The following is a 72,089-nucleotide window of genomic DNA, read 5'->3' as shown; positions in this document are numbered from 1 at the left end:
TATTTTTTTTTTAACTGGGCCGGGAGGAAGGACTGGGCTACACTCAAACAACAAAGGCTCCTATTGACCCCAGTGAAAATTTTATTTCGAAATTCATTTTGAAAGAATCAAAATTTTGTATGAAAAATAAAATAAAATGTAACTAGCCCAATTTTTGGTTTAGAGACATTCACCTACATTTAAAAATAATTTGAGTAACATTTAGAGTCATTTCATTTAGATTTAAATTTTAGTTTTGAAAGAATTGAAATCTAAAAAACTAAATGTAATTAATTAAAAAATAATTAATTAGAATAGAAAATATGATTCAACTAAATTGAATAAAGTTGTAGGAGTCCATAGGTGGTCGTCCCATCCTATGTGGCACCTCATTTTCAACTTTAAAAAGTAAAGAAATGAATTTAAAGCTTTAAAATCACAAGGTTTTAAAAGTTACTAAAAACCAAAGTCATAAACCAATAGTCAAAACTTACCATATTTCATAGTGAAGCCTCCTAAGAGGGGGGGGGGGGGTCTCATCCTAGAGACTTCTATGATGGGAAGGTTGGAACAATCAAGAAGAAGGAAGGTGAAATGAGAAAAGGAAAGAAAGAAAGAAAAATAAATTTTGTTGCTTGCCATGCAAACAAGTTTGAAAACTTGCGATATGAAATGGTTGAAACCCCATGAGGGCACACCAACCCATTCCCTCTCATTAGATATAGTATATCCTATATACTATGAAAATTATATATGAGATATATATTAACCTAAGCTAAATAAATCACAAATAAAAATAATAATAAATAAGGAAAAAGGAAACTAGAAGAAGTAGAAGAAAGGAAAGGGAGACTTGGATTAGCTCAAGGGCTGAGATTAGCCCAACCCTTGACCTAACCCCTAAACCTTATAAATAGAAAGGAGGGGCTCATGTCCCCCCCCCCATTTTGCCTCTCTTGGAATTTGGCTCTCTTTCTCCCTCTTACTCTCTCTTGCCCCTTCTTCCTTCTCCTCCCTTTTCCTCCATTATGTTGTGGTTTTTCCCTTGTCCAACCAAAAAGTGAACCTACGTACATGATTGGAGCGTGAAGATTGTCTTGATGCAGTCACCATATAAAGCAGATGGTCGGTTCCCTTGTAAAGTTTATTTTTGCAATCGAAAAAGGTATTTTCGTAAAAGAGGTAGGGGCTCTATTTTCTACATGTAAATCAAAACTCATAGACACGAGTTATTTTGATTTCTAATCAGAACAAGCCCTGTACCAAACCCCCTATGCGTGGGATTGATGTTAGGTTTGTCAGAAAAATTAATAGAGAGGGTTTTCGGAAGAAAACCCCTCTCAAAAATTGTTTTCGTTAAAATTAGGTTTTTAAGTTCGATTTAACCTATTGTTAAAAGAAAGAGTTTTTGTAAAATCTGAATCCCTGAGTTAGAATCATATGTGAGTGTAGTATGAAATTAATTAATTTAAAAAGTTTAACCATGTATCATTAAAGATCGATGCTTGCAAGTTGAGGGCAAGTGGTACTTTTGGCTTCGTGGATAATGTTTTGAGCACAGAATGTTGCTCCTCCCCAACCACGAAGATAGAGAAAAACTTTGTATTAGACTGCAGCGTAAATGATAGAAACTCATAAGTGAAAAACTAATACATTGGGATGATGGTGTTGGAAGTGCTCTCTTGATACGCTTGTCCCTCACCCGCATGACTAGTGAATGGTGGCTGACCAGGCCAAAGCCACCATTGTATAAAAACACAGATCGCATCATGGCTTTGATCTAAGTTTAAGTATGTATTAGTACCCACAGAAATATGAAATGAAACCTAAAGTGTTTGAGAATTTAGATAGGCATGTCATGCATCATCTAAGAAAGAGAATCTAATTAAAGATAATAATTTACTCATGCATACAGTTCAACTTCTGCAATGGTAAGTTCATGCATTTTTATCTGCTCATGTATATTTAATTATTCATAGTTAAGTAAATGCCTTGATTGATGAAACTTTGTAAATGTATGTTTGAATGTCCTACAAAGAATTTCATGCATATAATTTTGATGTGCTTAATCTTATTTGGTTATGCGAATATCAGATTAATTCATGTTTACTTATTTTAAATTATGTGTATTGAATAGCTCTGCCCTATTAAGGACTCATTTGTATGACCCTATTAAATTAAATATTTTTAGGTAGCGAATGAGGGATCGGGCGAAGACGAGAGGTTGCGACGGAGGTCGTGCCAAGCCTTTCCCACTTTTGGATTGTTTTAGATGATGAGCATTTACAAGTGCTCAAGACTTTGATATTATTTTAATCTTCAAGGGCTATTATTATTTAAATTTGATATGTAATAAACAATTCATTAATTATGGATGTTTGATTTTAAATTCAATGTGTATTTAGAAAAAGATGTAATTAATAAGTAATATGACAAAGTTTTTATCCTGATTGAATTTTCGTTGTAATTTTATAAAACCTTTGGAAAAAAATTTACACGATTTTTAAAATAGAAATTTGGAGTGTTACAACTTGGTATCAAAGTAGGGATTAGATTATCTGAAGATGCCAATTTGTCTTTAGGTAAAGACAACTTGGTATGAGAATGGAAGGAAAAAATTGGCTCCAACTTGTCCAACTGACTGACATCGCTTGTGAGTATGTTCCTTTTTAATGTCTTTATGCATTGATATGAAAATAATTGCCTGAATTATTTTAAATTTTATGGATGTTGCAAATTCAGAACATAAATGCCTATTAGGGATATCAGAATGAACATTTTATTGGTGCAAACTTAGATATTTACATCAAATTAAATTTATTGTAGATGGCCGCACGACAACCCACAAAATAAACTGGTCAGAGGGACTTCCTCCTTGAAGCCTTCACGACTTTGGCTGCCACTTGTCAGAACCTCGCCAATAACTGTGGTAATGGCAATGAGAGCGGTCATTACCTTGATGGCAATGGGGCACTAACTGCGGCAAACCATGAAGTGTCTTACAAACACTTTGTGGAACTGAGTCTCCCAGCCTACATTGGGAAGGAGGACCCAAACACAGCTGATGAGTGGGTCCGCACCATCGGTGAGATCTTCGACATTCTTGAGGTTTTTATTGAGAGACAGGTCACCTTCGCCACCATTCGACTTCAGGGCACGCCAAGAGTTGGTGGAAGACAGTATGAGAGGTGCACTTTATACCAGAGGGACGACAAGCACTCACGTGGGCATAGTTTTCTGAGGTGTTCCTAGACACTTACTTTCCACAGTTCACTAAAGATCGTAAGATGCACAAGTTCTTTGATCTCCAGCAAGGTAGCTTGAAGATAGTTAAGTACACTACTCGATTTTGACACCTAGAGAAATACTTCGCTAACACCTACGCTACATATGAGGCACATGCGAAGAAGTACGTGCATGGGTTGTGAGATGAGTTGAGGTCCCGAGTACTGATGAGTCAACCCTAGAACCTCAACTAGGCCATCGAGATGGCCACTATGCTTCAGGTGGAAAAACATAAATTAAATTCTTTTATAACCCAAAGATAAGCCCAAACAAATAGTAATGACTATTCTCATATCGCAGGCTGATTGGGAGTCATCTAAAAAGGCTCAACCTAGGAGGTTTGATAGGTTGAAGGGTAATGAAAACAAGACCTAGAGACATGCAATTGAGTCGAGCAAGGCATCGCCTGCCAAGAAGGCCAAGGTGCAACAGGGTGGTACTAGTAGGCCACAATAGACCACCATTGTGTGCTCTTTCTCCAAGAAGACACGTAGAAGTTTTCCATAGGGCATCAGGAGAGTGCCTGATGCAGAGAGAAGGAACACTTAATTAAGAATTGTCCAAGGAGGTTAGCTTAGGACGTAGCAACTGTCGCACCTCGAGGTCAACAATAGCAGCCCCAGCAGCAGTCCCAGGCACTGGGACAGAGGAGGGAGACATGTAGAACACAACTTTTATAGAGGAGTTGCAAGAGGATGCGGATGTCATCGAATGTACAATCTCAATTGCCAGATTTGATGCTAAGGACTTATTTGATATGAGCGTTATATATTCCTTTGTGTATACGCAGTTTGTAAATATAGTTGACATAACTCCTATTACTTTAGGATTCATTCTGAAAATCATTACACCATCAAGTGGTAGATCCATCGAGTAGTAGATCCATCGCTCGCACCTACTTACCGAATGTGGAAGTGATTATCTCAAGGCAGAACCTTTCTGCCAACCTAATCGTACTAGATATGAAAGGGTATTATGTGATTCTTGGCATAGATTGGATGTAGGATTATGCTTGTATGATATGTCATGAGTAACGTATAAAGTTTAAGCCTGTACTTGAGTACAAGGCTAATAAGAAAGAAAGTAAAGGAAGAATGATCTCAACGTTAAAGGCTCAATGATGCATGGAGAAGGGTTGTGAAGCCTTCTTGGCCAATGTTTCGTTGGTAAAACCCAACACGATCCTGATAAAGGACTTGGACGTGGTTTGTGAGTTCGCAAATGTGTTTCCAAATGACTTGCTAGGCATACTGTCTGCAAGGAAGATCGACTTTGCTATATAGTTGCTGCATGGTACGACCCCAATTTCTAGAGCTCCTTATCGTATGGCCCCGGCAGAATTAGAATAACTAAAGAAGCAACTTCAAGAGCTAATGGATAAAGGATTCATCAGGCCGTGTGTTTCGTAGTGGGAGCGCTCCAGTGTTATTCATCAAGAAGAAGTATAAGTCAATGCGCTTGTGCATTGATTATCGTATGTTGAACCAGGTGACGATAAAAAATAAGTATCTTCTTCCATAAATCGATGTTTTTTTTATCAACTTTGGGATGCCAAAGTCTTCTCTAAGATAAATCTTTGATCTGGTTATCACCAATTGAGGATCAAGAAGTCAGATGTATAAAAGATAACCTTCAGGATGTGGTATGGTCACTACGAGTTATTGGTGATGCCCTTTAGGCTAACCAATGCTCCAACAACATTCATGGACCTGATGAATAAGATTTTTTGACCCTATCTGGATTTGTTTGTGATAGTCTTCATCGATGACATTTTGATATATTTAGAGAGCATTTGAGGATCACTCTTGAGACACTTAGACAACATCAGTTGTATGCAAAATTTTCTAAGTGTGAATTCTGGTTGGAGCAAGTGATGTTTTTAGGAGATGTGATCTTAAAAGATAGGGTGTTAGTGGACCCTATTAAGGTAAATTTGTTTCAATGATTATGACTTGAGAAATATTTTTTCTTAGGACTTTCATCTTGACTGTTTGAATCTTGTGGTTTTGAAATTGTATTAGGTGAAAACAGTCTTAGACTGAAAACAACTTAAGAGCATGACAAATATTCACAGTTTTCTTGGTCTTGCAGGATACTATAGAAGATTTATTTAGGACTTCCCTAAGATCACAACACCGATCACCAAGCTACTTCGCAAGGGGATAAAGTTCATATGGATGCAGCAGTGCAAAGGAAGCTTTCAGGAGCTAAAGAAAAGGCTTACTTCAGCCCTAGTGCTCACGTTACCTTCAGGCCAAGGAGGATTTGTAGTCTACAACGATGCGTCGAGTACATGACTTGTATTCGTATTGATGTAGCATGGTAAGGTCATAGCATATGCGCTTTACATCAACTAAAAGTGCATGAACGAAACTATCTCACACATGATTTGGAACTGGCAACAGTTATTTTTGCACTTAAAGTGTGGCGACACTATTTGTATGAAAAGCAGTTTGAGGTTTTCTCCAATCATAAGAGTCAAATATATTTTTTCGCAGAAAAAACTTAATATGAGACAAAGGCAGTGGTTAGAGTTCTTGAAGGACTACAACTTTTCCATATCCTACCACCCAGAGAAGGCCAATGTAGTGGTTGATACACTGAGCAGAAAAGCGACAAGCCTTGCAAGCTTGATCAACAATGAGTAAAGACTACTTGAGGATTTGATCAATTAGAGACCCTTTGACACAAACTCAGGTCACATTTAGATCGTCAGTCTAGCTGTGTGAACCGAACTCATGGATTATATTATTGCTCAGCAAAAGGATGATCTGGGCTTCAGAAAGATGGATGCAACATGCAAGTAAGACGAGACAACCCTACATCTAGAAGAAGATAACATCTTGTACAATCAGAGACTATGGGTGTTAGAGGATCAACAACTACAGAAGGAGCTACTCGATGAGGTGCATCAAACCAAGTACACTCTACGTCCAGGTAGCACTAAGATGTATAAGGATCTTCAAAGGAACTACTGGTAGAATGGTATAAAGAAAGATATCATAGAATATTTGTCGAGATGTCTAGTCTGCCAGTAGTTTAAGATAGAACATTAGAGACCTAGCGAAACTCTATAGACAATATAGATACTTCAATGAAAGTGGAAAGACATTACCACGTACTTCATGGTAGGTTTGCTTAGGACACGACACCAGTACAACATAATATGGGTTATAGTTGATTGCCTTACAAAGTCGACATACTTCTTACCGAACAGGGTGAATCAAACATTGGAGAGTCTAGCAGATTTTTATGTTAATGAGATCGTCATGTAGGTTACATGGAGTACCTGTTTCGATTATTTATGATAGCGATATGAGGTTTACGTCCAAGTTTTAGGGGAAACTTCAAAAAGCTTTGGGGACAAAGCTTAAGTTTAGCACGACTTTTCACTCGCAAATGGACGGATAGTCGGAGAGGACAATCCAAACCTTAGAGGATATGTTGTGCTCTTCTGCATTGGAATGAAAGGACGATTGGAGTAAACACTTGAAGCTAGCCAAGTTCGCCTACAACAACAATTACCACTCGAGTATCGGTAAGGCCCCGTATGTGGTTTTGTATGGGCGACCTTGTAGGTCTACGATATGTTGGAGTGAGGTTGGTGATCGAGCTATCAAGTCACCAATAGTTCTGCAGCACTACACCAATCATGTACAGTTGATACAAAAAAGAGTTCTGACCACTCAGAGTCGTCAGAAAAGTTATGCAGATCCAAAGCATCGTGAAGTCTCATTTAAAATCAGGAATCATGTGTTCGTTAAGGTATGGCCAACCACGAATGTGTTTCAGTTTGGCAAGAAGGGTAAACTAAGTTTGAGGTATGTAGGACATTTCCTCATCCTCGAGAAGATTAGGGGTGCAACTTACAGATTAGCATTCCCGTTACAGTTTTTGAATATCCATGATGATTTTCACGTGTTGATGTTGAGAAAATAAGTGTCGAACTCGACACATATTATTCAGTATGATGAGGTAGAAGTACAGAAGGATCTCACGATCGAGGAGCGTCAGATAAAGATTTTGGATCAACGAGAACAAGTATTGCAAAATAAGACAATTCTTTTAGTGAAGGTACGATGGCAACACTATGGACTTAAAGAATATACATGGAAGATGAAAGTGAAACATCCAAGCCTATTCAGTATGTAACCTTAACCAAATTTCGAGACAAATTTTTTTTAAGAGGGTTTGGATGTAATACCTGCAATTTTTTGAGAAAATTTGGGGTGTTATAAGTCATCTCCGACCACCATCGCCTGCCCTCTCTGAGCAACCAATGGCGGCCATCTTCAATAACCACCATCACCAGCCATCTCCAACCATCATTGTCATTGACCATCAGATTTGTCTGCACCCTCTCGTAGGCGGCCACTACCGAGCCCTCCTCTTCTCTTTGCAACGACACGATGGTAAAGGAATCTCTCTCTCTCTCTCTCTCTCTCTCTCTCTCTCTCTTTGAGTCGAGCCCTTACCTTGCCTTCATTTTTGTTCTGTCTTTAATTTTTTCTATCTTCGTTCTTTTTTTAGGGAAATTAGTTGTACCTCTTTTAAAGAACCAAAAAACTCTTCTGTAACATAGATTGTTCAAGAGAAATCATATGCAAGAACTTGTATTGGTCTGTAGGAAGCATCAAGGAATAAAACACACACACACACAATCCATATTCTTTCGGCAGACAATATATATAGAGAGTGTGTGTGTTTGTGTCAGTTCGTTGTTTTCCTTATGATTGATCAATACCTATCAACATAATGAACCGCATGACACAAAATACAACCATGAGAAACAATGAATCCTATTCTTTTAATCTTATCAAAGAAGAGGAAGTTATTACCAAGGTAGAAACAACAACAGAGGATCTACCATGGCCAACTTTTCGTATCACAACCCACATCATTTTTTTTCTTTTGAAATCCCTTGCCAGATAGAGAATAAAGAGTAAATCTTAATGAAGGCCATTGATTTGGATATTTAATAGATATTTCAACTAAAATGCTACCTTTTTTGAGTACCAAAGTTAGCAAATAAGCACAGAACATAGAACATCTAAGTTCCTTTATGTAAGGAACACCCATATGCATAAGAATCTTCCAAATGCCAATAAACCATTGAACTGATTTTATTTGTCATACATTTTAGATCTAACCAAGAAAAGATCATCATCATCATGAATTCCTACCCCAACTATATGGGGATAGGCTTTAGGAGTTCTGTTTCACTATTCTTTATGTGCACAGCTACAACTTCGGCCATTTACACACACATGCACACAAAACTAGCAAAACAGTGACCATGAGCAGTGACATCTTCAACAACAACAACCTCATTTTCGCTGATGGTTGTGACATCTTCAACGACAACCTCATTTTCTCCAACGGTCATAATGTCTTTCACACTAGTATGTGCTTCCATCTTTATTCTCTGTAACTGTTTAAGCAACATATCGAGGCCATCCAATGCAGGTTCATAACACAAGTCACACTCCAATACTTCATTGAGGCATTTGTTTGCCTTTAACGAAAACTCAAGATTTTTTATAGCTGCATATGTGCCTGACTTAGATGATCCTTCTTCTGAGCCCCATCGATGTATCACTCCACTCTTTGTAGTCTTTGATTTTCTCTTTAAAATATAGCTTTCTAGCAATCTATGAATTTCTTTAGCATTAAAAACAACAACATATGACAACAAACAATGCTAGAAGATTTTCATAGGTGACACCGACAACTTGATAACTTTTGTATACTTGTATCATATATAAGCATATATTCTAATTTGCACCCATTTACTAGAGACTAAAGTTTTCTTCACTTTGTATGTTCTAACATTCTCCTTATCTTCAAGTTTAGCATAACAACTTATAAATGCCAACAATTGCTTCTTGAATTCTACAAACTTTTGTTGAAGTGAATGTATTTCGCAAGTCAATCTCCATTGCACTATCAATTACACAAGTTTTTTTCCCATTATGCATTTGATAATCATATTTTTTCTCTTTGTGACGATGCCTATCTAGTGCAATTTCAAATCTTTTTAGAAACAAATACATTGAAGTATTTGTATCAACCCATTTCCTAAAAAAAATATTCATTCTCTCACTATGCAAGTTGTAGACATTCCTACCATAAATGAGTCACTAAAATATGGCCAAGCCCATTTTGCATGTATCTCCCAAAGATTAGTAGCCCACTTAATTTCATTTAGCTGAGGATATAACTCCAACATTTCATTCCATCACTTAGTTTCTATGAATTGTATTAGGAAATACTTCTCTTATTACTGCATTCATATCGGGATCTTGATTAGTAATGATGGAGATTGGAGGTTGGCCACCCATTGCATTTAACCATTCTTTAAAAAGCCAACAAAAAAATTTATTTTTTCTTATCTACAAGTAGTGCACAACCAAACAAGATTGATTGATTATGATGATTTAATGCCATTAAATGGTGCAAATGACATCATATACTTGTTTTTCTTGTATGTTGTAGCAAAAGACACTACATCACCAAAATATTAGTAGTCTTCACATGCAATAGCATCGACCAAAAAATAGTTGGAAACTTGTCTCTTATCATCAACTTAACGGTATAATAAAAGTCTGAATTATCTTCTTTCTTTTTTATAAAATACTCCATTGCAATCTGACAATCTTTTTCAAAATAACTTCATTTTTTAGATGAGCATATAAACATCTACTCTTCATTGAAGGAGACATGTTGAATTCCTCTTGCATCATTAGCAAAGACATCCATTACTTGAGATGGTTTCAAACTAGATCTAACCCAACTCTCCACTATTTTTTTCTGAGGAGTATCCAATCTCTTAGATGTTCTATGCATGTCTATCTTTGAAGGCGAATGCAAAAGATGACTATGTCCAAAATGAATATTATTAACTACCCTTTTTTCTGGACATAATTGGATGGTCATCTTAGCTTTGCAACCACATCTCTTAATGATATATGGGTTTTTCACATCACTTTTTTTGTTGCATTTAAATTGCCTCCAATAAACTACTTCTTTATTTTTTTAAGAAGCACCCATGTGCCTATCAAAACTACCCATCCTTGCATGTATGTTGTAAAACTTTGTGCATTCAACTCGCTATCAAATTTCATCCCATTGCTAGGTGTATGCTCTAATGGCATAGTTGGAATATGTTGGGTTTCCCTCCTTTTGTGGGACCCACATTTTGCTATATTGAGCTTTGTTAGTTAATGCTCATTGGTACACCATATTGCCTTTATTCGATGGAGTTTCAAGAGTGTTCGTTTTTTGTTTATCTCAAGGTAGCTTTTGCTGTAAAGCAAATTTTGGAGGTGACGTTTCAGCTGGGTATCACATGTTTGTTTGGCTACCCTCATTTATTACACCTCATCATTTTTCCATTTGAAGTTATGAGTGGTTTTTGGAGTAGAAGCTTGTGAGAACGTTCGGTTAGAAACAACAGGGACGTTCGGCTAGCAGTAGGAGAGACTTTCAGTCAACAGTAGGGTTCTCTTTATTTCGTATTGTGTGTTGTTTCATTGTGACTGGTTCTTCAAAACATTCGGGTGAGGTCTTTCCTCTTATTTGTTTTACTCTACACCTTAGTGTATTTGTAAGGCTTATGGCTTTTGGTATTTGTAATCTCTGATTGATAATAGTGGAAGGAACTGACCTTACGATCATCGTGGATGTACCTCAGTTTGAGGAAACTACATAAATCTTGTGTGCCTCTTTATTTCTTGTTGTTATATTTATATTGCTTTCTTTGATTTACACTTGGAGAAAGGTGTAGTTTTCTCAACATCTGGTATCAGAGTCAGGTTAATCCAGTTCTAATTTGTTATATTTTGTGTGTGTAAATTATGAAAAGTAACGTTGGGCGTATGATTAGCTTGAATGATACAAATTGGATGACTTGGAAAACAAAAATAGAAGATCTTTTGGTTTGTAAAGATTTGGATGGACCCATAGAGGATAATAGCGAAAAAACTAGAAGAAATAAAAGATGACGAGTGGAAAAAGCTAGACCAAAAAACTATCGGTTTCATTTGACAATAGATTGATGATAGTGTTTTTCATCATGTCTCAACTGAAAATTCAGCACATGGTCTTTAGACCAAACTGAAGAGTCTTTATGATAGAAAGACGATAGTAAATAAAGCTTTCCTATTTCTAAAGTTTGTGAATCTCAAATATAAAAGGGGCACTTCTATTGCAGAATATTTGAATGAGATTAAGAGCATTGTGAATCAATTGTCCACCATGAAAATTACCTTTGATGATGAGTTGCAAGCTTTGTTACTTCTTAGTTCACTTCCTGAAAGTTGGGAAACCTTGGTGGTCACTGTTAGTAACTCCGCACCTAATGGAATGGTAACTATGAGCCAAGTTACCAGAAGTCTGTTAAATGAAGAGACAAGGAGAAAATCATCAGGTCCTCACTCTGAGGCTCTTGTAATAGAAAATCGGAGAAGAGGTAGAAGTAAGAGTAGGGCTCCGCACAATCATGATAAATCTAGAGGTTGTTCAAACTCGAGTTCAAAGAAATACGTCGAGTGCTATTATTTTCACAAGAAAGGGCACATGAAATGAGAGTGCAGAAAACTCAAGTTCAAAGAGCAGAACAAGGAGAAAAAATGAGAGGAAAAGCAAAATGACACAGCTGCAGTCACAGATGGTGAACTCATGATTATTTGTGATGGTACTAGCATTAATTTGATTAAACAAGAGATAGATTGCGTAATTGATTCTAGAGTTTTATTTCATGTTACCTCGCAGGCTGATTTCTTTACTTCTTACTCGCAAGGTGATTTTAGGAATGTTCGAATGAAAAATGAAGATGTATAAAAAATTATCGATATAGGTGACATTTGCTTGAAAACAAATATTGGCTGCAAATTATTGCTTAAAGATGTGAGGCATGTACCGGATATTCGACTAAATTTAATCTATGCTGAAAAGTTGGATGATGAAGGCTACAACAATAATTTCAGTGATGGAAGGTGGAAGTTATCTAAAGGTTCTCTGGTGTTAGCAAAAGGAGAGAAGACTTGCTCTCTTTACACTATGCAGACAAAAATTTGCAAGGGAGTTATGAATGCTATAGAGAATGACTCATCCACCAATCTATGGCATAAAAGGCTTGGGCATATGAGTGAGAAAGGACTGCAAGTTTTGTTTAAGAAAGGACTGCAAGTTTTGTTCAAGAAAGGCTTCTAGCAGGGATAAAAGGTACATCTTTGAAAATATGTGTTTATTGCTTTCATGGTAAATAAAATAGAGTATCATTCCGTAGAAATATTGCATCTAGAAAATCTCATATTCTAGATTTGGTACGTTCTGATGTATGTGATCCTTTAAAGGTTAAGACACTTGGTGGTGCACTATATTTTGTTACTTTTATTGATGAACATTCTAGAAAAGTTTGGGCTTATACACTGAAAACAAAAGATCAAGTCCTAGGTGTATTTAAGCATTTTCAAGTCATGGTTGAAAGAGAAACTGGAAGACAATTGAAATGTATTCTCTCGGATAATGGTGGTGAATACATTGGGCCATTTGATCAATATTGCACCAATCATGACATCAGGCATGAAAATACAATAAAAAATATACCTCAACAGAATGAGGTTGCAGAGAATGAATCACACCATTCTTGAGAGAGTCAGATGTTTGTTGTCACATTCTAAATTACCAAGATCCTTTTGGGGTGAGGCAATGAGGACAATAATTGATCTTATCAATTTATCTCTTTTTATTCTGTTGAATGACGATGTTCTAAAGAAAGTTTTGACAGGGAAGGAGGTTTCCTATGATCACTTGAGAGTATTCGGCTGTAGAGCTTTTATTTATATTCCAAAGGATGAGAGGTCCAAGCTTAATCCTAAAGCAAAGTAGTGCATATTTCTTGGCTATGAGCATGAAGAATTTGGCTACAAATTGTATGATCCAATTGATAAAAAAGTTGTCAGAAGCCGAGATGTTACTTTCTTGGAAGATCAGACTATTGAAGACATTGACAAGCTTGAGACAACTGAGTCAAGCACTGAATATCTTATTGACTTAGATCCTCTTGATCCACCTGTTGTTCAGGATATCACTGAGGAGATGCAAGCATCTCATGATAATGTAGAGGAAGGAAATGTTGAGCCAGAGATTGAGGGAGAGCAGTTACCCCAAAAGTCACCTCTATATTCACCGTTAAAGAGATCTACTAGAGAGAAACAATCGTCTAGAAAGTACTCTTTACATGAGTATGTGATGATAACAAATCAAGAAGAGCCAGAGACTTATCAAGAAGTTTTGGAGCATGAAAACAAAACCGAGTGGTTTAAGGCGATAAAAGAGGAAATGAAGTCATTGCATGAGAATCACACCTATGATTTAGTGAAACCACCTAAAGAGAAGAAGATTTTGAAAAACAATGGGTCTTCAGACAAAAGAATGATGGGAACAACTCTCAACCTAGATTCAAGGCACAACTTGTTGTGAAAGGTTTTGGTGAGAAGAAGGGAGTTGATTTTGATGAGATTTTCTCACCAGTTGTGAAGATGTCCTCCATCCGAACTGTTCTTGGTATAGCTGCAAGTATGAATTTAGAAGTTGAGCAGCTTGATGTGAAGACTGCATTTTTACATGGTGACTTAGAAGAAGAAATCTATAGGGAGCAACTTGAGGAATTCATTGAAAAGGAAAAAGATTAGTTTGTTTGCAGACTGAAGAAGAACTTGTATGGATTGAAGCAAGCACCAAGACAGTGGTAAAAAAAATTTGATTCTTTCATGACTGAGCATGGGTATTCAAGAACCACCATAGATCATTTTGTGTTCGTAAAGAAATTTTCAGATGGTAATTTTACTATTCTCTTGCTTTACGTTAATGATATGTTAATTGTGACCCAAGACACAAGCAAGATTAACAAGTTGAAGTTAGAGCTGAGTAAGTCCTTTGCCATGAAGGACGTAGGTCCAACAAGACAAATTCTTGGGATGAGAATTGTTTGAGACAGATCAAATGGGCTGATCTGGTTATCACAAGAGAATTATATTAAAAAGGTTCTTGAGAGGTTCAATATAGACAAAGCAAAGCCTGATAATTATCCATTTGCAGGTCATTTCAAACTTAGCTCAAGCCAATGTCCTACAAGTGATGAAGAGAAAAATGAGATACAAAAAATTTCTTATGCTTAAGCAGTTGGTTCTTTGATGTATGTCCTGGTTTGTACTCGACTGAATAATACTCATGCAATAGGAGTTGTTCATTGATTTCTGTCAAATCCGGGGGAAGAACACTCAACAGTAGTGCAATAGATTTTGAGGTATCTTCAAGGCACTTTAAAGATGAGTTTATGTTTTGGAAAAGGTGAGCCTATTCTTGATGGGTTCACAGATTCTGATATGACTGGTGATGTCGATAGTAGAAAATCTACTTCTAGATATTTGATTACCTTTGCAGGGAGGCAGTTGCATGACAATCAAGATTACTGAAATGTATAACTCTCTCCACCACAGAAGTTGAGTTCATCGCCATCACAGAAGCAAGCAAGAAATTACTATGGCTGGAGAAATTCTTACAAGAGTTGGGCTTAAAACAAGAAATGTATGTTCTTCATTGTGATAGTAAGAGTGCAATCCACTTGAGCAAAAATTCCTAATTTCATTCAAGATCGAAACATATTGATGTTAGATATCATTGGATTCATGATGTCTTGAATGATAAATTGTTACAACTTGAGAAAGTTCACACTGATGATAATACTTCAGATATTATGACTAAGACATTGCCTAAAAACAAGCATGAGAAGTATAGACTATTGGCAGGAATGGTTGAAGCTTTCACATAAGTCGGGAGGGAAAGAATTGTTGGGTTTTCCTCCTTTTGTGGGACCCACATTTTGCTATATTGAGCTTTGTTAATTAATGCTCATTGGTACAACATATTGCCTTTATTCAGTGGAGTTTCAAGAGCATTCTTTTTTTGTTTATCTCAAGGTAGCTTTTGTTGTAAAGCAAATTTTGGAGGTGACGTTTTAACTGGGTATCGCATGTTTGTTTGGCTACCCTCATTTATTACACCTCATCATTTTTCCATTTGAAGTTATGAGTGATTTTTGTAGTAGTAGTGTGTGAGAACGTTTGGTTAGAAACAATAGGGACGTTCGGCCAACAACAGGGTTCTTTCCATTTCGTACTGTGTGTTGTTTCAGTGTGATTAGTTCTTCAGAACATTCGGGTGAGGTCTTTCCTCTTGTTTGTTTTACTCTACACCTTAGTGTGTAAGGTTTATGCCTTTTGGTATTTGTAATCTATGGTTTATAATAGTGGAAGGTATTGACCTTACAGTCACCATGGACGTACTTCAGTTTGAGGGAACCACGTAAATCTTGTGTGCCTCTTTATTTCCTACTGTTACATTTATATTGCTTCCTTTGATTTACACTTGGAGAAAGGTGTATTTTTTTCAATAGAATATACTTTTGAAACACCAAAATTTTCTCCCTCAAGTTAAGACAATGTTCTTCAACAACATGTTCTTCATCTGATAGTGTATTGTTGTCTTCAATAACATTCAAACCATATTCCAAATTTGCATTTTCGTGATGGTCACTATCCACAACCATCTCAATCTGCATTTCACCAACAATATCATTTTGTATATTTTAAGACATTTGCAACCTTCTTGCCACATTCATATTTGTAGAACCTTGACTTGCATACATTATTTTCACCTTTTTTATATCAAATTGCCTCAACTGACATCAAACACGGTAAAAAATTAAGGCTTTTTTCCAACATGCACGGGGAACAAAATCGAGCCTTTTTCAAACAAGCAGCAATCCTGTATGGAAGTGAAATGCATTAAAGTCATAAGGACCAATATACAATCTTGAGTTCAGATAGCATCTTCATTTTGTATAATTTGACTAAACTGAGTATAAAGTTCAGATAAAATGAGTGTAGCTGAGATGCGGATGCTTAGATGGATGTGTGGAAATACAATAAAAGATAAGATTCGGAACGAGGAGATACGTAAGAAGGTAGGTGTTGCACCCATTGAAAATAAGATGCGAGAGAATCGTTTACGGTGGTTTGGACATATTCGGCGAAGGCCTAATGATGCTCCAGTTAGAAGGTTGGAGAAATGGGAAAATATATTAGTTAAAAGAGGTCGGGGTAGGCCTAGGAAGACTTGGACGGAGATGATAGGAAAGGATATGAATGCTTTGAACCTCACCGAGGACATGGCATTGGATAGAAATGATTGGAGGAAAAGGATTCATGTGGAAGACCCAAAATGAATTTCTTTTTTGGTTCATACCGCTGACCTCAATTGTTTTGGGATGAAGGCGTAGTTGTTGTTGTTGTTGTGAGTATAAAGATCCATGATAGTATTGTCGTAATATAAATTACTTGAAACAACAACAAAAAACTAAACATGAAAAGCATGAGCACATCCTCACATTTTGATTATAATAATTCATACAATTGACCCTATGCCACTGTGCTACAAATATGGGAAGCAGGTTTTTCACTACAAAACTAGACTTAGTTTGACCTATGAAACCATGGAGAAGCTCTTCAAGATAGACAACAAGAAGGGTCTAAACAAGGCCACCTTTCCAAACAACTATTGACAAAAATCCGCCGGACACTTCAATTCTTATTTAAATGTTTGCTTTATTTGAATGCATTTCGAGGGAGTGACTTCATATGGGAGGGGACCCTTCCCTTGAGGTAAAGGTGAGACCTGAGATTTCTATAGAAATCTGAAGTTTAACAAATTCCTTTTTTGTCTTTGTTTATGAAAAAACTCATGCACTTTTCTTAAAATAAACAATAATGCTAATCTAATCCAAAAATATAATAATCAAGGAATTTTGGTCATTTTGTTTGGCTAATTGTCGCCAAACAAAGGTCAACTTAATGATTTTAGGATCATGTCCATATAAAACAGAGAAGGGGATGGTCCACCTCTTCAAAATTCATATGTACATATATTTTTTGCCAAATTTGATCAAATGGATGTGATCTTCAAGATTGAAAACTTACAAATAGACTATTGGATAAAACCTTTTTTTCATGTTTAGTTAAGATTTTATAATATAAAAAACTTCAAAATTTCAAAACCATTGACTTTTAGGTCTATGTAAAATCCTGCTAAAAAAGTTTGATCAAAAGAGTCCAGTAGGTTTTCAACCATGGAGATCACATCCACTTAGTCCGATTTGCAAAAAAACAAACAAACACATCTACATACTAATTTTAAAGTGGACTACAATCTTCTCGTAAATGGAAAAAGAAGCGATACATGCAATAATAGGAACATTAGATGTTTTCTATAAACACCTAAAACGTTGAAAGGCTTTTTATAAATTACTCAAAAAGGTATATGCTCCAGAGCCGAAGATAAAAATCCCTCCTTGCTCGCTCGGCACGCTCTCTCCTTTCTCTTCTCTCTCTGTGAGCACCCACTGCGGCATGGGTGGTGGCTCAGGGCGAGCTCGTTCCCGCGAACTCTTCTTCCACAAAACCCTAGCATTCGACTCTCACTGCAACGAGTCCCTACGCCTATGAGAGAGACATCCAAACTCGTTGCAAAGAAGGCGCGATGGAGTCACTCTGCCCCTTCCGAACCCACCTCTTCTTCCCCACCACAACTCCTTCCTTCCGCCACACCACCAAGTTCCCGGCGCTCCGGACCAGGTTCCTTCGCCGTGACGCCGACGCGAAGGCGAACGACGCCCTCTCCAGCGACCCAGACTGCCGAGACCTCGACCGCGTAATGATTCCGGGAGCCCCCAATTCCCCATTCCTGCTCGTTTTTCTTGCTCTCTTTCTCTCCTTGATGTTTTCTCTATCTTTCGTTTTTTGGGTACTTACTTTTGCCGCCGTTGGTTCAGCAAAAGGCGCTGGAGGCTGCCATGAATGATATCAACAGCTCGTTCGGAAAAGGGAGCGTTACGAGATTGGGAAGTGCTGGCGGAGCTCTCGTGTATGTTCCTTTTTTTTCCTTTTTCTTTTAATGTGTGTCCCTTCGATGAGAATATGGTTATGCGTTGTGAATGTACGACTCATCTTCACCACTACAAGCACATAAGTTTTGTTTTGTTTTTATAGTTTTGCCATGTAGAAAAGAGTGATGTTAGTGTGTTTGACATTGGATGCATCCGTATGGTGTAGTGAAACCTTTCCGAGTGGTTGCCTGACGTTGGACTATGCTCTTGGTGGTGGTCTTCCTAAAGGCAGAATCGTTGAGGTATCGTTCATTCTGTCACTGCTTACTCCATGTACATACACGTGTTATTACTCTGTTTCTGCTTGCTCCATATGCATGAATATTTGGGTGTGTGGTCTTTTGAAAATATTGCGGTTTTATTGTTGTATGTTCAGAAATCGATGGAATCTTGACAAGAAAACACGATTGTTTCAAAGTTTGACCTTTTCCCTATCCATCGCAACATCATCGTGATATTAACACATTTTTGAAAAAAAATGCTTATTTTATTTTTTAATTTTCTATCATTTTTATATTTGGTTACGTTTTATGCATGAGATTTTTTCTAGATAGCAAAAGTTTTTTTGTTCCAAGATTTTCCCTTGCAGAGTGAAAAAATGTGGAATTAGATAGACACGCACACACACACACACACGTACGTGAATGCGTTTGTGATCATTTATCTGTCTTGTGAATTGAGAACAACTTATCTAGAATATTGGAGCATACTAGGTTGATTATGTCTATCTCATTTTACCAGATATTTGGCCCAGAGAGTAGCGGCAAAACTACCTTTGCATTACACGCGATTGCAGAAGTACAGGTATTTGGTTTATTAGTTGTGAGTTCTATTTATTTTCAAACCAGGAATGGCAAAATTTAAAGAATTCTCTTCTTTTGAAGAGTTATGGGTTAAGGAATTTTAGTTCCTTTGTTTTTGTGGTGAATATGCAGAAACTTGGAGGCAATGCGATGCTTGTTGATGCCGAACATGTATTTGATCCAGCTTATTCGAAGGCTTTAGGGGTGGACATTGAAAACTTAATTGTGTGTCAGCCAGATAATGGGGAGATGGCATTAGAAAGTAACATCTCTGTTCTTATCTCCTGACATTGCCCCTCATAATCCTTGTTGAAAAATGCATGGATGTATTTCTGATGCTGTTTTAGCTACCAAGGTTCTACTTCTGAACATGATAAGGACCACAAAACTTAGAGTAAGGATCTACCCTTAATGGAAGAGAAGATTGGGGTTATCTCATGGAAAAAAAATTAAAGCTTCTCCTCAAGTATCCTTTCAATCTTTTATGCACAGAGCAAGATGTTTTAGGCTATCCATTAATATATTTCCACTACCTTTTTTCTAATCAAGAAATTTTCTCCATACATCAGTCTGAGTACTTTAAGGTGATAATGAAGCTAACATTAGCAACTATGCTTAGAACAGCTGGCCCTTTTCCAACCCTAGTTTGTGGGTGTTGTCAGTTGCGACAAAGGAGCAAGAAGAAAGCGATTGGCTTAGCGATGGAGAACATGGACAATTCTCACCCGAACAGCCAAATTATGATCTTAGCAATTTAAATATTTAATCTGAAAAGGAAGATGTATCAGCAACCACATAGTGGAAGTTTGATTAAGTGAAAACAAATTGAAGTGGCAGAGTTAAAAAAATAAAATAAAATGGTCTCTTATAGCTGCTGTAAGACTGTGCAGGTTGGAGGACCTAATAGATCCAAAACAGTTGGTAGCCCTCATAGATCACTCAAAAATTATGAAAAGACAATGTAACTATTGATCTTCTACTGTCATATGGGATGGATCATTATGCTATTTTATTATTTGATTGAAGCATATATTGATATTTAATTTTATAGATAAATGCTTCCAATGGATGACTGAGTTTTGGACAAAGTAAGAAATCCTATATTTCCGGCTTTTTGGGCAGTGATGTCTAGGCATATGTTTTTATATGTGATGTTTGAGAGAGGAGGCCAGAGATCCAATGGTAAAAAAGCTTGAAAGGAAGTTGGCAAATAAGAATTCTGGGTACCTAACATTACCAGGAAGGTTTACATTAATTAAATTGATCTGCTTGCTCTTTGGGACTTCTATTTATTGGCTATTTGGTGTTTTGTGTGTCCAAGGAAGTATTTGATGTTTTCTATATCTATTTTATTATTGTACTAAGTTTTTTCTAAAAGATATCTTTTCTTTATTTTTGTAATTTGTGTGTTCTACAAAAAGATAAGATTCGGAACGAGGAGATACGTAAGAAGGTAGGTGTTGCACCCATTGAAAATAAGATGCGAGAGAATCGTTTACGGTGGTTTGGACATATTCGGCGAAGGCCTAATGATGCTCCAGTTAGAAGGTTGGAGAAATGGGAAAATATATTAGTTAAAAGAGGTCGGGGTAGGCCTAGGAAGACTTGGATGGAGATGATAGAAAAGGATATGAATGCTTTGAACCTCACCGAGGACATGTCATTGGATAGAAATGATTGGAGGAAAAGGATTCACGTGGAAGACCCAAAATGAATTTCTTTTTTTGGTTCATATCGCTGACCCCAATTGTTTTGGGATGAAGGCGTAGTTGTTGTTGTTGTTGTTGTTGTGTGTTCTACAAAAAGAATGGTTTCACCCTTGTCTTTCCTATGTGCTCACTTCGGCACTTGGAGAAGATTGGCAGTTTAAAGCTATTCTACCCACCTATCCTAGGTAATTATAGTGGTTGGAGAGTAGTGAGGTTAAAGCCATAATTTCATGGCATCCCTGTTTGGAGCTAAACCAACAAATATGCGCAAGATTTAGATCCTAGACCACGTTAGTTTCAATACCCTAGACCACGATTTTGGTTTTGGGTTCTCCTTTTATGAAGTCTTTTCCTGATCTGAATTTGGACCAAGATTCAGATCAGATCCCTTTTCTTAATGATGTGAATCTGTCCCTATTTTGTTTTAGATCTAAATCTGAGTCCAGATCTGATTTCAAATCCTAATCTCCCAATCCGATATTAGTTTTCAAACCCTAATCTCCCAATCTGAGAATCTATTGTATTTTATTTCAGATCTGAATCTGAATCCAAATCTGAACCTGTTTCTCCCTTCAAAAGTGAATCTGAATTCAGGTTTCCAGATCTGAACCTATTTTCTCTTCAGATCTGGAACTCGTGAACTCATACTTATTCTTTTCTAGAAAAAAGGAATATATATATATATATATATATATATATATATTATTCCTGCTTAGGAATTAATATATCAATTTTCTATTGCTGATCAAATACTTATTTTTCGTGACTGTTTGTGTTGAAAAAAAAATGCAGGCAGACTTTGTTATTGCAGCGTTTCCTCTTTTGATCCCTTTCATCCTTCTTTTGCCTATCATGGATTCTTCTACTTCCTCTTCAGTTCTTTCATCAAGCTTCCTTAATCAGTTAGTTTTCGAAAAATTAAGTACCTCAAATCATCTTACTTGGAAAAGACAAATCTTTCCTTTTATTCGAAGCCAAGATCCTTCTGGTCATTTGGATGAATCGATTCAGACTCTACCAGAATTCATACTAAGGAAAGAAAAGGATGAAAAAGGGAATGTTATTAAATCCTCACAGGTTCGGAACCCATGATACATTTCTTAGATGAAACACGATAAGGCGTTGGTGGCGTATATCACCTCTACACTGTTACAGGAGGTTTTGGTAAGCATTTCGAATGATTGCACAACTATGGAATTGTGGACCCAACTTTGTGTAAACATTTTCACAAGTTTCTGAGGCCAGAGTTATGTTTCTTAAAAGGGAGTTTCTGAATCTTAAAAAGGGATCCATGTCTATCATGGAGTACCTTAATAAGACGAAGGAAATCTCAGATCAACTTGCTGTGATTGGTCACATCATTTCGGATAAAGATAAGGTACAACATGTTCTTAATGGATTAGGACTCTAATACAAAGTTATCTATACTACCTTATCTTTTTTTGATGAGCTGCCTACTTTTGAAGCTTTACGTCCTAAGTTGCTGCAATTTGAGATGAATTTAGGAGGAGGATCTCTTGAGAATCCTAAGGGGCAGGCATACAATCATGTACTTATTTCAAGCACACAGTTTGGGAAAAGAAGAGAAGGAATGAGAGGATGAGGAGGTAATTCGGGAGGACGTGGGCTGCTCCCACTTCCTAATACATCTCCTATTTCTTATCAGGGCAAGAAAATACCTATGTGCTAAATTTGCAAGAAACTTGGACATGTTAAAGAAAGCTGCTGGTATAAAGATGATCCCAGGTATGTTGGAGAGCAGAGCTCACACAGTAAAAGTGCACCAAATAAGACTGGGGGATCAGGGACGAAACCAGTGGATAGATAAATTTTATTGGCCACCTTAACATGGTTGAATTTAAAGCAGAATGGTAAAAGAGTGTGGTACGTTGATTTCGGGGTAGCAAATCATATTACTGGGGATGAAGGTAATATTAAAAATTTGTCTTCTTACTTTGGTAGAGATAGAGTTATAACCAGAGATGACACTCATCACCCCATCACACACACTGAAAATGCTTTCATTCCCATGTCCAATTCAAATCTTTGCCTATCGAATGTTTTTTTTGTTCCTAATATAAAAAAGAACCTCATTTCTGTTTCTAAACTTATTGATGATACCAATTCTTGTGTCGTTTTTACTCCTTATGTTTATGTGAAGGATTTTCATATGAAGAGGACATTTGCTGAAGGAGAAAGACGAGAGAATATGTATCTCTTTAACGAGAATTCGTTGGCTTGTGTTCTAGTTCAAGATGCTAAAAAGTCACGTTGTTTGGCCAATGAATTAGAGTCCAATAAGTCAAGTGTCTAGCATAGTCGTTTAGCCCATTGTAATAAGGCTTTTCTTGAGAGGCTTGTTTCCAATGATTTGATTTCAGCGTCTAGTTTGAGTCGTGAGTTAAATAAATTTTATCCTAGTTGTCAAGTGTCTAAGAGTCATGTACTCCCATTCATTTCGAATAATGAAAGAGCTTTTAAATTATTTGAAATTGTGCACTCTGATGTATGGGGACCGACTCCAACTGTTTCTTCTTCCGGGAGCCAATATTGTGTCACTTTCATTGATAATCATTCTCGATATATATGGATATTTTTCATGAAACATAAGCATGAATTTTTCTCAATTTTTAAGAACTTTCATGCTATGGTTCACACTCAATTTTCTTTATCCATTATTAATTTTCAGTGTGATGGTAGGGGTGAGTACTCTTCAAATGACTTTATTTGATATCGTAAGGAGAATGGAGTTAATAGAAGGGTATCTTGTCCTTGGACACCTCAACAAAACGAACTTACTGAGAGGAAACACATGCATATTATTGAAAGTGCACTAGCCATAATGAATGCAGGATCTGTTCCTTTATTCCTTTGGACAAAGGCCTTTTATACAATCGGGCATACTATAAATATGTTGTCTATAAAACTTTTGCAATATAAATCCCCACATTATGAATTGTTTGGCCAACACCCTGATTATAATTATTTAAAAGCATATGGCTACACGTGTTATGTTCACATTAATGCCTATCTGTGAAACAAGTTTGACAAAATGGCTCATTTCTACAAATTTGTTGGATATGCAGATGACTATAAGGGATATAGATGTTATAACGTTGAAAATAAATGCATTTGTATATCCAGAAATGTTTTTGATGAATTTGATTTTGTTTCAAAGGACAACAATGCACAAAGTGTTCAACTGCAGTCAAAACAACTATATCAGCCGTGGTTAGATGATATGTTTTCTATCGAGACAATAAATGATGCAAACAATGACATATTAGAAGGTGCACATGTGAGGTCAGACTAGCCAAATATTGAGGGACAACAAGTTGATCATTTTGATGACATAATAGGAAGGTTCAAATGAATTACATACAGTCATAGGATTCAAAATATTGAATATGAAAATACATCCGAGAGCAGTTTAGAACAAGAAAATGTTGAGTCTAAAAATGATTCCAATGAAAAAGGACAAATAATCAGAAGAACTGGAACAGTGCGTCACCCCATTGATAGATGAGTAAGTTATGAAAATTTCAGCATAGACCATCAAATATTTTTAGCTGCAGTATCTCACCTGTTAAAATGTAATATAGATATATATAATAATATATTATTATTATTATATATATTTATTATTTTCTTTTAATTTATTGTATAATAAATATTATCTAGTTCGTATCGAACTAGATAATATCTAGTTTGGTTAAGTTTTACTTGGAACTTAACCAAATACTAGCTGTTGGAACTAGTCTAACAACTAGATTTCTAGCCGTTGGATTAGTCCAAGTATAAATAGGGGTGCAGCCCCCCCTGTAAACTTCACTTCTTGTAATGCTTTTCAAGCATCCTTTTTACATAAATAAAATTATTTATTTATGTGTGTGTTATTCCTATTTTACCCTTTTTAAGGGCTTTGCTTAAAGTGTCTTTTAGACACTTCGTTCGATCATTCCAAGGGCGTTCGTGGAAGACCACCATTTCATTACATGGTATCAGAGCTACGGGAATATTAAATCTTCGAGAAAAGCTGCCTCGGTTTTCGTGCCCTTTGCGAAAGTGTTTCGCTGCTTGAAGGGAAGTGTTTTATCACTTCATTTGAAGATCTCTCACATCTTGTATCCCTTTCCTTTTTCATTCTTTTATCGTTCTTCTCTTCTATCCCTATTTTTCTTTCCCCTTGTAATCGATGGATGACAATGATAAAGTCACCATCATTCCCATGAAGTTAAGTGATACGAATTATGTAACACGGGCTTCTATCATGAAGCACCATGTATGGGGAAAAGGTTTATGGGGGATTGTGGATAGTTCCGATTCGGAACCTAAACTATCTCTTACCAAAAAAGAGGGAGATAAAGTGGTTCCTCTATCGAAAGAAGAGAAAATCAAAGTACTAGCCTCTTATGAGAAAAAATGGAAAAAGTGGAGAATGACTCATGCAAAAATAATGTCATGGCTTATCAATAGCATTGACATTAAAAAATGTTCAAGCCTTGCCAAATTTGATCATGCCGATAAGGCATGGGAATACCTTAAAAATATGTATTCCTTTAAAGATATTGCACATGTGTGCAACCTCCAAGAAAATGTTCGAATAATGACTCAAGGTGATAAAACGATTCGTGAATATTACAATGGGTTGTCAGAACTTTGGGAGAAACTTTCTCTCTTAGAACCAAAGTGCCATTGTGCCGAAGACATTGAGCTTCGCCAAAAGCAACTTGATGCTGAACACTTTTACCAATTTATAACTGGGTTAAGGCCGGAATTTGAAACCACCAAATCGGCCCTCCTTCAGTGGGGAAAGATTCCCTCTATTGTTGAAACTATTGAAGAACTAACAATGGAGGAAAATCGTCTTCGAAAAGGTTCCTCTAAAATTGATGATGATTCCGTCCTAGCTGTATCTAGGCCTGAGAATCACACTCGCACTTACAGGCCACCTCATTTTGGGAGGCAAAATGGCGAGTTTGATAAAAGAAAGGTGATTTGTCATCACTGTCATGAACCGGAGCATTATAGGCCTCAATGTCCAAAATTAAAGAAAAGAGATGAAAAGAAGGTTGTATCAGTTGAAGAATCAAAAGATCAAGATGCACCTGTTTCTATGGCTCAACTTATGGAGATCCTTCAGCCTCTTCTTCACGGGGTCTCTTCTTCCGCTAAAGCCTCAACTGGAGCGGCAGTTGCATCTGTTTCCGGTCCAGGTAACTTTTCTTGGCTTTTAGATTATGGTGCCTCATTCATGACCCCACATTATAAATGCTTATCCGAATGTCTTAAAAATAACTCAAGTATTTCAAAAGTCTTTACAGCAGATGGAACATCTCTTGAAATAAAGGGAATTGGGTGTTTTGAAAAACACAAAACTTTTTGTGTTCCAGAAGTTAGATATATCCCAAAACTTAATTTGAATCTCTTATCTTTTTATCAAATTTCTGATTATAGATGTAATATATCCTTCTCTTCTGATGGTTGCTTGATACAGGATCGCCAGTCAGGGAAGCTGATTGGGAAGGCCATAGAGAAGGAGGACTATATTACATGGATTTTTTGGAGCTACCCAAGAATGTTTTTTGCTTAAATGTTCAGAAATTAGAAACAGACTTATGACACAAAAGACTTGGCCATCCTCATATGTCTAAAATCCAATATTTTCCAAATTTGGGAAAGTTTTGTAAATCTGAAAATTTTGCTTATAAAGACTGCATTCTTGAAAAAATGAAAAGATTACCTTTCTCTAGTAGAACTTTTGTCTCTTCAAAACCACTTGAGTTAATACATTCGAATGTTTGGGGACCCGCACCAGTAATTTCTAAAGGTGGTTTTGCATATTATGTCATCTCTATAGATGATTTTACTAGACATACTTGGATTTATTTTCTTAAACATAAATTCGAAGTTTTTACTCACTTTCAAATATTTCATAAAATGGTCACAAACAAATTTCAAAGTAATGTCTTCATTTTTCGCACTGATTCAAGGGGAGAATTTATGTCTAGAGAGTTTGAAAACTATCTTATTTCATATGACATTATTCATCAATGATCTTGCCGAAACACCCCGCAACAGTATGGCCTTGCAGAACGCAAACATCGTCACATTATGAAGACCACTCGGACTTTGCTAATAGCAAGCCAAGTGCCAAAAGGGTTTTGGGCAGAAGCAACTTTAACTGTTACTTATCTCATAAACCGAATGCCATCTTCTTATTTAGAAAACATATCTCCGGTTGAAAAACTTTATATCTTAGCTCGAGACTACTCCAGACTAAGAGTATTTGGTTGCAAATGTTTTGTATTTACAAACAAAAACGATAAATTCTCCCACCGTGCAATCCCATGTGCCTTTTTAGGATATGCCGAAAACCAAAAAGAGTACAGATGTTACGATGTTCAAAATAATAAATTATATGTGTCAAGGAATGTGACCTTTCTTGAAAAGGAGAATTTTTTCGAAAGTGAAAAACACAAGGATATTACTGAATATTCCTTTTTAATTAACTTAACGTCCAAATCCGATGAAGAGGATTTTGAATATAGTTTTGACCATGACCAAAGCCCTACTAGCTTTGATCTTGATACTAAAGATCAAACTAGTAGGGATGTTAGTCTTCAGTATTCAAGACGAAGAATTGGAGAGCAACGCCCTCCATGTGCGTTAGAAAGATTTTCTGAAGTTCCTCCTCGTAGGACTTCTAGAATCTCTAGACCCCTCGGGAAGTTTGTGTCCTATGAATCTTTTTCACCCTCATATAGGGCAGCTCTTGCTTTAATTCAATCCTATGTTGAACCTTCCTCATATTTTGAAGCCAAAAATCATGCAGCAGAATGGATTGAAGCTATGAAATTAGAGCTAGATGCTTTAGAAAAAGCCAATACTTGGTTCATCCAAGACCTACCTCTTGGAAAGAAACCTATAGGTTGTCGATGGGTCTATAAAGTCAAAACCAAAAGTGATGGGACCCTAGAAAGATACAAGGCACGTCTTGTAGCCAAAGGCTACGCTCAAGAGTATGGCATTGATTACGAGGAAACCTTTGCTCCTATGGCTCGAATGACCACAGTTTGAACTTTAATTGCCTTAGCCTCTATTAAGAAATGACCTATATTTCAAATGGACGTTAAAAATGCATTCTTAAATGGGCGCCTTGTTGAAGAAGTATACATGGAAGCTCCTCCTGGTATTAGTCTTTCCAAGGATAAAATTCTTCGTCTTGAGAAAGCGCTTTATGGTCTTAAACAGGCACCAAAAGCCTGGTATGACAGGTTTAGTCATGTTATGACTAATATTGGTTTTCGTTCTTGTTTGACTGACACTGCCTTGCTTATTAAGCAATCTGATGCAGGTATCATTATCCTTCTTCTTTATGTGGATGATATGATCATCACTGGAGGTGACAAACAGGGAATTGCTAATATCAAAACTCTTCTTAAAACTCATTTTGAGATGTCTGACCTAGGACTATTACGATATTTTCTCGGCATAGAAGTTGCTTATTCCCGTAAAGAGTATTTGATTTCTCAAACTAAATTTGCTTTTGACATTGTTTGCAGGTTTGGCATCTCAGATGAAAAAAAAGTAGATACTCAAGAAGTAGTTAATGTTAAGATGAAAATTGATGATGGAGAACGACTTGAAGATCCTACTCCATTTAAACAACTTGTTGGAGTTCTTTCCTACCTTTCTATCACTCGGCCAGACATTGCACATGTTGTTCAAACAAATAGTCAATTTCAACATGCTTCCACCTCTGTTCACATGGGAGCAGTCTTACGCATTATTAGATATTTAAAGAGTTCTCTTTCACGAGGACTTTTCTTGTCTGCATAATCTTCTTTAGATTTAATTGCTTATATTGATGCTGACTGAGGAGGTGATCCTAATGATAGGCACTCAACCACTGGTTTTTGTGTGTTCTTAGGTGAATCTCTCATATCGTGGAGGTGCAAGAAGCAGCAGAAGGTCTCTCTTTCCTCCACTGAAGCCGAATATAGAACCATGCCAACCACCACAGTGAAAGTTGTTTTGGCTCCGAAGACTGTTAGCTGAAGCAACACATGCCTCGCGCATGTGCTGTGATAATAAGAGTGCAATCTACATCGCAAGCAACCAGACTTTTCATGAACGCACCAAACACATAGAGATGGATTGTCACTATGTTCGAGAGGAGTACCTACACGACACCATTGATCTGCCATATGTTACATCTGAGTACCAACTAGCAGATTTCTTCACCAAACCTCTTGCGACTCCCAGATTTCACTTCCTCTTAGACAAACTTTCACTCATTGTACCGTAATTTTGAGGGGGAGTGTTAAAATGTAATATAGATATATATAATAATAATATATTATTATTATTATATATATTTATTATTATTATTATTTTTTATTTTCTTTTAATTTATTGTACAATAAATATTATCTAGTTCGTATCGAACTAGATAATATCTAGTTTGGTTAAGTTTCACTTGGAACTTAACCAAATACTAGCTGTTGGAACTAGTCCAACAACTAGATTTCTAGCCGTTGGACTAGTCCTACAGCTAGAAGGGAGAGCTCTTTGTGAGCTCTCCCATTAGCTCTTGTATAAATAGGGGTGCAGCCCCATTGTAAACTTCACTTCCTGTAATGCTTTTCAAACATCTTTTTTACATAAATAAAATTATTTATTTATGTGTGTGGTGTTCCTATTTTATCCTTTTTAAGGGCTTTGCTTAAAGTGTCTTTTAGACACTTCGTTCGATCATTCCAAGGGCGTTCGTGGAAGACCACCATTTCATTACATCACCATGAAGAACCTCGATCATACAATCAGGCCTCAAAATCCAACAAATGGATTGATGCTACGAATGAAGAAACACAAGCTTTATATAAATGTAAAACATGAGATGTTGTAAAAAGACCTACAAAAAATAATGTAGTTGAATCAAAATGAGTCTTTAAAATAAAATATAAACCAAATGGCAGCATAGCATAGAGAGATACAAGGCAAGGCTGGTTGCAAGAGGTTTTACTCAAGAACACGGGTTAGACTATGATGAAACATTCAGTCCAACAGTGAAGATGAGAACTATTAGAGTTGTTCTTTCTCTAAGAGTGGATCATGGTTGACACTTAAGTCAACTGAATGCTAAAAATGCGTTCTTGCACAGAGACCTGAAGGAGATGTATATGGAGCATCTACAAGGGTATAATGAGAAAGATCCAACCAACTATGTGTGTAGATTGAACAAAGCTCTATATGGGCTAAAACAAACTTCTCAATCATGGTTTGAGAGTTTTTCACTTGAAATCCAGCAACATGGTTTTCGCATATCTCATTTGGATTATTCTTTGTTCATCTACAAAGCTGACAAATGGATTACAATATTACTCATTTATGTTGATGATATCATAGTTGCAGAAAATTTTAAAGACCATATTGATGATGTTAAGAGTATGCTAAATAGTAGATTCAAAATGAAAGACTTGGGAGACCTTAAATATTTTTTGGGCATTGAGGTTGATTGAGGAAAATACTCATTAGTGTTAATACAACATAAGTACACTATTGATTTACTCAATTGGACTGGAATGAAAGATTGCAAGCCGATATTCACTCCAAGTGTTTTGCAGTAGAAACTTGGACATGATGAAAGAGACATTTTGATGATCCTACAAGGTATAGGAGTATTGTGGGTATGCTCTAATATCTTACTTTTACTCATCCTGATATTGTTTATACAGTCAATCAAGTTTCTCAGTTTATGCACTGCCCTCGTGTGACTCATGTTGAGGCTGTTAAAAGAATTCTTAGATATTTGAAAGGCACTCTTGGTGATGAGCTTTGTTATCGGAGAAATGATACTGATAAAGCTGCTTTATTAGTTATAGCCTTTTCAGATGATGATTGAGAAAGGAATTCAGATGAAAGAAGGTCTATCTCCGAGTATTGTATTTTTATTGGGAAGAACCTGGTCTCATGAAACAATAAAAAGCAGAAGATAATAGCTCGGTCGAGTACTGAAGCTGAATATAGGTCAATGGCGGCAACATCATCTGAAATCATTTGGATCAGATCTCTATTATCTGATTTATATCAACAGATGTCAAGTTCTATCTTATTTTGTGATAATCAAAGTGCGATAAAAATATCTCTCAATCCTATTCAATATGGAAGAACAAAGCATATAGAGATAGATCAACGCTTTATTAAAATTGAAAGTAGGGAGATTTCTACTCAATTCGTTGGGACTCATCATCAAGTTGCATATTTGTTTACAAAAGGATTAACTAAGGGAAGATTTTGATACCTGAAGAGCAAGTTGTTTGTGGTTCTTACCATCCAGATTGATTGACATGTTTTGAGTATTACATTTTTGCTTGTAACTGTATTTTAATGTTTCTTTTGTTGCTCCTATTATGTATCTTTTCTATGTATTATAACTAGGGGCATTATTGGAATGTAACCTAATGATTAATATAAAGAAACCCACAACCCACGAGGAAGGGTGTGGAGAATCAGTTGATGCAACCTTTTCTTCCTCTCTCTCTTCTTCCCTACAAACTGTGTTTCTGGTGCAGATCTACATATCTTATAAGTATATATGATACACTATATTATGCTGTTCAACACTCTCTCTCAAACTTGAGATGATGCTAAAGGAATCATCCCAAGTTTGAAAAGGAATGTCTGAAAGTGCATCGAGGCCAAACTCTTGGTGAATACATCTGCAACTTGCTCTTTTATGCTAACATGCTCCAAGTCTATGACTCCATTTTCATAAGCTCTTCTGGTCTTAGTTGTCAAAAGCGCTAGGTGGAGCCTAGGCAAAAGACCCTTAAAAGGCCTAGTCGGGACTAGGCTGGACCAAAAGAACAAAACATAAAAAAAGTAGAAATATCATAATAATTGTTAAATTTAAGTTAGAAACATATGACAATGAAGTATAAGTGTGAACTTTAGTGAAATATATTTCAAACTTCCTACAATTGCATAACATTGACATAAACAAAAACAATTATAAATAAAGCAAATGTTACAAAGCAAATATAACACAAAAAACAATTATGAACAAAGCAAATATAATATAAAAACAAACAACTAGGAACGAATCAAATATAACATAAAACCAAACAATTGTGAATGAAGCAAATATAACATAAAAACAAAAAAATATGAACAAACTAAATATAATATAAACAGACAATTAGGAACAACACAAATATACCATAAAATCGGACAATTATAATGAAGCAAATATAACATAAAACCAAATTTAAACATATCCTACACACAAAGTGAATTGAATATCATGCCCAAAGATTTTCCTACAAAAATTGGCCAAGGGTCCGGTTCTTGGAACTCGATAGTGGAGTGTAGACTCTCACTAGCGCTCAACAAGAATTTGGTTCTCTCTTAAAAAATTACCACCTGAGATGAGTTTGATCTGTAACTCACCAATTTTTTAGCCCTTTTATAACAATTTCCCATGTGAAGAAGGATCTGCAACTGGATCTTGTCTTCTTGGTTGATGGATTCCTCCAAGCTTCAATTGGTTGAGCAACGAGCTCCTCCTAGCCAAGTAGAGCTCTTTGTTGGATCTTGGTTGTGAATGGTTCAATTCTTGCAACTGGATCTTGCTGCTCTGATACAAAATGTTGCATTCACTCTTTTGAATGATTGTGGTGTAGGAACTTCAAGGCAATTTAGGAAGATGAAAGGTGTTGGGTTGTTGGGAAACAAGGAGAGAATAGGGGGGTTGGCTAGCTTGGGAAGAGAGCTAATAAACGTTGGGCTAGTTGGGTTGGTTTAAGTTAGAGGTTTGAGAGGTTAGGGATGGTTGGGGTTGGTTAAGATGATAATCGTAAGTACTTAGGGGATCTAACCACCTAAGCTTAACCCTTTTAGAGTAGGCACACTCCCAAAGAGATTCACGAGGAACTTTCTCACTTTGCATTAAGCAAACTCAAGTAGAACATGTCACTATGAGCCAAGTGGCTTGGGCTGGGCCTTATATAGACCATAGCCTTCCTAACTTCCCCAGGTATATGAGTATATTACATTTATGCCTCCCAATTCTTGGCTGATTACAAAAGCCCAAAGAAATACAAGAATTACAATTGTGCCAAGCCCCGCCCCATGTAGGTTCCTCCTAGGCTATCAGTTAGTGTGAAGTGCTTGTAGCTCTATCATTAGGCCAATAGCGATGGCTTTGAAAAAGTGAATGTTACACAAAACAAGTTGGATGAACATATATTTAGAGCTTCTAAATACCTGGGGAGGAAAAGAAGTGAAAAATGACTCTGGTCCTGTGTGTTCTGGATCAACTGGAAGAAAATCAGAATTGGCTTCTAAGTTTCTTGTCTTCACTATCTTTATTTGATCCAAGAACGGTATTCCCACTACATTTCCTTGCCTTCTCGCATAGGTTTGTCCAAATCGATTGCCCCTCTCTAAGTCTTCCTCCCCTTTAATCTTCATACTCTTGTCAGCTCTTCTTTCCTCAGGAAATGGTACTAATAAAGAAAAATCCACTGCTTCTTTCTCCTTAAGCTCTCCCTTTCCCAAATAAGGCGTGTCCTCATGAAACATCACATGCCTTGATATTCAAACTTTTCCTTTAATTGGATCGTAACACTTATATCCATTTTTCTCATGAGCGAATCCCAAGAAACAACACTTCATAAACCTTGGTGAGAGCTTGTGTTTGTATTTACCATGCAACAATACAAAGCATGTACATCCAAAAACCTTCATCATATTATAATTTGTGACATATTTTGAAATGGAGATATACCTTTAAGTGTCCCTGATGGCATCCGATTAATTTAGTATATTGCCATGCACATTGCATCGGCCTAATAGTCCCTAGGTATACATCCACCAAAGAGCAATGCTCTAGTAGTCTCTGCAACACCATTTTGCTTCGGAGTGTATAAGCATGATTTCTGATGTTCTATTCCTTTTTTCTGCAAAAAAAATTCAAATATGCTATTAACATACTCTCCACTTGAATCAGCACAAAGCACTTTAAGCTTAACAAAAAACTGTGTTTTAATCATCACACAAAATTTCTTGAAAATATCAAAAAATTCATTTCTATTCTTTATGAAATAAACCACTAGAAAATTTTGTAACAAATCCAATATTGCTCCAATGAATGTGATTTTTGATTCACAAATCTTCTAAAATCACACTCTACAAAACCTCCAAAACAATTGAGCCAAAATCAGATAGTCACCTGATGCTGCTGATGTCGGCAACAACACAATGATGCCAAGGATGAGTCTGTCTAACGCACCCAATGATCTTCTCTCTTGCTCTGATACCATATCAAATGTAGGACTTAAGAAGAAGAAAGAGCAAAGGAGAGGAATTCTTGAAGCTTCATTAAAGAGAAAACTAAAGAGATTACAACTCAAGGTTGCCAGACTAGGAAGCGGAAGCGGGAAACGATACATGAAGCAGAAGCAAGAAGCGATGCATTTTAAAATGTATAGAAAGCGGAGGAATAAAAAAAGCAATATAAGAATTGAATGGGAATCGAAATGGAAGGCAAACAAAAACTAAAATAAAAGTGATTATTCTTAAATTTCATGATTTTCTAGTGTAAAAATTAAATTTTTATCGAAATTTAAAAATGATGATTGCCAATTTAGAGAAAACACATGGAAGTGAGTGAGAAGTGAGAGAAAACACATAAAACATGAGAAGTAGAGTGAGAAAACATATAAGAAGAATAGATGAAAGATGTGGAAAGCATAGGAGAAACATAGGTGAATCGAGATTCCCATCAAGTTTCGGAAGAGAGGAGTATTGCGCTTCCGAAGTGAGTTTTCGGGAGGCGAGCTTCCCACCTATCTAAGAAGCTTATGGTAACTCTGTTACAACCTATAGGGTCTATCCCCTTGGACACTACAAGACAAATTCAGTTGATTTCCTAACTTCCTTACAGATTACAAGAATACCCCTAATAAATAATATTATGTACACTTGAGTGGGGTAGCACTAGAAGTACATATGATACACCTATATTACACTATTCAACATTAGTCTCATAGTTCTTTTACCCCCAAGATTTTCCTAACAAGATTGTTTTTAAATCCTGTAGGGAGCCTTTGATCTCTATTTCTGCTTACAGCACCACTCACTTTAAAACTTCCCTTATCCTTGTTTGCTGCGTGCATAGCAAGTTTATTAATGAATTCTGAGACTTTTGCCAATATTGTTACTGAAAGCTAGATTCAGAATAAGACATGTTTTATATCCTGCGCTGATTGTCTCTTTTGCTAGTGTAATGTTGTGAAGATTCTTTATCTTTATCTTAGCAATATAATAGATTCTTGTTACATGTTAAAACATATTGATAGATACATTTAACGAATGTGCTTTCATTCAGTTGCGGATCGTATGTGCAGATCTGGAGCAATAGATCTCATTTGTGTTGACTCAGTCTCGGCTCTGACCCCAAGAGCTGAAATAGAAGTAAGTACTGGGGCTTCACTAATTTTGGCGCTATGCTGACCAATATTCATGTGCATAGATTTTTTTTAACTAAACACTTTTCAGGGTGAGATAGGAATGCAACAAATGGGATTGCAAGCACGTCTTATGAGCCAAGCACTACGTAAAATGTCTGGAAATGCTTCAAAAGCTGGTTGCACCCTCATTTTCTTGAATCAGATAAGATATAAGGTTTTCTATTGATTCTTCTATTTTCTTTTTTATCTTACTTTCTCTTGGTGCTCTTCTAGACACCTAACCATCTCTTTTTAGTTGTAATAAGATTGGTGTATTCTATGGGAATCCTGAGGTTACCAGTGGAGGAATTGCTTTGAAGTTCTTTGCATCTGTTCGCCTTGAAATTCGTCCTGTTGGGAAGATAAAGTCTGTAAGATCAAAAACTTGTTCCTAGTTTATCATTGTAGAAGTTTGATTTGCATTTGGTTTCTTATCTTATGAAAGTGTTTTTATGCTTGCACATTAATGGTACACAACTTTTTGAATGCAGCCTAAAGGAGATGAAGATATTGGCATCAGAGCTCGTGTAAGAGTGCAAAAAAGCAAGGTCTGTTGTCTTAGCAGAAAGCAAAAAACTTTTCAAAACAGATTTGGAACACACTGCTAGTGTGGTGAACCATTTCCAAAGATGCATTTTCACATTCGCTGCATTCATGAAGGAGGACATTAAATTGTCTAGCCATTTCAGTTTTTCGTACAGTTGTGACCTTTGTGTGTTCAGGAACCTTATTTATTGTCAGGCTCTATTTGGGATATAGTAATTGAGCGCATTTGATGGAAATGAGTTGGTGGGAAATAGAGAGAAATGGATATGGAAAGAATTGGAAAAAATCCGTCTTGTCTGGTGGCATCTTCAATTCTTTCAAGTATTCATGCTAACCCAATTCTCTTTGATTCTCTATTTTTTTTGAGACAACTCTTTGTTCATATAAAATGGGAGGAAAAATATGGATATATATATATATATATATATATATATATATATATATATATATATATATATATATATAAGGTAGATGAGGGTTGGTAAATAGTAAGATTTACCATCCATATTTACTAGCCGGGAGTTTCCCATTTCAATCGCAATCCTTTAGGGAGAAGGATTTGGCAAATATCTCCTCTCTGTGAGGCTATATATATATATATAGCCATGTTCTCGTACCCACATTTTTTGGAATTGCCGTGTCGTACCCTTAGTACTTGTTTCCGCACCCACACCCTGTACTTAGGTGACATAACTGTGAAGGAAACCACAATAGGGAGAAGAAAGGAAATGGTATATGTGGATTGCCTCCCTATTTTCATGAATCTGCCCGTTCTTCCTTCCCAAACAGGATAGATAGCAAAACGTAGAATTACAGTGACCCAATCACTTGCACCATAGTAAGACATCATTATTGGTGACAACTTCATCTGACACGAGAATTTAAGAACGATCAACATGAGCTTCATTAAGGACGTACAACCCCCCACATCTCTTTTTTTCAACGAGGTTCCAATTCGTGTGAATGTCCTTCACAAAGATAATAAGAATAGAAGGAAATACAAGAGTTAGATTGATCAGCAAGTTTAGACACAAAAACAAGATTACACTCTATGTCACATGGGTGCAGGTGCGGGTATGGGTGCGACACAGGTGCAGAGCAATTTCAAAAATTTTGGACACGGGGACACGGCTATATATATGTATATATATTTTAAAATATATATATATATATATATATATATATATAACAATAATAAGACTCGGCTATATATATATATATATTAAAAAATAAATAAAATGATCACTTTTTTAGTTTTTATCAGTGTTGTGAGAGGCGTACGCCTCAGTACCTGAAGCGTACGCCTCAGAGGCGAGGCGCACGCTCAAGGTACTGAGGCGTGCTGTGATGCGCAAATTGCCCCTCATCAACCTCCAGAATCCCCTCCTTCATCCCCAAGTCTTCCTCCTCCGCCCGATTCGCCGGTTGTGCTAACCCCAAGTGCCGGTGGATCCACCGCCACGTGCAGCCAACTGCTCCTCCGCCGCTCCCTGCCTCCCCTCCCACCGCTTCACTTCCATACCAGTTGTGAGAGGCGTACGCCTCAGAGGCGAAGCGCAGGCTCAACGCCTCGCTTCGCCTCATCGCATTTAACAACCTTGGTTTTTATATGTCTTTTGCTCTAAAAATGGATAAAAATAGACTTGGTCAAAGTTGACTGAGTCTAAAATGTGGACAGACTTGGTCCTGGTGCGTTGACCGAGTCCGACACTTGGTTGACCATGTCCGCCCCGTGTCCGCACCCGTGTCGGGGCATGTCGACGCGGGTGCGTCAACCTTATAGCCGAGTCTGTGTGACTTAGATTACACTTAATATTAGGAAAAAAACATATTCAAAAGACTAAAAGGACCATTGAGTGTGTGAATGGTGGCAGTTCCAATGTGAGTTATAGAATGAGTTTTTTCATCACCAGTGACTATTTTTCCGTTATCGTGATATGCAATAAGATTTGAGAGTTTACCTGCGTAACCTGTGACATGATGTGCTGCTCGGCTGTGAGGTCTGAGGTGGTAGGGTCAGTCCATGTGGACTGATTTGAACTGACAGGCCATGGTGATCTGTTAGGGGTCATGTGCTGCTGATATTGACCTGTTCTTCATGGTGAACCATAAGAATTTCTAGAGCCATGCATCCCAACCTGTGAGAATGATACATTCAACGCATCTTTGTCTTGATTTTGTCTTGAAGGAGAAGATCCGGGTCTAATAGCTGTATTAAAAGATGCCGGTCGTGGACCTCTTCCCCCCGTCATTTCGCTGCCTTGTGGTGCAAATTGACGAAAACACGCTGGATAAGTAACTGTGGGAGGACGATACATTGAAACATATCTCCAATAGCAATTGGAACACAAATGTCCTCGTTTTTCACACATCTGGCATGACGATTTTCATTTGTGTTGGAAACATTGAGATTAGGAAGAATCCCTGCAGCCCTGTTATCATACTGATTTTGGCCTCTTCCTTGTCCACGGTTTGAGGTGGCAACCATCATCACTTCATGATTTGGATGAGAATCCTCTTTCTTTGTTAAGATGCCAAAATTGGATTCAAATTCAAGTAACATGGATCTAAGCTTATCAAACTTACTTTTTTTTTGAGACCTATATACACGACTTTGAACATATTATAACCATCACCTAATACACAAAGGGTCTGACTGCACACGTGTTCATCTGTCACAGGGCTACCTATGGCTGACAATTGATCCGTAATATACTTCACTCGATAAAAAAAATCTGCCACACTGCTACTTTCTTTTTTCAACGATCCAAATTTAGATTTGAGGTGATACACTTTAGGAGTGGATATTTGCTCATACCACCTATGCAATACCTCTCAAGGTTCCCTCGTTGTGACTCCTGTTGGGGTATGTAGAAGCGCCTGCCTCGAAGGCATTGCCATGATGAACACTACCACCATTTGATCATTTTTTAACCAAGTAGCATAATCAGGATTTTTTATATAAACTGTCTGCACAAAATCGTCATCTTTCACTATCTCCTTTTATTTTTCCTTTGACTTTTCCTTTGTAACTGGTATGTATTCCAAGGGTGCAGCCATGGATCCATCGAGATGTTCCATCAAGTCATGATTGCAGATGAATGAGATGATTTGGTTTTTTCATGTTATGAAATTGGATTCATCCAAATTTTCAGAAACAAGTTGGTTGAGAAATGACGAAGTGAGAGAAGTAGACGACATTGAAAATGAATGAGAATCGATGGCACAAATTTTGAATTTGAAACTAAATATGAAATTTTGAATCTAAAATGAATCTGAAACTGTTCATGCATGTCTGCCCCTTCCCTTTTTTTTTTTTGTGTGTGTGTGTGTGTGTGTGTGGGGGGGGGGGGGAATAGTACTTGTAGATTCAAGAAAAGGATATATAGTCAGATGACTACTTGATATTTTCTAAATATTAAGCAAAATACTATTGGGTTGGAAAAAGGAAAACATGAAGAAAGAAGAAGGAAAGGGTCCTTCACGTTTCTCTGATAAAAAAGAATCAGATCTGTAACAAACAAGGCAGAAATAATTTTAATCGATGAAAATTTCAGATTAAAAGAAAATACAGATTTTGGGTCAATAAAAGGAAAGTAAGAGGTGCTGAATTAGGGCTTGCGCAAAAAATAAAGCGGATTGAGAGAATCAGATCTGTTCCAGATGAAAGAAGAGCGGATCTGATCTAAAAAAAAGGAATAGGTAAATTGATTTGACATGATAAAAAGGAGATCTTATCTGACATGATCAGATGTGATAACAGGAGATTTGATCTGATGTGATCAGATTGGTTGAAAAGAAGAAGCAACGATTCAAACAAAAAACAGATCAGATCTGAGAAAAGTGAAACAAATGATGAGGAAGAAGAATAAGGATGTCACAACCTGATGTTTCTATCTTGACCTGCCCTGATACCTATGTCACACGGACTCGGCTAGGGAGGCGCCGCACCCGAGTTGACACACCCCGACACGGGTGCGGCTTCGGACTCGGCCCGGACTCGGTCAACGTCGAGTCGGACTCGGTCAACGAGTCGAGGCCGAGTCCATCTTTTTTGGACTCGGTCAACATTAACTGAGTCCAAAAATTATCCATTTTTAGGGAAAAAAACAAAAAAATGATCTTTTTATATATATTTTAAAAAAAATGATCTTTTTAAAAAATATATATAGCATGAGTCTCAAACATAAGCCCCAGAAAAAAAAAATTCCTGGGGGACCCGCACCGGGGGGAGCCCCGGACCCCCCTTTCTGCAAGGGCAAAAGTACAATTTGCAAAGTTTATAAAAACACTTATGCTGGTGCCAAACTTTAGAGGACAATATCCACATATATGCACACAGTATATATTATTATATATATATATATTTTAAAAAAAATTATATATATATAGCCGAGTCCCCGTGTCCAAAATTTTTAAAATTACGCCGCACCCGCACCCATGTGACATAGCCTGATACCATGTGAAAACTGCTTGTTACGTGTCTCAGCATGCGTGCCATGTTACATAGAAAAGAAGAGAGGGAAAAAGATTGGAAATAACTTGAAGGTCATGGCCTAGCTGGAATGCCACCTCTTTATATTGAATGCTGAATTATATGTAATGTTACAGAAATGCCCTTTAATATGTAATACATTTACAACACTCTACAATAAAGTTGAAAGGACAAAATAACCCTTACACGTGAGTCTAACAGTTACCACTTTTTAAACAGACCATTTGGGTTGGATTTTGGACCAGACAAACCTAGGTGGCTTTTGAGTCTTTTGACCTCTTTGTGTACATCAGTTCTAGGAAAAATCACTTGCCAGTTGGGCAAAATCCCATGCCTCATTGAGTCGGGTTGCCTGGGCCCATTAAAGGAGAAATGCCCAGGCCTGCTGCCAACTCATGCCCAAAATTTGTATTCAAGCCTGGTCTTTCTTGACTATGGGCTTGAAACCACTCAGGCTACATTGTTTTTCGCAGTCTCTGGCTAGAAATTTTTTTGCTATAGGATGATGGAGTTAGCCATTTGGGAACAATATCTTTTGGTTTATGTCTGTAGAAGTTCGATGCATTGTATTGAGTTTTCCAGTTTTTGAAATTTGTGTATGTAGGACCTGCTCCTTGTCTCTCCAATAATCCAATTCGTGTGTAAGATTCAGCTTGACTGTATTGAAATTGTTATTTAGTGCTTTTGATAGAGAGATCTTTTAGTGAAATGGTTGTGATGCTTTTCCATTTCTTTGATGTTGGGAATTGTATATGATTCATTTCATCAGTTGGCATGTTCTAGTTGTGCTAGAGGAGAAGGGGATGTTAGAATCTAAACTTAGCTTTTGACAAATAATTGCAGATATAAATTTCTGTGGCATAAAAGTTAATAGAGAAGAAGAAGAAGATTATCAGATGAAGAAAGTATGGAAAAGTTTCCTTTTTTTTTGATAGATCAAATTGGGCCAAACAATTAGCTTATTTACTCATAGCATGATCAATTCCACCACCATAGACGATATCCTGTTGTCTCTCTGGCCTGAGTTTGAATGATAAGAAAGTCTGTAGAAAAAGAAAGAAAATTGCTGCTTAATCCATATGGAGGTATTCATGGAAATTCCTATGCAGCCCATCACGTGCCATGTAATAATAGGGAATTAGGGATTAATAATTTACATTGCATGGTTCGAAAACCCAGTAACTCGTGAATCAGCTTGTCCCTTGGTGACTCGTGACTTGGTCAGGTCAACTCGGTGGCTCGTCTGGATTTTGTTAACTTTTAATTTTATATAAAAACAATGTATTATTAATCGAATAAATACAAAAAAAACTACAAAAAGACATGATCACTTCTAAAATTACAAATAAATCAAATAACATTATGCCTAAGTCACAGACTCACAAGTAAACTACATTTAGTCATTTACTAATAACAAACTAAAGTATCAAATAACTATATCACAACACAATTTCCAAATTTAAAGCTTAAACACTAAGTTTCAAGTTTGCACATTAAAATTAAAAAAATAACTAGGCCAAACTCTACAATGTATGTCAAATAAAAATATGAAACCCAATAAAGAAAACTAAAATATAAAAAGTAAAAATTGAAAAAGAATTAAAGTCTTATGTTAATGCTTAAACTGAACCCCACATAAGGAGTCATCTTCCATTTATAGTCTTATGGTACTAACAGAGAATTTCATGCTTTTCGGAAACATGATATGTTTAATGTATTGACAAATTCATGCCTTAATCGAAATCTAGAATCATGCTTTTAACAAAACATGTACTCTGAGAACCATACAACAACAACAACAACAACTACACCTTCATCCCAAAACAATTGGGGTCGGCGATATGAACCAAAAAAGAAAATCATTCTGGGTCTTCCACATGAATCCTTCTCCTCCAATCATTTCTATCCAATGCCATGTCCTCGGTGAGGTTCAAAGCATTCATATCCTTTCCTATCATCTCCATCCATGTCTTCCTAGGCCTACCCTGAGCTCTTTTAACTAATATATTTTTCCATTTCTCCATCCTTCTAACTGGAGCATCATTAGGCCTTCGCCGAATATGTCCAAACCACCGTAAACGATACTCTCTCATCTTATTTTCAATGGGTGCAACGCCTACCTTCTTACATATCTCCTCGTTCCGAATCTTATCTTTTATTGTATTTTCACACATCCATCTAAGCATACGCATCTCAGCTACACTCATTTTTTGAATATGATGTCTCTTGGTAGCCCAACATTCCATACCACATAGTAAAGCGGGCCTAATAGTCATCCTATAAAACTTTTCCTTCAACCGCAATGGCATTCTACGATCGCACAACACTCTAGTTGCACTTTTCCATTTCATCCACCCAACCTTTATTCTATGATTTACATCTCCATCAATTTCTCCATACTTTTGAATGATAGATCCCAAATATTTGAAACAATCATCCACCGGTATTTCTTGCTCACCAAGCTTCACTACACTCCCATCACTACTTCGTTGCTTACTAAACCGACATTCCATATATTCTGTCTTACTCTTACTCAACTTAAAACCTCTTGCTTCTAATGTCTGTCTACATAATTCTAACTTAGCATTAATCCCAGCTCTAGACTCATCAATTAAAACAATATCATCAGCAAACAACATACACCACAACACATTTTCTTGAATTGATCTCGTAAGCTCATCCATCACTATAGCAAATAAGAAAGGGCTTAAAGCAGATCCTTGATGTAACCCAACCGTTATAGGAAAATTGGTTGTCACCATGATATATAAAAACAAAAAGTAATTAGAATATAGACATATGCTTACACAAAATTCATAAAATGCCTTAACATAATCATGTTTTTACAGTTTTACCAAAACATGCATTCAAATTTTAGAGAAACATGATCTACAAAAACAGAAAATTCAGAAATATGATTATATATTAACACAAAATTCATAATATATATCTTCTCTCTCACTCGGTCAAAAAAAGAAGAAGAGGAGACAAGGAAAAAAAAGAAGAAAATAAGAAAAAGGGGCAGATGAGGGGAGACAGGAGAAAAAAGAAGAGTAAGAAGAAGAAGAAGAAAAGGGGACAACAGAGGGGAGAAGAAGAAGAAGAAGAAGAAGAAGAAGAAGAAGAAGAAGAAGAAGAAGAAGAAAAGGGAGCAAAAGAGGGGAGATGGGAAAAAAGAAGAAGAAAAGGGGGCATAAGAGGGGAGATGAGAGGAAAAAAGAAAAGGAAGAAGAACAGAAGAAAAGGGGGCAGCATATGGGAGGCGCGAGAAAAAAAGAAGGGGCGAGAAGAGGGGTGAGTCAGGTGGCAGGTGAGGAAAAGGAGGGGGAAGAGAAGGGGTGAGCTGAGAGAGAGAGAGAGAGAGAGAGAGATCATTTCGGCTGCTGTACTCGCACCTTGCAGATACCGAAGGGAGGAGGAAGGGATTGTTGCCACAGGAGGGAAGAAGGAGGGATGGGAGGGTTCAACTTGTGATGAAAAACAAAAAAGAAAAAGGGCAGAAACCCTAATGTCGGGTTTCCTCAGCCATTTTAAAGGTGCTAGTAAAAAAAAGTCTTAGAGTCCTCATTGACTCGGTTGACTCGCTCGAGTCAACTGAGTCAGGCCGAGTTTGTGCTCAGAACGAGTCTCACTTGGGTTGACTCAGTAACTGGGCGATCCGGTCTGAGTCAACCAAGTGAGCGAGTTGACCAGGCGAGTTTTCAAACCATGATACATTGATCTCATCATTAGACAGGGTTTGGTTTGCCCGCTGTAGTATTCTGCAACTTTAGTCTTCCAACATGTATTTGTTGAAAAGGGCATGAACCACGTGCTCTCTCATAAGTCTTTACACTATTGGGCAGTTTTCATGTTCAGGTTATAATTGATGTGAATATACCATCATATAAGCATTGCATGTTAAAGTTGTATCTTATGTATGTTTTTGTGATATCTGTGGTTTACCTGGCAATATGTGCTAATCTAGTGGACTGCAAAATGATCCTATGGTACCTCTAACCGCCCAGTTAAAATGTCCCCTAGTTTGTGTGCTTCCTCTTCCACTTGTTTTAAAGTTATTTTACTTTGAATCCCAGTTGCTTCTGTCCATTAATACTTTCCTCATTTATGGGGTTTGGTCATTATCAAAGATGCCACTTCTTATTATTGAAAGATGCAGAGGATTTTCAGCATGGACACATTGAGATGCTAACATAAAACATCTGTCTTGGATACATCTAGGATGAACTTGACATAAATGGAAACTAGTTGAAATGTCTGAAATAATTGAACCTAATTTGCCATATGTTCATGTCCTTGGAGTGTTATGGTGTAATCTGGTGCTTTCTGGTGCTAAAATTTTATTTAGTCTCCTTTGTTTTTACCTTCTTCTCTTCTCATCAGGCACCATTTGATGTCATTTCATTTCAATGCAAATCTCTCTCACTCTCTCATTTGCTTTAAATGTAATACATTAATGATAAAAGTTTGTACTTTGTTCAATATGACTGACACGGTACTCAATACTTTAGTTCTTTCTTATAAACATAGGTTACTGGTAAATATTGCATGCTCTAACAGTCTGCCTTTGTGCTATTTGACTACTACATCTTGTAACTGGATTAAGAACTATCTATTTATAATGTGAAAATGTGAAATAACTATCTATTTGAAATTAATCAATACATGTGGCAGCCAAGCGACCTTTTGGCTTTTGGTAATGGTCTGCTGCTTGAATATGTTTGTTTTGAATGAATGATTCTTGTAATAACTACAAGGGAAAAATCGTGAAGAAACTGGCATTTGTGATATTTAAGGCACTCAGTGTTACTGATAGTTTAATAATGTTTCCCTGCCATGCCTGTGCACTGTAGAAACACTTCTTTGACTTTTCTTTTACCCTTTTGTCTCATTCAGGTTTCAAGGCCATACAAACAAGCTGAATTTGAGATTATGTTTGGAGAGGGAGTTAGCACATTGGTTGGTATTATTCCATGCGATAACTCTTGGATGCTAATCCAGGTTATATGATTCATCTTTCCTGCTACTGTTACTTGCAGGGGTGCATTTTGGATTGTGCTGAGATGATGGATATTGTTCTAAAGAAGGGTTCTTGGTATAGCTATGCAGATCATAGGTTAGTCATATTCTTACACAAAAATATGATACTTATTTTTGACAACCTCACTGCAAGTGCATATAGGATGATATGCATCTTACTAGCTGGGAATTCATACTGGGTTAACAATCTCAAACTCTTTCTAATTCCATGCATATGTTTAGGTGGTTTTCTTGTTTAATTTCTAGGGAACCTAGGAACGTGCTGCAATTCCTCCAGTGCTTCTGTGAAAAATAATGTTCCAATGTGTAGCTTGGTATACCTTTGAAGCAAGTTTATGTCCTTGTCCTGATGTACATTTATTAACAAATCCTAGCTTTTGCTGAATATGGTGAAATATCATTTTGTATCCCCATGGTTTCTTTGTTTTGAAAATCCTGACTTTGTGCCAAATGAAGGGGAAAAGTATGTGCTACATTTCCAGGGCATCCAATTTAGCCCAAGTACCACTGCAACTGAAGTTGCAGGCAGAATGTGTTTGATATGCAGCTGACGAAATAAATCCAAATTTTGATAGTATCCTTCTTTCTGAATAAATTCAGAAGAACCATCTTTATCTTTTCATGAGAAAAGTATGGATGACTGCTTCATCAGATTAAAATCTCCTTCACTTTATTATATTGTTTCATTTTATGTGGTAAGATTAAACTAAATACATATAATACATGCATATATAATGTACACATAACTATAAGCATATGCATATGTATCTATATATTCTTTTATTTCATCATCATCTTGGTAATTCATTTGCCCTTTGTTAAGCAGGTTGGGACAAGGGAGAGATAAAGCACTGCAGTATTTACGAGAAAATCCTGAACTTTGCAGTGAGATAGAAAAGGTGACAGCATTTGTGCCATCAAAATAACATATTGACTGCAGCTAATTTATAACCAATAGATGACAATGAGTGTATGTTGTGCATTTTAATTTTACTCTCATTTGTGGTTGTTTGCGCGCGTATGTATGCATGCACACATGCATAAACGCTTGCATGTGCATGCTTATTTAATTCAGTGTCAACAAAATTTGAAATGCCCTATTGGGTATCTTGCATTAGTTTTCACTTTTGTATTCAAGTAATCCTGTAGTACTGTTTAGTAGCATGTTGACAACTAATGATGTAATTCTTCAACCTGAGATTTCAAGATTTACTGCCATAAAAGAATGTGGTAAACTTGTTAGCATCCATCAGAAGTGTTGATGATATGCATCTTTGTGTATGAGAGAGAGCACATACATGCATACATATTTCTTTGGCATTTTCTTGACAAAGAGGGAGTTGATCTTGTTTGCATCATTGCTTCAAGTTAATTCTGCACGATAAAAGTACAATTTCTATATATACTGAAAAGATTCTACTTAGATCAAATCATACATTTAGGATCAATATGGTCTATGTCACATGGGTGCGGGTGCGGGGGGGGGGGGGGCAGCAAAAAAAAAAAAAAAAAAAAAAAATATATATATATATATATATATATATATATATATATATATATATATATATATATATAAGGGGGGTCCTAGGGTTCCCCCCGACGCGGGTCCCGCTGCGCGGTCAGCGGGTGGGGGTCCAGGAGGGACCGCCCCTAGCGGGGGGGGGTATAAGGGGGCAGCCCCCCCCCCCCCCCCCCCCCCCCAAGATTTTTTTTTTAAATTCCGCAGCCCATTTCATAGGGAAAAAAAATTCCAAAAATGGACCAAAATGACCCTGGGTGTGTTGACTGCACCGGGTGCCGCACCCGCATCGCGTCGACACGGGTGCGGCACCTGTCTGACCGAATCCATGTGACATAGAATATGGTGCATAATCATTGTTTATCGCTGTGTATTGTGTTGGTTAAAGGCTTGATACTATGATACATTGTATCATATCATGACAGAACTGTTTACACATAACGTGGGTGTGAAGCGTTAGGAGTTGGTTATTAGGGGTATACCCAACCCGACCCGATGTCCCAAACCGATTATACCCGATCAGAACTGATATTGGTGGACCGATGGGTTTGCATTGGGTCCAAAATATAGACCCGTAGTAAAAACAGGTTGGGTCTTGGGTATTGTAAATGAAGACTTGAACCGGAACGGACCCGACCTGATTATGTACCCGCACTCAAATGGTTCTCCATATTTTAAAACTGAACCGACCCGAACCCGCTTTGTACCCGACAAAACCTACCCATACCCAACCCGACTATATACCTAAACTGACCTGTATCCAGACCCGCTTCATACCCGATCCATACGAAAGTTTCTAATTGGTAAATATTATATATTCAATTAAACATTTAAAGCTATTGATAAATTTTGAATTAATATGCATTGCATTTTAGTAATCTAAACTTTAATTCATTTTTGTATATACTTCCTATTGCCCTTTTGTTGTGGAAATTGTTGGATTGAAGTTAATCCCCAAATAGTACTCGAGAACTCATTAAATTTGATATATTTTGAATATGATATGTTATTGTTCTTTTTTGTTTCAACTTAAAATGTTTGGTTGGCATGGATATATTCTTTTTATATTCAGATTTTGATATTATTTAGAATAATTATTAAGCTTCTATTTTGTTAGGATATAATCTTCTTAATAAACAGTTGATTCCATTAATTTACATACTTTTTATTGGCGGGTAATTAGATCTAGAATACCGATCATATCAAGGACCGGGGCTGAAACCTGAACCCGTTAACCTATATGGGTCAACCTTTTTCAGCCATACACAGACCCGAACCCGACCCGAATCAAAATGGATCCACTAAAGATCCGACCCGATTATACCCTACCCGATGTATACCCGAACCTGTTAACCCATATGGTTCCACAGTTTCTAGCTGTACCGGAACCCAAATTAGATTGGGTTGGGTTTGGGACTTACTTTTAGACACGATTCAGAATTGGGTGTGATAAGACCCAACCTGAACTTGACCCGGTTTCATCCCTATTGGTTACTACCTGTGGGCAATCTTTGTTAATCTAGATGTTGGTTAGATCTTCATTTTAGTCAATGTTAAAATCTTTCAACATTATCTGTGGCTTATATGGATTTTGGGCAGGTCAGATCATCATTGAGCTTTGAGTTAACAAGCACCTAATGCTTCTCAGAGGCACAGAAAGCTCATATTAATTCATTCAAGTTGTTTGAATGCTTTATCTTAGCTTTTAACCATTTGAAAGAAACCAAGGTTCTTGTTTGAATTAGTACCTATTTAATGTTGATCTATATTTCAAGATGAGTAGGTAATTTGGTGCTCTTTCTGAATTCATAAAGCAAAAATCTTCACCCGTATTGCCACTATGACTTTCCGTCATCATCATCATCGTTTTGGTGAAAGGCCTTTAATGTTGATTTTGCAGGTTGTCCGATCTAATATGTCTGAGGGGCTTGCCACTCAGGGTATTTCTGCAATTGTTGGCGAGTTGCCTTCTCTTGATGACTTGTCAAGCTATGAAGAGCCATGATAGAAGATCAACATCCAAGAGCCTTGTCTGGATTGAAGGGTATATGCTGCCCAATTTTGAGGTAAAGTGGTTATTTAATATGTAGACAGTCATGACATCAGTTTTCTCTGCATGGCATCATTCTTTAGAGGGAATTTGGTTGAAGTGAAAAGTTTCTGGTTTATAAACCGTCTTTTTCTGATATTGCTCTCTGATGTTAAAATCTCTAATGCGATAAATATTCTTTGGAGTTTACGGGGTGCCTATTCCATTGCATTAAGAGTACGGTACCTTAACTTTCTCAAATTATATCCACAGTAAAGTTAGTCTTATGGGCAGCTGAACAATTTATTGAACAGAAAGGCAGTGAAATCTCAGTTGCATATGTGCTGGGGGGGCCAGGTTGTAAATCTGCAATGAAATTGTTGAGATAGTGAAGGACTGAATGATGTGGACTGTGCCTGAGCTGGTTATCATGCCTAAGGTTCAATCTAGTCTGCCACTGCCTGTTTCTAAAATGAGATTCATCCTGCTAATGCTTCTTCACAAGGACTGAAACAATCATGAATATTGTACACCACACAAATATGTAACCTATGCTTAAGTAACAATTCATTCATACAGAACATCTTCCTCTCTTCTAATTCTTACAAGTTCACTTCTCTCTTTTCATTCATGATTGTTTCTCATGTTTTGTTTCGATCAAGAACTGGTGATCTAGATGGATTTTATGTCTTAGCCGTACAGCTTATCTTCTTGATATGAGAATCCGACTCCTGCTTCCCACATGCCTAACTGGAAATGATGTCCTCTGAGGTGCATTTTGTCCCGTAGGGGCTGCTTGTTCCCAGGCAGGATTTGTTCCACGAATCAAATGGCTCCTTGTATGACCTAAAAGTCATGTTCTCAGGGCTGCACTTATGTTTAGGTTTGCAGTGGTTGATGGTCTCCTCACCCGATATCGTTTGAAATTGGATATCATCCCGTCTAGGTAAACTTTGCTGTTTACCTAAACAAACTGAGGAAACTTGCTACCACTGTTTTTTTTTTCAGTTAAATTCCATTCCACTGCAGCTGTTTGAAAGCGAACAGCACGTCTCTTTTGTCGTTTGCAAACCCCTGAAAGTGACCGAAACAATGGGGAAGGAACCGTTTCAAAACAAGAAACAAATCAGGCATGACTTGTTTCCTTTAAGGTTGTGGTTCGAAAATTATGACAAGTGACCAATAGCAGCAGTTTGTGCACATGATCATGTGACGAGATATTGCAAGTTTAAAAACCAGTAGTATGTATTGTAGGCGGTAAGTGTAGTAAAAGTGGGGGCCTTAACCAACTCATCTTATCTGGTAGCAGCAGTGTGTGCACATCACCATGTGATGGGATATTGCAAGTTTAAAACCCAGTGGTATGTGTAGGTGGTTGAATAACTGTAGTAAAAGTAGGGGGCCTTAACAAACGGGTCCCCGCTTGTCTGGCGGGAGCAGTGAGTGCACCTAGACCTCACCTTGTATTGGGACGTTGCAAGTTGGTGGAATGTTTGGACATACGCCATCCAACGCACATTATCGCTAAAACAAAGAGGGATATTCAAATATAGATGATCCTGAGCTGATAAACAATATTTTCAAATTGCAGGATTTTTACTGTCTTTTAATTGAGAATTGTAAATATATTGCATGACGCTTAGCTAGAACGGCTATCGTGGGTTCTAGTTCCCACATTGTAATCTGCATTGTATCACTGTTGTTTAGTAAAGGAAAAAGAAAAAAACAATGTGCCTCCAAGAGCTCAATCAGTAAAAAGACTTGGAGACGTTTTTTTTAATAAATAAGAACAAGAACAAACCAGTACTTTGTTTCGGATACCCCGTTGGAGAAAGTGATATGTTGACTGTAGCCCTGTCGGTGTTCTGTGGTCCCCCACTACTCATCCTCCAGCCCATCGCGGACAGTTTCTCGTTTGGCTTCGGCCTTGCTGCAAAGAGCACACATCTAGGCCAAAGTGCGTGGAGCCCCTCGTGGAGACTATTCAAAAGTTTAATTTGCTGAAAATAATCTAAAAGGAACTTAGCGTTACAAGTGCCAGTTTATTAGAAAATATCCTCAATCATTCACAAAGAAAGGGAATTGACTCGTGCACCTAAATGACCTGCAGCACAAGGGAACTCAACTAACTGAAAAATGTAGAACAATCCTTTATCAGGACATATTTGTTCTAAGAAATTAAACTACAAGGGACCATCCTCACTAGCGTTACAAGTGCCAGTTTAATTTGCTGCAGTGCACCTATATATGCCATGTTTGTTCTAAGAAAAGAAAACATAAGAGCAAGCCAGATCTATAGGTAAGACATTTACACTAGCAAGGGACCATCCTCACTAGCAAGACATTTACATATAGGTAAGGGAACAATAAAAAATAGCAGAGCATAATTGCTGTTTCACCATCGAGACATTACGTGTGCCGAAGCGATGCCAACCGCTTCTCAAGATCACCAACATCAACATTCGAACTGCCAGGGAAGCAACCCTCATCAGAACAATCTAAGATAAAATGCATATATGCGAGAGAGAGAGAGAGAGAGAGAGAGAGAGAGAGAGAGAGAGAGAGAGAGAGAGAGAGAGCATTACCACTCATGAAGATCAATAAAATGCTGAACCCATGAACTGAACAAGAGCAAAAGCCAAAACAAATAAAAGAAAGCAACAAACAAAACCGGCTCACGCAAGAGCCGCTGGCCCAGAGGGTGGCAAAAGAGGGGAAGCGTCCGCAGGAGGGAGCGGGAGATCACTAAGATATATGCGCAGGATCGCATAAACATCCACCAAGATTTTATGCACCAGATTATGAATGTTAACGAAATTTGACGGAAATGAGCATCGTTGCGCACCATCCAAACAAACCACCAAGAGGTAAGCAACCATGTCCGCCAGATCAACCTCCACCTCGTGCTACGCCTAATACAAACTGGACCCAAGATCAAATCGAGCGCAAAGGACTCCTCCTTAACAAACACTTCCGGATGCCTCCAGGTCCTGTTAAAGAGTTCCACAAATATTGTGCAAGACTAGAACAAGTGAAACGTAGATTCTTCCGCAGCTTGACAAAGCACGCACCAACTCGGGAGATGAAAGCCCCACTTCTTTAAATTACTGTGGGTCTAAATCCTATCCTGCAAAATTAACCAAGCCAGGACCCGAGAATGGGGAGAAGGGCCCTTCACCCAAAGCACATTCTTGAGCAACCAATTAGCCACCGGGGGGAGCAACGATCTATAAATTTTGGAGGTGAGGAACTCCTCCCGCTTGGCGCAAGTGCCCAATGCAACCACTGACCAAAATTTTTGGAGTCCTCAAAATGGTCTCTGAAGAAGACTAAAGCCCTCAACCACGATTTACGCAAATGCGAGAACGCCAAACCCCGAATTTCCAGGCGAACCGGGATAAGAGCAGGAGCCCCATATTTAGCAAGCAGCAAACGAGCATATGCGGTTGGTGGACCAACATTGCTTGGCGACAAGAACAATGCTCCACAATATGGGCGCAGGAACACCTAAACCAACCATACACTCAGGTAAGACAACCGAACACCAACCAATCAAGTGACACTTACCCTTGAGTTGACACCCATACCATAGGAAATCTGCCAACAAGCACGTCAGCTGCTTCTAACGACAAGCATTATAGGCACAAAAAATTTTGGAGTAGTGGAAAGAACATGTCTCACTAAAGTCAGACGACCAACGATGGAGAGATAAGACAAATGCCACGATAGTAATTTGCGCTTCACTTTTTGAAGAGTATGGGCCCGTGCAGTAGAAGAGAGGCGCTTCACTTGTAACGACAAGCATTATAGGCAACTCAGAAATAATGCAATTAAAAATCCTCCTCCCAGCTGCAAACATGATGGACTATTGAACATAGTAAGAGAACATTTGTTCTCATTCAGAGAAAACCCGAATAGAGAGAGGAAGAACTGGAGGATAAGATTGAACCTAAGCATTTGTTGAACATTTGCACGACAAAAAATGATCATATCATTAGCATAAGTAAGAATATGACATGGAAAGTCCGAAACCTACAAAGGATCAATGAAACACGATGCCGCGGCCTGCTTAAGCAAGACCACAAGACCCTCAACAACCACATTGAACAACAAAGGCAAGAGAGGGCACCCTTGCCATAGACCCTGCCCCAGCTTGAACTGGTCTCCTCTAACACCATTGATATTTAACATGGCCAGGGCATTTGAGACCAGCTCCTTCACCCAACCAGAAAAACAACGACCAATACAGAAATTTGATAACATTTGAAATAAGAAGGGCCAATGCACGGAATCAAAAGCTTTATGAAAATCTAATTTAAGGACAAAATAAGACTGACCGCTATGCTGCAAGGAATGAACAAACCTCACACGCCATGATGAACGAGTGTTGGACCCTCTTATTATGGATGAAGGCGAACTTAGAGTCTGAAAAAATTTGGTGAGCCACCGATTTCAGCCAATTCGTCAAAACCTTGGCAAACATCTGATAGTACTCATAACCGAAATCGGGCGGAACCGAGAAATATCAGTGGCCTCATCATCTTTTGGAAGAAGGGAAATAATAGCTAAGTGAAAATGATAAGGCAGTTTGGAGTTACGATAGAACTCGTCAAACATGCTCACCACGTTTGACTTAACACAATCCCAAAAGATTCTGAAAAAGTCGACATGAAACCCGTCAATACCGGGAGCTTTCCAACAAGACAGATCCTTAATGGCCCTAAAAATCTCATCTTTAGAGAACCTCCTTTGCATAGATCTGGCTTGCTCATGCTGAATCGACCCAACTAGGACATTACCAATGACACCCTACGCAGCGAACGAAATAGAATATAAAGTCTTAAAATATAGTGTGACTGCCGAAATAACATGCTGATTGAGATAGAGAACACCCCCAATGGAGATAGAAGGAACGACCGTCCTCCTATGACGACGGGAAGCATATGAGTGAAAAAAATTAGTGTTGTCATCACCAGCCGCAAGTAATTTCAACCTAGTGCTTCCAACGAATTTCCTCCTTGACCCTCTAGCTTTTCAAGAGCATAGTTACCTAACCTGAAAACTAAGAAGTTGCAAATTAGAGAGAGAGCCGAGGAGAGTCGCCCAGTATTAGAACGGAAAGATCCATTAGATAATGAACTATTAGTATTAGTTCTAAGCCATCTCTGGCGATGAATCAACAATTCGAAGTGCTTTTCTTGCGTATTCTTGATCAACCAACGTTTAATATATAGATGTAGGAGAATAGTTAACTCTAAGGATCTGACCTGAAAACTAAGTGCAAATTAGAGAGAGAGACGAGGAGAGACATAGACTGATACAACATAGAAATCTCATGATCCCATGCAACCATTTGCTGAAATTTCTTTGCATTATGACTATGAAGCCAGACCTTGATATCTTTAGCTAGATGAGAAAGCTTCTTTTGAACCCGGAGAGTCGCCCAGTATTAGAACGGAAAGATCCATTAGATAATGAACTATTAGTATTAGTTCTAAGCCATCTCTGGCGATGAATCAACAATTCGAAGTGCTTTTCTTGCGTATTCTTGATCAACCAACGTTTAATATATAGATGTAGGAGAATAGTTAACTCTAAGGATCTGACCTGAAAACTAAGAAGTTGCAAATTAGAGAGAGAGCCGAGGAGAGACATAGACTGATACAACATAGAAATCTCATGATCCCATGCAACCATTTGCTGAAATTTCTTTACATTACGACTATGAAGCCAGACCTTGATATCTTTAGCTAGATGAGAAAGCTTCTTTTGAACCCGGAGGGTCGCCCAATGCTCATCAGAATTAGCAATAACCGTGAGAAAATCTGGCTCCTGGAGCCATCATGCTTCAAACGCAAAGCTCCTAGTAGATTTAAAGTCTTTAGCTAGATGAGAAAGCTTCTTTTGAACCCGGAGGGTCGCCCAATGCTCATCAGAATTAGCAATAACCGTGAGAAAATCTGGCTCCTGGAGCCACCATCTTCAAACGCAAAGCTCCTAGTAGATTTAAAGTCATTCCCCCAATGAGTGATGATATGCCCATGGTTCAAGATTGAGAGAGCAAGCAACAAACACTTAACCTCGAAAATGAGGTCTAGTAAATTAGGAGTGACAAAGACCCTGTCAAGGACCCTACAACACGGGCGAGACCGCCTATTCGACCAAGAGAAGCGCTCCTCGGTTAAAGGGATAGGTATAAGAGACGATGAACAAAGTCTTGGAAACCTCACATAGAGGGATTAAGAATGACGAGGTTATTAGAGTCATGAATAGATAACAAACAATTGAAATCCCCATAAAAAGGTGACACTCCGCGCTAGAAACGACAACCCTATCTAAATCATCCCAGAACGCGGGTCTCATGGCGGCGAGGTTAGGGCCATAAACAACATAAACCACTACCCTTCTACCAACTGCCTGCAAATTGAAAGCAACAGATAGAGAGAAAAGACCCATGTCCAGCAGAGATAAATTTAAAGACTGCTTCGCCAAGATAAGGATACTTCCGGCATGGTTGACCGTAGGCTTAAAGAAATAATCAGCTCTCCGCTAGATGCTAGAAGCGACCACAAGCGGGATGACCTCCATTTTAGTTTTACATAAAGCAAGCAAGTCAGGCTTCTCCTCCCTAACCCAATTAGCTAAAAACAGGCGTTTCGTGGGACAATTCAGGCCCCTAATATTCCAACAAACAGTCTTCATGGCACAAAATCTGGAAAAACTCGGGGCTGGTGGGACCGAGACGACCTTCTTGGAGACCTCATCGGTAGTCTAAACAATTGAGGAAGGCCTCCTCCCTTCTTCATTGACCATTTATGATTTGCCAAACACCCCCGGCAGAAACAGACGGCCTCGAGTGACCATTAGAAACGCCCATCTGCTCGCAATCTACCCCACTAGAGTAGCAAAGAGACCCCAATAATAGCATAGATAGCTGAAATCGTAGAATCCATATCAACAGCTATAGCTTGCAACTGCGATGAGGAGAGAGAGATATATCCAACAACTTAGCTGCATCGATTCTTGAGGTGGATTGGCGGCGCGGTTGGGTAGGCATGCTTGTGGGGAGCAAAGGATGATTTTGCCCTCATCGCCGCCGAAAGTTCTGCCAGGGGTGGGGCCCACAAAAATCTGGCCCTGCTAGCATTGTTTTCTCTCCTGGAGTTCAGTCGCTCATTATTTCTCATGCTCGGGGCTCGATGTCAGCTTCTAAGTGCCCCTTCCCGTAACAACTTGGAGGCGCGATTGGGTACGCTTGCGCGTGGTGGGCAAATGATGATTTTGCCATCGTCCCTTATTATTTTTTCCTCCAGACGTTCAGATTATTTGGTTATCAATCCTATCGCGTTTAATGCTAGAACCAACCTAGCTTAGATGCATGGTGCTTGGTTTCTTAGTTCTGTGTCCTCTTCCTTTATCACATTATGTCTCTGAGGTTTTTTTCTCTACCCCGACTTTTGATCTTCCGCCAAACGGTGTCTCATTCGGTAGTCCATTGTGGGGTCAGGTTAGTCACTTGTTTATGCATTTGCTTCGGCAGCGTCCCAGACCACAGTCTTTGGGTGTTGAGGTTGTCGACGTAGCTAAGTTGTTGGATATATCTCTCTCTCCTCATCGCAGTTGCAAGCTATAGCTGCTGATATGGATTCTACGATTTCAGCTATCTCTGCTATTATTGGGGTCTCTTTTCTACTCTGGTGGGGTAGATTGCGAGCAGATGGGCGTTTCCAATGGTCACTCGAGGCCGTCTGTTTCTGCCGGGGGTGTTTGGCAAATCATAAATGGTCAATGAAGAAGAGAGGAGGCCTTCCTCAATTGTTTAGACTACCGATGAGGTCTCCAAGAAGGTCATCTCGGTCCCACCAGCCCCGAGTTTTTCCAGATTTTGTGCCATGAAGACTGTTTGTTGGAATATTAGGGGCCTGAATTGTCCCACGAAACACCTGTTTTTGGTTAATTGGGTTAGGGAGGAGAAGCCCGACCTGCTTGCTTTATGTAAAACTAAAATGAAGGTCATCCCGCTTGTGGTCGCTTCTAGCATCTAGCGGAGAGCTGATTATTTCTTTAAGCCTGCGGTCAACCATGTCAGAAGTATCCTTATCTTGGGGAAGCAGTCTTTAAATTTATCTCTGCTGGACATGGGTCTTTTCTCGCTATCTGTTGCTTTCAATTTGCAGTCAGTTGGTAGAAGTGTAGTGGTTTATGTTGTTTATGGCCCTAACCTCGCTGCCATGAGGCCCGCGCTCTGGGATGATTTAGATAGAGTTGTCCTTTCTAGCGCAAAGTGTCACCTTCTTATGGGATATTTCAATTGTTTGCTATCTATTCATGACTCTAATAACCTCGTCATTCCTAATCCCTCTATGCGAGGTTTTCAAGACTTTGTTCATCGGCATCTCTTATACCCTATCCTTATCTTGGGGAAACAATCTTTAAATTTATCTCTGCTGGACGTAGGTCTTTTCTCTCTATCTGTTGCTTTTAATTTGTAGGCAGTTGGTAGAAGGGTAGTGGTTTATGTTGTTTATGGCCCTAACCTCGCCGCCATGAGACCCGCGTTCTAGGATGATTTAGATAGGGTTGTCGTTTCTAACGCGGAGTGTCACCTTTTTATGGGGATTTCAATTGTTTGTTATCTATTCATGATTTTAACAATGGCGGAGCCAGAAGTTTTTCGTTGGGTGGGTAGACAATGCTATGGTCTTGAAGGACGATCCATTTATTCGGACCAGTGGCGGAGCCAAAAATTTTTCGTTGGAGGAACAATCGTTCGTGGAGAGATAAAACTTAAATAAGCCTTTGAATTAAAATAACAATTGTTACAAACACAAACAACTAAATTTATGAACATAATAAGATAAAACCTTAAATTGTACTTTTAAACTAAAATAAAGATTGTTCACTTAAGAAATACAAACAACTAAATTCATGAAAATTTTACAATTGGCATCTTCTATTTTTCATATTTTGAAAATAATTCATAATTGCATCATCACTGATGGTATCAAATGTCTCCTTTTCTATGTAAGTAACCAAAGCATCATTGATCCATTCATCTCCCATTCTATTACGTAAACGACATTTGATATTGTTCATAGCTGAAAATGCTCTTTCAACACTTGTTGTTGCAACTGGCAAAATTAAATGCCAACTTAATCAATAGATACACGAGAAAATACAATGTGCTTTTGAGTTGCTACCATCATCTCTGCTAGCTCTGCTAAAGAATTTAAACTTGAAAACTAATCACTGTTTTGCATTTCTTTAATATATATCCAATTGATTTTCAAGTCTAATTATGTTTACTCTAGAAAAGTCCTTAGGGTAAAGCTCAGCAAGACGAATCAACTTATCTTTATCAAAAGCAGAAAAAGAATTCTTTGGACTCAAGCATGCCATTGAAAGGAGGAGCTTTGTATTTGCTTCAGTGAAACGATCATTTAACTCTTGAAGTTACAAATCAATAATAGCATAAAACACATCAATATGATAATGATGCAATGTGGTTTACGCCTTGGTCGTCCTTGAGGTGTATATGAGTTTCCTAGATCAGGAATCAGAATATCAAATCTCTTACAAAATATGAATACTTTGTTTATGAGAGAGTCCCATCAATTGTCTCTCAGACCTTGAAGGCACTGTTTTGATGTAGTGACTAAACTCATCGCATTCACAATGTCTTGATCTTTTCGCTGAAGTGCTTGTGAAAGGTCATCAGTTATTCCCAAAACTTTACACATCAAATGTAAGCAAAAAACAAATTCAAAATCTTGCAACTGATGATATAAAATAATTGCATCTGAATTTTTTCCTGAATATTTATCTTCTGATATGAAAACTAATACTTGAATAACAGAAGAATACATACTGAGTAAATTAACCAAAGCATCGTAATGAGAAACCCCACCGAGTATCACCAGGTCGTTTGAAACTTATTTCTTGATTTAATCCTCGTCCTGTTTCAAGTTCACCCAATGCAAGTGCTTCAGCAATTCACATAAATTCTGCTTCTCGAATAAGCTCAGATCTCTTGCATGAAGTGGAGAAAAAAGTTGACAACCTGCCTGATATATTGAAAAACACATCAAGCAATGAATTTTTTTTAGCAACACCAACTAATGTCAATTGAAGTTGATGTGCAAAACAGTGAATATAATATACAGATGCATTTTCATGTAATATAAGACTTTTCAATCCATTAAACTCCCCTCTCATATTACTTGCTCCATCATAACCCTGTCCATGCAAACTTGATATGCTTAATTTATTCTTACAAAATGCTTCTTCAACTGCTTGTTTGAGTGACATAAAACTTGTTTCAAGAACATGCACGAGTAAGAAATCGCTCAACAACTCGACCTTTTTTATTAACAAACCATAAAACAATAGCCATTTGTTCTTTAGTTGATACATCACGAGAATCATCAAGTAAAATAGAAAAAAAAGTATCTCCAAGTTCCATGATAATGGCATTTGTGGTTTGTATAGAAGCAACCTTGACAATATCCTTTTGTATATCAGGAGATATCAATTTGTTATTTTCTGGAGCATTTTTCAATACAACTTTATTAATGTCATCATTGATCTTTGCAAATATCTTCAACAACTCAATAAAATTTTTTCTATTAAGAGATTCTTCAGCTTCATCATGCCCTCGAAATGTCAATCCTTGACTTAACAAGTATCTGATTGCATTAACAGTTGCCCAAAGGTGAAGGCTATATTCATCTTTCTGTCGAACACTTTGTTTATAAAGTATATCATCAATATGTTGTTTTTGTTGCATCAAATTTTGATACTTCATTCGTGCTGAATTGTGAAAACTGCTAGAGCTTCCAACATGTTTATCAAACCTCTTCTTGTCTTTCCAGTTATCAAATCCTTCAGATACGAATGCCTCTGCACTAATCTTCTTTGTACTTTTTGGCCTGAAAACATAACACTGCAAACAATATGCTATATGCTTACTTGTACTATACTCCAACCAATCCTTATACTCATCATACTAAGCTGAAATGAACCTTCATTTTTTATGGTTTAGTTGAAACGTACAATCTCGAGGTTGACAAGGACCTCAAATCATATATGCTCTATGAACATTATCTTGGATATTAGGATGATAACTAGAAATAGAAGAACGAAGTACAGGGTCTGCAGGTAACTCTGATTCATCAATTTTTGTTTTGCTTATTTTCTAACTTGGTTCTCCTTCTCGAGTTACAGAAGATTTATCAAAGATTGACATTTTCATTATAAACTTATCCATTCCTATGCAACGAAAAAAAATAAGACAATGTTCTATGAGCCAAATCTCATTGCAAAAAAGGACAGAGTAAAATAAAAATGACAATTTTCTATGAGGCTAGGTATCAAACTATGTTACTCAAAATCATAATAAAAAAGAAAAGATCAAGAAATTTGTATGGAAAAGAAATTAATAGTTACTCAAAATTTAGAAGAATATAAACAAGAAATACACAAACACCATCTGACCCAGATGGTGTTTGTGTATTTCTTGTTTAGCTCTTTATATATAGCAAACGACGGTGATGGCAGACAACGGTGATGCTTCTTTACGTCGGCATGGGTGAAGCAGAAGCACAAATGAAACAGTGAAAATGAAATGGAAAACCTCAATCCCTAATTTTTGAAATGTCCCGACTCCTGACTCGATCGAGTCGCAGTAGACTTGGGGTTTGGCACCGAGTCGAGTTGACTCAACCGAGTCCCGAGTCGACTCGACCGAGTCCCGACTCGACTCGACCGAGTCCCGAGTCAACTCGGTTAATAATTCTGGGGTGGGCGACCGCCCACCCATGCCAAACCCTGGCTCCGCCGTTGGCCAGATGGTATTTGTGTATTTCTTGTTTATATTCTTCTAAATTTTGAGTAACTATTAATTTCTTTTCCATACAAATCTCTTGGTCTTTTCTTTCTGATTTTGATTTTGAGTAACATAGTTTGATACCTAACCTCATAGAAGATTGTCATTTTCATTTTGCTCGATCCTTTTTTGCAATGAGATTTGACTCATAGAACATTGTCTTATTTTTTTTCGTTGCATAAGAATGAATACGTTTATAATTAAAAGGCCAATCTTTAATAAATCTTCTGTAACTCGAGAAGGAGAACCAAGTCAGAAAATAAGCAAAACAGAAATTGATGAATCAGAGTTACCTGCAGACCCTGCACTTCATCCTTCTATTTCTAGTTATCATCCTAATATCCAAGATAATGTTTGTAGAGCATATATGATCTGAGGTCCTTGTCAACCTTAAGATTGTACGTTTCAACTAAACCACCAAAAAATGAAGGTTCATTCCAGCTTGGTACGATGAGTATAAGGATTGGTTGGAGTATAGTATAAGTATGATGAACATATTATTTGCAGTGTTATCTTTTCAGGCCAAAAAACACAGAGAAGATTAGTGCAGAGGCATTCATTGGAAGCTCTAACAGTTTTCACAATTCAGCACGAATGAAGTGTCAAAATTTGATGCAATAAAAACAACATATTGATGATATACTTTATAAAACAAAGTGTTCGACAGAAAGATGAATATAGACTTCGCCTTTGGGCAACTGTTAATGCAATCAGATACTTGTTAAGTCAATGATTGACATTTCGAGGGCATGATGAAGCTGAAGAATCTCTTAATAGAAAAAATTTTATTGAGTTGTTGAAGATATTTACAAAGATCAATGATGACATAAATAAAGTTGTATTGAAAAGTGCTCCAGAAAATAACAAATTGATATCTCCTGATATACAAAAGGATATTTCCAAGACTGCTTCTATACAAACCACAAATGCTATTATCATGGAACTTGAAGATACTTTTTTTTCTATTTTACTTGATGATTCTCGTGATGTATCAACTAAAGAACAAATGACTATTGTTTTACGGTTTGTTAATGAAAAAGGTCGAGTGGTTGAGTGATTTCTTACTCTTGTGCATGTTCTTGAAACAAGTTTTATGTCACTCAAACAAGCAGTTGAAGAAGCATTTTGTAAGAATAAATTAAGCATATCAAGTTTGCGTGGACAGGGTTATGATGAAACAAGTAATATGAGAAGAGAGTTTAATAGATCTTATATTACATGAAAATGCATCTGCATATTATATTCATTGTTTTGCACATCAACTTCAATTGACATTAGTTGGTGTTGCTAAAAAAAATTCATTGCTTGATGTGTTTTTCAGTATATCAGGCAGGTTGTCAGATGCAATTATTTTATATCATCAGTTGCAAGATTTTGAATTTGTTTTTTACTTACATTTGATGTGTAAAGTTTTGAGAATAATTGATGATCTTTCACAAACACTTCAGCAAAAAGATCAAGACATTGTGAATGCTATGAGTTTAGTCACTATATCAAAACAGTGTCTTCAAGGTCTGAGAGACAATTGATGAGATTCTCTCATAAACAAAGTATTCATATTTTGTAAGAGATTTGATATTCTGATTCCTGATCTAGGAAACTCATATACACCTTAAGGACGACCAAGACGTAAGGTTGAAAAGATCACCACATTGCATCATTATCGTATTGATGTGTTTTATGCTATTATTGATTTGCAACTTCAAGAGTTGAATGATCATTTCACTGAAGTAAATACAGAGCTCCTCCTTTCAATGGCATGCTTGAGTCCAAATAATTCTTTTTCTGTTTTTGATAAAGATAAGTTGATTTGTCTTGCTGAGCTTTACCCTAAGGACTTTTCTAGAGTAAACATAATTAGACTTGAAAATCAATTGAATATATATTAAAGGAATGCAAAACAGTGATTAGTTTTCAAGTTTAAATTCTTTAGCAGAGCTAGCAGAGATGATGGTAGCAACTCAAAAGCACATTGTATTTTTTCGTGTATCTGATTAAGTTGGCATTTAATTTTGCCAATTGCAACAAGTGTTGAAAGAGCATTTTCAGCTATGAACAATATCAAATGTCGTCTACATAATAGAATGGGAGATGAATGAATCAATGATGCTTTGGTTACTTACATAAAGAAGGAGACATTTGATACCATCAGTAATTGTTTTCAAAATATGAAAAATAGAAGATGCCAATTGTAAAATATTCATAAATTTAGTTGTTTGTATTTGTAACAATTGTTATTTTAATTCAAAGGCTTATTTAAGTTTTATCTCTCCACGAACGACTGTTCCTCCAACGATTTTTTTTTGGCTCCGCCACTGGTCTGAATAAATGGATCATCCTTCAAGACCATAGCATTGTCCCCGAGACCCGAAGTCTGCCCACCCAACGAAAAACTTCTGGCTCCGTCACTGCATCTGGCCTAGATGGTGTTTGTGTATTTCTTGTTTAGCTCTTTACATATAACAAATCTAAAAACGCCCAAAAAAGGGATCGTTCATAAAACATGAAAGAGAAGGGAAGAAAGAAAAAGAAGAAGGAGAAGAGAGAGAGATACCGACCTACTTCAAGCCTTCAATCGACGGTTCAATGTGACGACGGTGATGCTTCTTTACGTCGGCACTAGTGGCAGAGCCAGGGGTGGGTATGAGTGAAGCAGCAACACAAATGAAACAATGAAAATGAAATAGAAAACCTCAATCCCTAATTTTTTGAAATGTCCCGACTCCTGACTCGGCCGAGTCGCAGTAGACTCAGGCTTGGGCACCGAGTCGAGTTGACTCGACTGAGTCCCGAGTCGACTCGGTTTTTAATTCTGGGGTGGGTGACAGCCCACCCATGCCCACCCCTGGGTCTCCGCCACTGGACTCTAATAACCTCGTCATTCCTAATCCCTCTATGCGAGGTTTCCAAGACTTTGTTCATCAGCATCTCCTATACCCTATCCCTTTAACTGGGGTGCGCTTCTCTTGGTCGAATAGGCGATCTCGCCCGTGTTGTAGGGTCCTTGACAGGGTCTTTGTCACTCCTAATTTACTAAACCTCATTTTCGACGTTAAGTGTGTGTTGCTTGCTCCCTCAATCTTGAACCATGGGCATATCATCACTCATTGGGAGGATGACTTTAAATCCACTAGGAGCTTTGCGTTTGAAGCATGGTGGCTCCAGGAGCCAGATTTTCTCACGGTTATTGCTAATTCTTGGAACACTCCTTCTGATGAGCATTGGGCGACTCTTCGGGTTCAAAAGAAGTTTTCTCATCTAGCTAAAGATATCAAGGCCTGGTTTCATAGTCGTAATGTAGAGAAATTTCAGCAAATGGTTGCATAGGATCATGAGATTTCTACGTTGTATCAGTCTATGTCTCTCCTCGGCTCTCTCTAATTTGCAACTTCTCAGTTTTCAGGCCAGGTCCTTAGAGTTAACTATGCTCTTGAAAAGCTAGAGGGTCAAGGAGGAAATTCATTGGAAGCAGAGGTCTAGGGTGAAATGACTTGCGGCTGGTGATGGCAACACTAAATTTTTTCACTCATATGCTTCACATCATCATAGGAGGACGATCGTTCCTTCTATCTCCATTGGGGGTGTTCCCTATCTCAATCAACATGTTATTCCAGCAGTCACGCTATATTTTAAGGCTTTATATTCACTGCTTCATTCATATGCTTCCCATCATCATAGGAGGACGATCGTTCCTTCTATCTCCATTGGGGGTGTTCCCTATCTCAATCAACATGTTATTCCAGCAGTCACGCTATATTTTAAGGCTTTATATTCTGCTTCATTCACTGCAGAGGGTGTCATTGGTAATGTCCTAATTGGGTCGATTCAGCATGAGCAAGCCAGATCTATGCAAAGGAGGTTCTCTGAAGATGAGATTTTTAGGGGCATTAAGGATCTGTCGGGTTGGAAAGCTCGCGATATTAACGGGTTTCATGTCGACTTTTTCAGAATCTTTTGGGACTGTGTTAAGTCGGACGTGGTGAGCATGTTTGACGAGTTTTATCGTAACTCCAAACTGCCTTATCATTTTCACTTAGCTATTATTTCGCTTCTTCGAAAAGATGATGATGCCACTGATATTTCTCGGTTCCGCCCGATCTCGGTTATGAGTACTCTCTATCGGATGTTTGCCAAGGTTTTGATGAATTGGCTAAAATCGGAGGCTCACCAAATTTTTTCAAACTCTCAGTTTGCCTTCATCCATAATAAGAGGGTCCAACACTCGTTCATCATGGCGTGCGAGGTTGTTCATTCCTTGCAGCATAGCGATCAACCTTATTTTGTCCTTAAATTAGATTTTCATAAAGCTTTTGATTCCGTGCATTGGCCTTTCTTATTTCAAATGATATCAAATTTCGGTATTGGTCGTCGTTTTTCTGGTTGGGTGAAGGAGCTGGTCTCAAATGCCCAAGCCATGTTAAATATCAATGGTGTTAGAGGAGACCAGTTCAAGCTGGGCCGGGGTCTACGGTAAGGGTGCCCTCTCTCGCCTTTGTTGTTCAATGCGGTTGCTGAGGGTCTTATGGTCTTGCTTAAGCGGGTCGCGACATCGCGTTTCATTGATTCTTTGCAGGTTTCAGACTTTTCAGGTCATATTCTTACTTATGCTGATGATATGATCATTTTTGGTCGTGCAAATGTTCAGCAAATGCTTAGGTTCAAGCATATCCTTCAGTTCTTCCTCTCTCTATTCGGGCTTTCTCTGAATGAGAACAAATGCTCTCTTACTATGTTCAATGTTCAGTCCACTATACTTGCAACTGGGAGGAGGATTTTTAATTGCATTATTTCTGAGTTGCCTATAATAATACTTGCTGCTACAAGTGAAGCGCCTCTCTTCTGCTGCATGGGCTCCGACGCTTCAAAAAGTGAAGCGCAAATTACTATCGTGGCAGTCGTCTTATCTCTCCATCGCTAGCCGTCTGACTTTAGCCAGACACGTTCTTTCCACTATTCCTATTCTTATTCCTATTCCTATTCCTATATATATATATATATATATATATATATAGAGAGAGAGAGAGAGAGAGAGAGAGAGAGAGAGAGAGAGAGATTATTTACCCAGCAGAAGCATGTTCAACCTTCTTTCCAGCAATGCGACCTTTGGGAGCTGAAGATAACTACATAGCAAAGAAGACGTGAAATCAACTTCAAAGATTACAAAAATGATCAAGATATCCAATATCTTTCACATATTAGATTGAAATCAACCTGTGAGGCAACATCAACCCCAATTTCGTCCAGAACCTGCAGATGAACCATAGAGTGGAATCAGAAAAATAAAAAATGTAGATGAAATGTGCCAATGAGACAAGAAAAAGTAGAAAAGAAAATCTCCTATCACGCATGAATGAAATGAGCAATATAGATCAAAGAGAACCTGGTTTGTGAGCTCCTCAGTTTCTTCTTCAGCCTCATCCTTGTCTAGAACATCATCAATGGCATCTGAAATCATCTCCATCTGCATAGCAGGACAAAGTTTGATCATGTCTCTCTTTTATTCTGTAATCAAATAGATGCAAAAAAATCTACAGAAATATGCAATGGGATTGTATGAACATTTCTCTGAGAACTATAGCCCTAGACTCACCCAAGCCGAACCTATGAAAGTAATAAAGCTGAATTGTTACACCCAGTCAGATGAATCTATTTGAGGCACTTGCTGGAATGCATAGTCACACATTTCTTGGATTGGATACTTCATGGAAAAAATGGAGACTTCCAATTATGCAATCAGGCCTTCAAACAGAATTCTTATTTATGGTAAAGATAAGAAGCAACAGACCCATGATATCTTTCAAATATGATCCAGAATGAGAGAACAAACTTTTAGACCGAGTTGTTACAGAAGAATGCCCTTGCTTATTTCAACAATCCATATACAGAAGATGAAAAATCCACTATTTTGACTGACAAAATCCTTCAGAAACATAACTTGTTAGGATGAAGGGTGGAAGATAATGGTCAATCAAGGATGCCTGAGTTTGTTAAATAAGGGTAACAAATTAGAGGAATATAGGTGAAAACTTTGAAGGACCAAGGAATGTAATGAGAGGACAACTTTTCTTAAAATTCTTGATGAAGTGCATCTTTTTGGATGACTGGGTTTGTTAAATAAGAGTAAGAAATTAGAGGAATATAAGTGAAAACTTTGAAGGACCAAGGAATGTAGATGAGAGGACAACTTTTCTTAAAATTCTTGATGAAGTGCATCTTTTTGGATGACTGGGTTTGTTAAATAAGAGTAAGAAATTAGAGGAATATAAGTGAAAACTTTGAAGGACCAAGGAATGTAGATGAGAGGACATCTTAAAATTCTTGATCTTTTTGGATTGTCATTTCATACACTCTTCTGTGAATGCCAATAATAGAGATTGGTCCTTTTAGGAGGAATGCATCATTCTCGAGATGAGTGCTTCAACTGTGTAGTACTCTTTTATCTGAAGGGTAAGAATAGAAGATTCGTCAGAGGAAAGGAAAGATTTAACTCTCAAAGAGAATTTTACGTTTCCCCTTAAAGCTCAATGCTAAATGCCAAGTATATCTCAAAAGGCCATTATTACATTATGTAGAATTAATATAGAACGAATCTTCCCCTGGCTCCCGTTAACATTCATATTAAATCATGAACCTGGAATAGTATAAATGACACCAATTCCCTATTTCAGTTTGCTACATTTTTGACCAATTAACTGGATGGGTCTAACTGGAAGATGTGTCACAGGATAAGGGAGGATGAACACAAAAGAAATTTCCAAGATTTATCCAAAACTTATCCATTTGAGATGAAACTTAAGGTCAAATTGCTAGTTCCACAAAAACAAAAGGTTTTAGATGGTAGAGTAAGGACTACAGGCATTAGCTGCTCTAACCTGAACCCAGTTCTTAGAATAAAGAAACAAAATGCACACAGCTTAATAGTATCATCATGACATCTAAGTTCCCCTTTCTCTTTAGTCTCTAGTTCACCAGTTTTGAAGGGTTTGGATCAGCAGACAGGGTAACGGAAAAGAGAGTTTTCTAATGTAAATGAATCAGCGCAGATTTCAAGGTCTTCCTGAAATTCAATACTCCATCCTACCTCAAATATTCGTATCACATACAATAACAATAACTGCAGACAATCCTAATGTGAACTAATTCAAAAGTTTTTCGCAAAGTCTGACCACCAGGACTAAGATGCTTATCATAAACAAATGAGGAACAATTTGCATAAAATTTAACTTCTTGTTCATGAAGTAGTCATTAAATTATTTTTCAAGATAATTGAACAAAAAAGGGAAATAACTGGTGATTTTTTTTAAAACAACTAGATATATTGAGTTTAATAACTGAAGAAAAACAATACCGTCATATCCATTTGTGCCGACTCCTTCTGAAATTCTTTCATCACTTTAGCTTGTTTGACTGGTGCCATTTGCTGAAAAAGGACCAATACATTGAAAAACATGAGAATTGCATAGACATTTGGCTGGTGCCAATTGCTGAAAAAGGACCAATATATTGAATTAAACATGAGAATTACATAGATGTTGATGGGAAATAAATACAGCACATATTAGGTAGGAGACTCTGGGAGGAAAGATTTCCGATATTTAAAAAATTCAGCAGTAAGAACCACCTAGAAGAACTTAAAAAGTAGCATTTTCAATAGAAATCATATGCTAAATGCTCCAACGAGAAAACCTTGTGCACTTAACAGACCTTATTCATAGCAGCCATCGCTTTGCTGGCACCTTTCATTCCTACAGCAACAGAAGTATTTGCATACATTGCCTGAAACAGTGTACCATTTTTCTCAGCAAATAAAAATGAAAGAAAAGGACAAACAGACAATGGTTGAACATTTTATAATCTAGACCTGTGTATGTGTTGCAACACCTCTGATCTGCGCACGGCTCCCTTGCAGATTAGCAATTTGCTGTCTCAACCTGACAAGTTGACGAGCCAAAATTTTTGTGGCAACCTAACACAGGGCACATACAAAAACAAAGAAAATAAATGTACATATACATTGTTGTTCAAAATGGATGCACCTCCGATCGACTAAGATATGTTTTGACACAGGCCAGATGAATAAAGACATCAATCTAAAGTGTCAAAGGACCAACTCAGGCTGATTTGGTTCCCAAGTCGGTACTGGATACTGGATGGCACCTAGGAGACTAATGCTGGTTCAGTCAAATTTTTAAAGGGATTCAAGCTCTGTCATCTGTCTAGGATGTGAGTCTCAACCTGGATCAAGCGTGAAAATGACGAAACAGCCTGAATTTATATTTGGGTCATGGACCTATTATATATCCAACTCAAATTCTATGACAATTCATCATATTCAATTCAAATTAAATGAAAAAGGAAACTAATTTCCTTCCCATCACATACGAGGTTCCGGATTGCAAGTTAGCAGAGGCGATTTACCTCGTTCCCAGTTTTAGCAGTCTTCTTGATCTCGGCCACTAATTTTTTCTCCTGCCATCATATTTTTCCGAATTAAAATCTAACTACAAAAATATTGAGATATGGGCCGAATGAATATACAGTACTATAACCAAAAGATCCAAACAGACCTCCAACTGCAGAGCCGTAATCTCTCGTTCAATATCTGCACCACATCGATGCATCAGAAAATGAAAAAAATAAAACCCCCACTCGCTCAATTTCACAATAAGCCGATTAGTGAACCAAGAGAAAACGGAAATAAGAGAGCAAAAATCCCATAATAAGACACAAAAATGACCCTAAAAAAAGTGGGAAAAAAGAGATGCGAAGTTCGTTAAAAAAGGAGAAAAGGAAAAATCTTACTTCTTGTTGCAACAGACATTTCTCGCTTACTTGTCCTCAACTCTTCTGTAATATTAGAGAAAAAGAGAAACGTTAGAAAAAGGCTCCTCCTCCACCTTCCTCCCAAAGGAGGAAGCATTAAGCACTATAACCGAAAACAATCGAAACCCGAATCCGCAAATCGAAGAATAGCAGCAATGGCCGAGTTGGGTGGATCGGAAATGATCAAATCGATGAGAAAAACGAATACCCTTAAGAAGATTGGAAACAGAAAGCCTCGAAAAAAAGAAAAGAGAATCTAGAAGAAGAGGAAAACACCAACCTTTAGCCGAGGGTTTCTTCCTGAAGATGTTCATCTTATGATCTAAAGGGAAGCGATGGCAGATTCGTTGAAGTCCCGACCTTGCCACAGAGAACAGAGAGGGAGACCCACTTTCCGTGACCACCATGAACGAACGCCGACCTCTAGGGTTTAGGGTTTTGTTTGTGGGGCACCAACTCTTTCTTTTCAGGAGCTCACATGATGTTCTTGGCCAACGTTCTGAAAAAAGTAACCGTTAGAAAGTTTCAGCTTTTCCCTCGATTTCCCTATTCTTTTGTTTTATCACAAATAGCTCCTTCCTTTCGGATCAAAGGCATCGGGTCGGGGTGGCCCCCATCTAAGACCCGACCCAGACCAAGGCAACCCGAAGCCTAGGGATATAAACGGTTCGGATTCGGGTCTGATGTAGCCAATACCAGATTCGACTAATTGGATGTTGGCTAAATGCATCTGGATTTGGGTTGAATTCAAATGGTTAAAAGCTCATTCAATATCCAGTTTTTTTTTTTTTACATGTAACGGGATTCATATATCCATCAAATCCGAATATCCATTGCATTCGTCAGCAAAAGATTAAAGCCATATCCGCATCCGATTACAATTTGATATGGTTTTAGCTTACCAAATCCAACTAAACGGAAATGATTTTGGTATGATATCAGATGAAATCCTATCCATTGACCCTACCAGAGCCCCGCCAGAATCTTGTTGGGTTCAGGTCAGGACCCATTACTATCATTTGAAATTTTAATTGGCCTTACCCAGGCCCCGATTATTTACAAGTCGGACCAGGTAGCACTCAATTCTTATTGGGCTCGAGAGGCTGATGACAGACCAAATCCAGCCCATTTCATGCCAGGTCTCAAACTGTTGCCCACCCTTACTCATATACGTGAATCAGAATCCGAACACTACGCAGTATATTCAAATCAAAGCAAAGTTGAACATGGATCCATATTTGACAGGATCACACCGGATCCTGTCAAATATGAGAATTTTGTTGGGGCCAGTGACAACCAACATAAAAACTTAGTCACACCCTATGAATATGAACCAATATGAGAATTTTGTTGGGGCGTTCTCTATTGAGCGATGCACTATACTCTATAGGCCCGAAGGCAGTGATAAATGGGCAAGGGTTGCTAGGTCGTCGCCCAGAAGTCGCCCAGAAGCGACGCGTCACACCGACACCCGGGTGTGGTGTCAAATAGGCAAAGGTTCCCTCACTTTGTTGGACGGGTGGGGGTAAAGAAGATAGCTCAAGACCATAAAATTAGGTTAGCCACTTGGAACATAAGGTCTTTAACTCGTAAGTTGGTAGAGTTAGTAGATGTTATGTGCAGGAGAAAGATGAATATTTTATGTCTACAAGAGACCAAATGGGTAAGTGAGAAAGCAAAAGTAATAAAACCTTGGGGATATAAGATTTGGTATACAGGAATAAATAAGAATAGGAATGGAGTAGGGATTGTTATTAGTTGTGAGTTTATAGATAATGTAGTTGAGGTTCGTAGGAAGGGTGATAGGATTTTACTTATTAAATTAGTATTAGGTACGGATATTATTAATATTATTAGTATTTATGCACCTCAAGTAGGTTTAGATGATTCCATTAAGCGTCAATTTTGGGAAGATTTAGATGAAGTAGTATACGGGATATCTTATGGAAAAAAGTTTTTCATCGGCGGTGACCTTAATGAACATGTAGGCATTAGTAGGGATGGATTTGAGAGTATCCATGGAGGCTATGATATAAGAGAAAGAAACGAAAGTGGAGAAAGGATTTTAGATTTTGGTTTGTCCTATGATATGATCTTAGCAAACACTTGGTTTAGGAAGATGGAGTCTCACCTAGTAACATTTAAAAGTGGGGTTAATATGAGTCAGATATATTTTTTTCTACTTAGAAAAAGAGATAGAGGTTGTTGCATCGATTGTAAGGTTATATCGAGAGAAAGTGTAGCTATACAAGATAGAGTCTTAATTTTAGATCTTAGAATTAGAAAATGCCGTAAAAGGGATAGACATAGGATATATCCTAGAATTAAGTGGTAGGCACTGAAAGGAGCTAAACAAGGAATGTTTGTAGAGCAGGTAGTTAAGGAGCTAATTTGTGTCTCGAGGAGGATTCAGAATCAATGTGAAATAAGATAACGGGTGGTATGAGAAAGGTG

General features: G+C 37.7%; 2 protein-coding genes across 2 annotated transcripts; one reads left to right on the top strand and one right to left on the bottom strand.

Annotated features, from left to right (window-relative positions):
• The first annotated feature begins 17,712 nt into the window (after window positions 1-17,712).
• On the top strand, window positions 17,713-49,527 carry LOC149831211 (DNA repair protein recA homolog 1, chloroplastic-like). The gene is made up of 14 exons (XM_090012005.1): window positions 17,713-18,036; window positions 18,158-18,249; window positions 18,438-18,513; window positions 19,013-19,075; window positions 19,207-19,336; window positions 35,179-35,264; window positions 35,349-35,474; window positions 35,566-35,670; window positions 35,791-35,847; window positions 45,237-45,299; window positions 45,380-45,456; window positions 46,207-46,279; window positions 48,800-48,965; window positions 49,243-49,527. The coding sequence occupies exons 1-13, from the start codon at window positions 17,866-17,868 to the stop codon at window positions 48,902-48,904; spliced, it is 1,224 nt and encodes a 407-aa protein (XP_089868131.1). The 5' UTR covers window positions 17,713-17,865; the 3' UTR covers window positions 48,905-48,965; window positions 49,243-49,527.
• Window positions 49,528-51,337: 1,810 nt separating this feature from the next.
• On the bottom strand, window positions 51,338-70,001 carry LOC149831210 (vacuolar protein sorting-associated protein 2 homolog 2-like). The gene is made up of 12 exons (XM_090012956.1): window positions 69,916-70,001; window positions 69,615-69,659; window positions 69,380-69,414; window positions 69,231-69,281; window positions 68,674-68,778; window positions 68,517-68,588; window positions 68,161-68,232; window positions 66,193-66,273; window positions 66,024-66,059; window positions 65,874-65,932; window positions 51,514-51,549; window positions 51,338-51,395 (listed from the first exon to the last, which is right to left on the bottom strand). The coding sequence occupies exons 1-12, from the start codon at window positions 69,947-69,949 to the stop codon at window positions 51,338-51,340; spliced, it is 684 nt and encodes a 227-aa protein (XP_089869082.1). The 5' UTR covers window positions 69,950-70,001.
• Between the last annotated feature and the right edge of the window lie 2,088 nt (window positions 70,002-72,089).

The sequence above is a fragment of the Nuphar pumila genome, chromosome 7 (genome assembly GCF_984573655.1).
Source record: "Nuphar pumila chromosome 7, dmNupPumi1.hap1.1, whole genome shotgun sequence".
Lineage (NCBI taxonomy): Eukaryota > Viridiplantae > Streptophyta > Magnoliopsida > Nymphaeales > Nymphaeaceae > Nuphar > Nuphar pumila.
Note: the sequence above shows the minus strand (reverse complement) of the source record. Positions and strands in the feature narration are given on the sequence as shown.

Coding starts and splice junctions, on each gene's coding strand:
- LOC149831211 (XM_090012005.1), top strand. CDS start 17,866: ATGGAGTCACTCTGCCCCTTCCGAACCCACCTCTTCTTCCCCACCACA. Junction 35,475..35,565: donor TGAATCAGATAAGATATAAG/GTTTTCTATTGA, acceptor AGTTGTAATAAG/ATTGGTGTATTCTATGGGAA. Junction 46,280..48,799: donor TTTGCAGTGAGATAGAAAAG/GTGACAGCATTT, acceptor TTGATTTTGCAG/GTTGTCCGATCTAATATGTC.
- LOC149831210 (XM_090012956.1), bottom strand. CDS start 69,949: ATGAACATCTTCAGGAAGAAACCCTCGGCTAAAG. Junction 68,779..69,230: donor CTGCTAAAACTGGGAACGAG/GTAAATCGCCTC, acceptor GCCCTGTGTTAG/GTTGCCACAAAAATTTTGGC. Junction 51,550..65,873: donor GTTGAACATGCTTCTGCTGG/GTAAATAATCTC, acceptor GCTCTTGTTCAG/TTCATGGGTTCAGCATTTTA.